This window comes from Populus trichocarpa, chromosome 4 (genome assembly GCF_000002775.5).
Source record: "Populus trichocarpa isolate Nisqually-1 chromosome 4, P.trichocarpa_v4.1, whole genome shotgun sequence".
In the NCBI taxonomy this organism is placed as follows: domain Eukaryota; kingdom Viridiplantae; phylum Streptophyta; class Magnoliopsida; order Malpighiales; family Salicaceae; genus Populus; species Populus trichocarpa.
This window is the reverse complement of record NC_037288.2, coordinates 4936059-5006920: the sequence shown is the minus strand read 5'-3', so window position 1 is coordinate 5006920 and position 70862 is coordinate 4936059. Positions and strand designations below refer to the sequence as shown.

General features: G+C 33.0%; 8 protein-coding genes across 13 annotated transcripts; 4 read left to right on the top strand and 4 right to left on the bottom strand.

The window, feature by feature from the left end:
• Positions 1-9462: 9462 nt before the first annotated feature.
• On the top strand, positions 9463-10493 carry LOC7476327 (uncharacterized). Its single transcript, XM_002305022.4, has one exon. It carries the CDS (start codon positions 9623-9625, stop codon positions 10328-10330), a length of 708 nt encoding a protein of 235 aa, XP_002305058.3. The 5' UTR covers positions 9463-9622; the 3' UTR covers positions 10331-10493.
• A 17989-nt stretch (positions 10494-28482) lies between these two features.
• LOC7470198 (cellulose synthase A catalytic subunit 8 [UDP-forming]) lies at positions 28483-35169 on the top strand. 2 transcript variants are annotated; one of them, XR_008058923.1, is made up of 14 exons: positions 28483-28800; positions 29021-29097; positions 29301-29352; positions 29450-29594; positions 29848-30114; positions 30509-30854; positions 30967-31104; positions 31669-31794; positions 31883-32095; positions 32627-32879; positions 32971-33170; positions 33590-33943; positions 34249-34990; positions 35029-35169. XR_008058923.1 is itself a non-coding variant. In XM_024599425.2 (13 exons), exons 1-13 carry the CDS (start codon positions 28623-28625, stop codon positions 34834-34836), a joined length of 2937 nt encoding a protein of 978 aa, XP_024455193.1. In that variant the 5' UTR covers positions 28483-28622; the 3' UTR covers positions 34837-35169. The 2 variants fall into 2 exon arrangements, 1 of the variants encoding a protein (XP_024455193.1); XM_024599425.2 differs by having other exon boundaries at positions 34249-35169.
• A 3435-nt stretch (positions 35170-38604) lies between these two features.
• LOC7470199 (receptor-like protein 51) lies at positions 38605-40474 on the top strand. The gene has a single exon (XM_002305025.4). The coding sequence runs from the start codon at positions 38734-38736 to the stop codon at positions 40099-40101; it is 1368 nt and encodes a 455-aa protein (XP_002305061.4). The 5' UTR covers positions 38605-38733; the 3' UTR covers positions 40102-40474.
• A 6189-nt stretch (positions 40475-46663) lies between these two features.
• On the bottom strand, positions 46664-49705 carry LOC7470200 (pentatricopeptide repeat-containing protein DOT4, chloroplastic). Its single transcript, XM_002305697.4, has one exon. It carries the CDS (start codon positions 49537-49539, stop codon positions 46900-46902), a length of 2640 nt encoding a protein of 879 aa, XP_002305733.4. The 5' UTR covers positions 49540-49705; the 3' UTR covers positions 46664-46899.
• Positions 49706-49722: 17 nt separating this feature from the next.
• On the top strand, positions 49723-51943 carry LOC7476328 (uncharacterized). The gene is made up of 3 exons (XM_002305026.4): positions 49723-49913; positions 50768-50995; positions 51391-51943. Exons 1-3 carry the CDS (start codon positions 49805-49807, stop codon positions 51732-51734), a joined length of 681 nt encoding a protein of 226 aa, XP_002305062.1. The 5' UTR covers positions 49723-49804; the 3' UTR covers positions 51735-51943.
• A 3365-nt stretch (positions 51944-55308) lies between these two features.
• On the bottom strand, positions 55309-56996 carry LOC7470201 (uncharacterized). The gene is made up of 2 exons (XM_024600215.2): positions 56074-56996; positions 55309-55750 (listed from the first exon to the last, which is right to left on the bottom strand). The coding sequence occupies exons 1-2, from the start codon at positions 56994-56996 to the stop codon at positions 55543-55545; spliced, it is 1131 nt and encodes a 376-aa protein (XP_024455983.2). The 3' UTR covers positions 55309-55542.
• LOC7476329 (probable LRR receptor-like serine/threonine-protein kinase At5g45780) lies at positions 56838-65550 on the bottom strand. 3 transcript variants are annotated; one of them, XM_052451895.1, is made up of 12 exons: positions 64388-65550; positions 64132-64264; positions 63981-64052; positions 63408-63551; positions 63223-63294; positions 63084-63143; positions 62573-62646; positions 62338-62484; positions 61909-62247; positions 60995-61386; positions 60083-60404; positions 56838-57024 (listed from the first exon to the last, which is right to left on the bottom strand). In XM_052451895.1, the coding sequence occupies exons 1-11, from the start codon at positions 64485-64487 to the stop codon at positions 60087-60089; spliced, it is 1851 nt and encodes a 616-aa protein (XP_052307855.1). In that variant the 5' UTR covers positions 64488-65550; the 3' UTR covers positions 56838-57024; positions 60083-60086. The 3 variants fall into 3 exon arrangements, with proteins under 3 accessions (XP_052307855.1, XP_024455169.2, XP_052307854.1); XM_024599401.2 differs by lacking the exon at positions 56838-57024 and adding an exon at positions 58942-59727; XM_052451894.1 differs by lacking the exon at positions 56838-57024 and adding an exon at positions 59734-59920.
• Positions 65551-65688: 138 nt separating this feature from the next.
• Positions 65689-70313, bottom strand: LOC7476330 (shaggy-related protein kinase eta). 3 transcript variants are annotated; one of them, XM_006384003.3, is made up of 13 exons: positions 69962-70313; positions 69327-69419; positions 69089-69148; positions 68729-69001; positions 68567-68641; positions 68437-68493; positions 67473-67613; positions 67324-67374; positions 67151-67246; positions 66863-66946; positions 66505-66606; positions 66180-66287; positions 65689-66087 (listed from the first exon to the last, which is right to left on the bottom strand). In XM_006384003.3, exons 1-12 carry the CDS (start codon positions 69974-69976, stop codon positions 66192-66194), a joined length of 1143 nt encoding a protein of 380 aa, XP_006384065.1. In that variant the 5' UTR covers positions 69977-70313; the 3' UTR covers positions 65689-66087; positions 66180-66191. The 3 variants fall into 3 exon arrangements, with proteins under 3 accessions (XP_006384065.1, XP_006384066.1, XP_052307859.1); XM_006384004.3 differs by having other exon boundaries at positions 66188-66287; XM_052451899.1 differs by having other exon boundaries at positions 65689-66287.
• Between the last annotated feature and the right edge of the window lie 549 nt (positions 70314-70862).

Below are 70862 nucleotides of genomic sequence, written 5' to 3'. Positions count from 1 at the left end.
TTTTCTTCATGTCGATCGAAAATGATGGAAACATGAACACGACAAATATTTTAAAGAGTAAAACCCTGGATCCAGTCCCTCTATTTTCGGTTTTTCTCAATGTAGTCCCTGACGATTATTGTTGTTCTTATCCAACCCCGCTCTGTGTCCAGTCCGTCACTCAGATTGGTTCCTTCAAGCTCTCGGGCTTCACCCATTTTCATCTCTAACCAAATTTCTTTTTTTAGTTTTGACATTAGCTTTTGAATATGCTTGGGAATATACTGAATTCGTGGCATATTTATAGAAATATTCTCAATTTTCTTTCTCATTTTTATCTTATATTAAATTAAAATTTATTTTTTCCTCCTTATCATTTCATGTATTACATGTATTGCTAATAAAAATATATATAAAAAAACATATGTTTGAGAATTAATCAACCGATCATTAGGTTTTCATTCGAAAAAGGCAAGATCGTACTGATCGTTAATAACACATAAAAAGGTTCTCACCTTTATCAAAATTTCCCCCTGCATTTCTCCAGTGTATTATTTAGTTAGCATTCAGAAATCTAAAAGTCTAAATATAGTCGTGAATCTTCCTTGATTCTTTACTTTGTAATACAAAATTGAGAAACAGAGAAAATCCTAAAAGGTTAGAAGTTGGAATGGTGAAGAGTTTCGTCTTTAACTCTGTGCAAAAATTATGCTGGTGTCCATTTCCGGCTTAATAACTCAAAAACATTTGGCCAGATAAATGTCAGCAGCAAGAATAAAATCTGGAGGACCACTAGTTGTGGACTTATTCTTAACCTTTTTTTTCTTTTTTCACGACTTCATATTCTTGACTGCTGTTGAGAGCAATGGATCTGCCTAGAATATGCTATTTGCATGAAAAACAACAGACGTTTCTCATCTTCTATTTATATACGTAGGCATCCCTGAGACTGTTCATCAAGGAAGTGGGTAATGGTGAGTGATCAAGTGTATGGATGCAATAATTACCGGGCAATTACTCTTTTGGCAGCTGGCCACTCAACGGCGGCAGGTGATCAAATTCACCAATGCAAACAAGTAAGCTCGCTGCCAAAGGAGATTTGCCCCGCAATTCATCTATATATTTTATGCAATCTTACGTGCCCTGCAGGTACAAACCTAGCCAATCAGGTGCCGCTGCCCTGCATTGTGCCCATGTATCTCAAAAAATGCATACACACTAAACATGTTCGTGCATGTTCATACCCATATATATTGATTTAGTCATCTCAAGGATGCCGTCATGTTGATAGAGACAAACATGGAATATTATTTTGTTTAAAAATATATTGTAAGATTCTTTTGTTTAAGTTAAAAGAAAAAAACGAAGAAAAGCTCTTTTCTTTATATTTAATCTCAAGAAGCATTTCTAATTTGTGTAATCTCTCAGAACTCTTTTTTTTTTTAACAAAAAACAAGATTCATTGCATAACTTTTTTTTATTTCTCTTGTGAAAAAACTATAACTAACACCTTCTTCAGGATTTGTCAATTAAAAAAGGAGGACTTGGAATGGTTCAAAAATATTTTTGAATGTTTTATAATAAAAAGTTTCATTGTTTATTCCTTATTAAATTCTAGGTTTGCTTAATTAAATTTCATAGTTATATTCTAGTTTTATTTTAATCTATAAGACTTTTTTTTATATCTTGACCCTAAAAAATTCATTTTTTTAATCTCAAAGAAAATGAATTGAGATTTTATTGAGAAAGAGAAAGACAAGTTTTTATGAGATTTTATTCTTGAAAGATATGCATTAATGTTGATAATATATCAAAGGAAGTAAATTTTGTTAAATTGGCACTACCAGAAAAACAAAATCATTTATTTAATCTAAAAGACATTATTAGAAAATTGACAAATACAAACAAAAACAACAACGGATTTTTTTCATTGGTATATTGTGGTGATATTTACCGACTAAATTTTTTCATCGTTAAATTCATTGGTAACCACCGTGACACTGTTGATGGAACTAATTACACACGGGTGTACCAATGGGCTCTTTTTGTCGGTATATTCCAAAGGCGAACAGAGTTGTTCTCCTACACGTGTTGGTGATGGCAATTCAAGTTTTTAATAATTCCAACGGAATCACCGACAGAATGTGAATTTCAATGCGCTGACACTTCATGCTTTTACTAACTGAGGAGCACGTTTTCATAGGTTTTCCAAAGGAATTATCGATGAAATGTGAATTCCAACGCGCTAATAATTAATGTATTTCTGACTGTTTACTATAATACCGATGGAATTACAGACGGAATCAAAAACTCTAAGGGGTTTTTGTAAATTTTTTAGTGTGAATCGAAAATTTCAAAGAGACTTTACTGACGGAATCACCAATGAAATATTTTAAAATAATAATATTTAATAGTTAATCGGTAATTCCATCCGTAAAACCTAATATAAAAGTTCCACGAGCACAACGCACCTTCATTTTTTTCTCCCGGCTTAAAACCATATAGTTTTCTCTCTTATTCTCTCCTCACTAATTTGCTATTCTATTATGTCTCTCAAACATCAAGGCTAGAAATCAAGCTTTTTTTCTCTCAACACAATCAACAAGTATTTGTGGGTAAATTTTTTGAAGTATTTTCTTCTTATTTTTTTTTTTTTTTTGAGGTTTTTTAACAATGTATTTTTGTTTTTTATATATCACGCCTAGTTCAACTCTAAAATTAAGCATGCCATTAATGTAAGAATTTTTCATTTCTTATTCATTATTTTTTTGCATTATGTTTTTCTTTTTTGTCTCTGTTTTTGTTCAATTATTTGTTCTTTATAATTTTATGAAGTACTAGTTGTGTTAAATTTTAGTTGTTATTGCAATAATTTTTTATTATTTTGTTGAATTTTAGGTATTATTTTCAAATTTTTTATTCAATTTCAATTAAATGTATAGGATTAAATTTAATTATTATTTTGTTTGTATTCCATTTAGAACATTTTTTTGTGAATTTAGGATCACAAGTATTAGCACTTAGAATAATTGTGTTCAATTGTAGTTGTTATTCAAATAATGTTTTTCATTATTTTGTTGAATTTTAGTTGTTTTCTTTGTTTAATTTTGTTGTTAATATTTAATTAAATGTGTTGGATTAGTTTTAATCATTATATTGTATGTATTCCATTTAAAATAAATTCTTGTCAATTTATGATTAAAAATATAATCATGTAGAAAATAAGAATTTTCTATGAAATTGAATTATTCAAAATTGTTGGTAGAAATAGAATAAAATCAACTGTTTTATGGCATATATGTTGTCTATTTGCATAATTAAAAATTTTGGGTAAGTTCCCGTATAAGGGTGCTCCCGAATTTTTATAAAAAAAAAATCAAAATTGTTTATTGTTTTCCATAAATTTGTCTAGATTCCTAGAGGAAAATCAATTGCACGTCGTGAGCACAGGAACGCTGCTAGTTCTTCTAGGAGTGGTAATGACAACCATGAGTCATTAGGTGCTGACCAATAAGAGGCATCTAAAGCACATGCATTGACTCACGACGCTACCTCTTCAAGTGCGATGCCGCAACGTAAAGTGGAGATCCCTTCACGGCGGGATCCATTCATCTGTAAATACGAGGCACAATGGAAGGACAGCCTTTCAATGTAATTTTATTTTGTTTTGAGTTGGTTTATGTTTAACAATGTATGAAAAAATAATATTTTATTAAATTAATTGAATTTCAGACTCACAAACATTGAGGCTGCCCGAATAATAACATCGGCATTTAAATCATCGATGAAAATTTCATTGTTTCAATGGCGCCAAGTTTCCAAACATCCTAAATGAAATCCGCAGGTTGATGCATGGTTTTCAAGATTTAAGGTTAGTATTAACTTCAAATTTTACTATATATTATGTTAATTTGTATACTTTATTGAAATTACTGAAATTCTTCTTTTTATAAAATTTTACTGCAATGCTATATTTGAGTAGGATAGAGCAAATGATAATGTTGTGAGGATGGTTTGGGAGAATCACGTTGCAATCAGGTAACATCAAAATCAGGATAATTATTATATTTCAAATATTAAAATTTTATTTGTTATTTACTCATAGATAATTTTTTTGTACTATATATATTGCGTGATTTTTGGTATGAGGCGCAAAAAAATCTAAAAAATATACCAAAGAAAGTGCTCTAGCAACTTGGAATCACATAGTGGTTTGAAAGGATTTTAGACTGCCATACATCCCGGAGACTATATGGGCGGAATACATTCAAGATGTGATGTTCGAGCGTTTTACACGATGATCACAGTCCGGTGCAGGAAACCAAAGCCAGCAAATTCAAGATTCTATTACCACGCACATTGGCAACTCCATTTCGTTTATTTCGCATGCAAAGCGGATGATAAAAATTAGTTTAATTACATCTATTTTTTAATTTGTTGGTATTTATAAATATATTTAACTGACAATATTTTTATCTTGCAGGCTACGACTCTTAGATGTGAGCCAAGCCCAATGGAGTTTTTTTGTAGAAACGCACATGCGAAGTGATGATTGCCAAAAAGAGATGCAACAGTTCATCGACAGCCGAGATCAACACTTTTTGGTACGTTGGTTTTCAATCATTTTTTTCTTAAGTTATTATTTACTAGAATTTGATGATTTTATTTTTTATTTCCACGAGACATATAACAGCTGGTTGAAGGAGAGACACGGGGACGATCCTTCGATCAACCCAGATTTCGATCTAGATTTGTGGTTGGAGGCAAGATCGTCTGATGGACCCGATAGAAATCGAGTGTACGAACTCTCTAACACTACAGCCGAGAACTTGTGGACAACTTATAGTGTTTCAACCGTTGGGTGCTCGCATTCGATCCCGAGCACTCAGTCTCTGGAGTTTGTGGCTTTCTTAGATCAAAGAGTGCAAAAATATACGGCCCATCTCAATGAAAACTATGAACTATTCTCTGTGAATTATGAAGAACTCTGTCAAATGGTTATGGATACGAGATCACAAATGAGTGGTACATGTGTACCCTTTTACTGGCCCCACAGTTCCGGGAATGACCAGCCTCTTCCTCCTCTAGTGCCACTTCTATTTTAGTTTCATTGTATTTGAACGTATAAATTTGTAATAAATATTTGATTTTGTATTAAGATAATTGATTTTTAAATACTTGGATTTTTTATATTAAGATAATCGATTTTTGTAATAAAATATTTTTTAAAAATATTTTTAAATTATTACTGAGAAGGTTACCGACGAAATAATTTCTTCGGTATATTCCAGAGAGTTGGAAAAGATTTACAGCAAACGCCCCTGCAACTGTTAAATCACTGATGAAATAAGTTTGTTAGTATATTCCAAAAAGTTGGAAAAGAATTACTGTAAATATCACTGCAACTCACCAACGGAATTACCTACGGTTATCCTGTCAGTGATATCCTAAATATTATCAAGGGAATTGTCGATGGATTGAAACGTGTAAATTTTTTTGGCGTGCATGGCCCATCTATAAAGCCATCGGTAAATTTATTAACGACGGACTTACCAACAGACCAAAAATTACCATTAGTAAATTTTATTAAATTTAAAATATAAAAGGAATTACATTTAGTTAAGATAAAATCTCCTAATAAAATCTTGGTCTTTCATTTAATTTAAATAGTTAAAATTACACTAACACCATACATATTGTTAGCAAGAATAAATTGAGAAAAGACCAATCTCTATTTTAGTAACCTAAATTACAAAAAGAAAAAACCGTGCTAGAACACATGTGGCACATGTTGTTAAATGTTATGTGTTTTGTTAGAGAATAGTATAAATTCATATCTTGAGATCTCATTTAATAGTTTAAGCTATTGAGTTGAGAAGGTTCTTTGACATAGTATCAGAGCTTTAATGATCAAGCGGTCATGAGTTTAAATCTCACCATCTCATTTATTTAATAAAAATTAAGCACACGGTAATGTGGGCTTATCCAAGTTTCAAACCCAAAGAACTTTCACTCGAAGGAATTTGTTAAATAATAATATAAAACTATATTTTAAGATCTCACATAACAATTTAAACTATTAGATTGAATTAATTTTTTTGATGTCTATTGTAGGCAGAATAAATTAGTCAATGTGCAGAAGGGATTCATAACAATAACATTTGTCAATGAATGTAACATTTATTTTATTTATGTAAAAATATTTATTATTAATAAAGATTTTATTTATCTTTAATATTATTTATGTTTAATTAATTAATATAATATTTAATCAATAAATTTAGAGAAAAAATAAAATAAATAGAATAAAAATGCTTTGAGGGAGTGAAATTAAAGAAAAAATTGATTACTTGAATAAAGAAAATTCAAGGAAAAAAAAAACGTTGTTGAAATCTACAATAATTGACCTCACAGTGCACAAAATGCATTATACAATGGCACACCTTTTATGTTTCTGTGTATTAACTTGTACACTGCGACAGTTCCATATCGAAGGCCAATGGAACACCCAAGCCTCGTATATGTGTTTCTGTTTATTCCAACAATCAATTTACTATCCTTTTACAGTGGTCAGTGGGCTATAATTGTGTGGTTCCACGCCCATTTAAGTGCTTTTTAAAAAAATAAAAGAAAAAAAGAAAAAGAAAAAGAAAAACAGAGCACAACTTTTTCTTTCTTTCTTTTCGTTTTTCACCCCTGGAATGTTGGTCGGATTTTCTCGGGAAAATTATTAGGAATTGGATTCATATGAAGCAAAATTATTTAAATACTAAGCAATAGGCTCTAGCAATGTAGCTCATGGACAGGTCTGAATAGAACATAAAGGAATAAGCATGCTTGGTATTTAAATACTAGATTATTTGCTACGGGTCTTAAACGGTAGTAAATAAATAACATCTAAACATATTCGTAATTAGTTTAAGAATTTAATAAGATAATATAGCTAATATATTTTTAATCAATTACTTTAAAAAAATACATATAAATTGTGTATATAAAAAATAAAAGAAGAAGCAAGCCATGCATAGTAGTCTGTTAGTCCAATGCAACTAGACCTATAAAATTAAGCTCAGGTAACAGGTGCCTTTTTATTTTTTAAAAATATTGAATAAACAACGTATCATATGTCTATTTTTTCAAAAAAATCAAATGATATATATTTTATTACCAAAGAAGATGCGTCGTCGCCTTATCTAAATTCCAGCCACAGCAAAGGTGACTGGAAAATTATATTCACCTGAAAACACATAATATACACCCTTAAAGTTTTAAAATAACTAATTTATCAACCCAAAAATATCCTTAAAAATACTCAAATGATATATTTTTTTTATTATGAAAGATGATGTGTCATCGTCTAGATTTCAGCCACCATAAAGGTGATTGGAAAGTCTAAACCCTTTTACATAAAATTTTATTTTTTAATTTATATTCATCTAAAAACACATAGTAAACACCCTTAAAGCTTTAAAATAACTAATTTATCAGCTCAAAAAAAATCCTCAAAAATTGTTCAAAAAACACAAAATCAAACTAGGAAACAAAACTCCTCCAACTCCAATCTATTTTTTCTAGCCACTTGGAAGTCCAAAAACATCTCATTGGTACGCTTTCATCAAAAAAAAAAATTACTTTGACTTGGAATTTGGCTATTTTTGTCATTGAAATCGACAAACTGGCCTCTTTCTATTTTCTCCATTGAAAATTTTTCAATAGTTCTACTGAAAAGTAAAAAAAAAATATTTGGATTAAAAAAGTTAATTGCAAAACTAGAGGGGTCAAAAGGGAAAAATCCCAAGGCAAAAACCCCCTAAAACGCTGTCAACACAATGCTTGAGAAAAACAGCCTACCATTTCTTTCCTTTTTTTAATTTTGATCTTCGAATTTTTAATTTGTTACAGACAATGAAATCAATATTTTTATTATAAAATTAAGTATCAATCCAATCCAATGCTATAATATTTTATGAGATTGCAATAATTATTTTTTAAAAAATTAATATATATTATGAGATTTAATTTTTAATAAACATAATGTTAAAAGATAAAATAAAAAAAATTAAATTCTAAAAAAATCATAAGACCAAAAAACACAAATTATTATACAAAACGATGATCAAACGTGTCAAACATGGAGTGTGAACTGCTAAAGTGTGTTCTGCATTATTATTAGTATTATTATTATTATTATTATATAAATGAGGCTTTAAACTCTTATGAAAAAGAAAATAAAACATTGGAGTGTGAAATCAAACAGTCTAAAAAGTGAAACTCAGCACTGCTGGTGATGGGATGGGAGTCGCCTCTGGGCGTCGTGTACGTGCCCCGAGTCGCACGTGGAAACTCAGATTCGTCAGTTCAGGGTATCATCCACAGTTGACTCTCAAAAACCACGCCCTTTAGAGAATTCGAATATTCGTTAGCCAAGTACTTCCATTTAATCACAAGAATGCCCCTGAGAATCATTAAAAAATAAAAAGTAAAACGATGTGTTTGTGTTGTAATAATACTCACAGAATCAAACATGACCCAGCTTTGATCTTGAATGAGTACTTATCCTGGACACGTATTTGACTTCTTGTTTGTTGCCTTAATTAATCATTTCTTCCCCTCCCTTCACACTACTATATTGATTAAAGACTTGAAATTAACCAACATATTTAGCATATGCTACTTAAATAATAATAATAATAATAATTATTATTATTATTCTGAGTTATATTCATTTAAGTTTCATGATATACATGTTTTTGCTGAATAAAAATACAATAATGTGTCTATAGAAAGCACTGAATAATTTGTCGCATCACAATTATTGTAGTGTAATTTTACTATTATGTCCATTGCTAAATGATGGAGATGTGACACATTTCAAACATAATGTTGCCATCATCGTCAATATGAGATAGAGGTGGCTATGGGTTAAAATTGTTTATTATTCGGGTTAATATAATCATTTCTTAAGAACTTTTAAACCAAACCCAGTTGAATAATTATTATTGTGTCATGTTGATTAGTTTTATTTTTTAGTTTGATAAATTTCTTACGAGACTTGGTTTAATTTATTTAGAACTTATAATGAATCTTTAGTTTATAACGTGTTTTCTCGATTTGTTTGTTTTTGTTTTGATTATAGAATAAACTGGTTTTTTTAAAAAAATTCTAACTGAAATTACATGAGAAAATTCAAAAAGAGTTTCTTCTAGATTTATTTTTATAAATATTTTAAATAATTTGATTAATTTATTCACCCAATTATCAATCAATTTCAATAATCTAGAATCCTCTAGACAATAATTTCATGTTGCACCACACTCAATAATTTCGTTTTGCTTTGTGTTGAAGCAAAGTCATATCCCAAACACGTCTCAACTACTTTTTCTTTCCGAGAAAAGCACCTCACTCGGAAAATAAGAATAAAACAAATGAGTTTTTATAATAAGATCCTTGGTGCAAAACGTGCAGTTATTCTATTTATTATTTTAGTTTTAGTTTTTGGGTAAAACATTTGAAAAACACGAGGGCAATTTATTAGTGACAAAAGGAGTCTGTATATATATGTAGACCCAGTAAATAGAAGAACATCCCATATACAAATTCTATATTTTTTATTTCTTGTTCTCTTCTATAGCCGCCGCCATTAATGGACGCAACAGAAGTTATTGAGTTCTTTGATTCATGCTGGTTTGAGATGGAAATATTCAAGAAACAACCAAGTTTAGCTAAATCGTCCAGTGTAGAGACAAACCCACATCAAGAAAATCAAGAAAAGGCTCCAAAACCAGAGATCTCGAGAGTGCCAACAATCATCACAAGGTCTATGAGTGAAGATCTGTGCTCCAAAACAAGCCTCAGTTCGGGCTTTTCTCTCTCTCCAGATTCAGTTCTCCGCGCACCAAAGCTCCACGCCATCCTCTCAGGAAAAGAAGTCAAAGAGGAAGAATACTCAACACCAACAGAGAGAGTATATATTCTGGAGTCACCTAAAAAGAAAGTTTCGAGGGGGAGAAAGGGAAAGAAAGTGACAAGCAAGAGCTTGTCAGAACTGGAATATGAAGAGTTAAGAGGATTTATGGATTTGGGATTTGTCTTCTCAGAAGAAGATAAAGATTCAAACTTGGCTTCAATAATTCCAGGATTGCATAGACTTGGTAAAAAAGATGAGGAAGAAGCCATTCTTGATGAGCCTACAGTATGTAGGCCTTATTTATCTGAAGCATGGGAAGTTCTGGAAAAGAAGAGGAAAGAGGAACCATTGATGAATTGGAGAATTCCTGCTTTGGGCAACGAGATTGACATGAAAGATAATCTTAGATGGTGGGCTCACACCGTTGCTTCAACTGTTAGATAATGGAAATCTCAGATAAATGGTTCACGGTTTTGTTTTCAATATCATTTTTGTGTTTTGTAAAATGTTGAATTTTTATTAATTTTGGCTACAATTATCATCATTTGTTTGCAATTGTAAACAAAGGTGAAATCTTCTTCAACTTGGAAAATATATTTTTTGCAAATCTGATTTCATCCTCGGTTATGGTTTTCTCTCGAGACAAGCAATCGGGGGTGATTATGGTTAGGAAAGATCATAGAAATCATCCATGACTGGAGGTTAGCGTGTGTCGAATTATGAGATAAGATGCCCGACTTGACATTTCTTGCCCACCAGAATTCAACATACTGTAAAGGACCTCATGCAAGTTGCTGACAAAATTTCATCGAATTTTTTTTAAATCCTTTTTGGCATGAACTGCCACAGAACTCCTAAATAAATCTTAAATAATGAAATTACACCGAGTCAAATTGTCAATATATGACCATATGAGAAGCCCGTGATCACTAAATTTTGATCTAATCAAAAGTGGAGAGGATCTTGCAACTAAAATAATTTCTCCTTGTCAAAAATTTATCATATATCCCAATTTTTGTCACCAAACTAATCTTAAAAAAGTGAAAGAAACCTAAATAAACAAATTATCATTATCAATAATATGTTGTAATATAATTGTTTTTTTGTTCAAACTAGATTGACTACCCACGCTTTGTGCGGGCAATTTTATGCTATGTGTAGATCGTATGCACACCAATAGTTCTATTTCTGGCAATATTTCTCAAAAAAAAGTCATGTAAGCTCACTTAAAAGAATAGCAAGAAATAGAAATGAAAGCCTAACTCACTTTATTAACATTTTAAGAAACATAAATATTATCATTGATGAATATTAATAGGCAAACCATGCAAAACCATTATTATCACTGATCAATTTCTCGTCCTGCCTTGCTTGCCTAAGTGTCTGAGCATCAATGGGTTCTTCAATTCCTTTCTTTTCCCTTGCTTGGCCATCATTCTTTTCTAAATGTTTAGTTGGACTTCAGATTGTTGTTGAAGTATAAGTTAGCTGTCAGTGTTGGATTCTTGACAGATTCGTTCATTTATAGCTTAACTAGCTTAACTGTTGTGTTAAGGACAATTGACAACATTTTCTAAAAATGATCTTGCTATATAAGTTGTTTGCTTGTTGAAGTTGTTTGTTGCTGGTGATTTCACTATTGTTTTGTTTCATTGTTTTGTTTCATTATTGTTGGAGTATGTCCCAAAAACAATTAAATCCAACAACTTTCATATTTCGATGTGTTCTTTGTTCTTTTATTGTGTATTACATGTTTAGTTTCACGCAATAAGTTTATATTGCTAAATGGCTTTCAAAATATTTTGTTTATAGGTTTTTTTTGTTTCAGTTCTGCTTAATCGTTTTTTGCTTTCTCTTGGGGTTGGTCTGGATGAGTGTTTTTTTTGTTTTTATGCAGCATGATTTCTTTTTTGGATTTTTTTGGCTTACTGTCTTTGGATTTTTAAATTCTTCTTGGTTTAATGTCTTTTGAGATATGATTGGTTCATTTTTTTTTTTCAAATGATAACTTTATGTTTTTGCTTAATGGGATGGAATAAGTTTGTTGTTCCCTTGGTCTTTGCATGACAGTTTAGCTATAATGTTCTTATCATAGATGAGATGGCCTTGAACCTTTTTTCTTAATCTTTACAATGTTGACAGTTGCTTATGGCTAGGGCATAAGAGGTTGGGTTTTAGATGTTTCCTCTGTCGAGCTTAGGAAAGGGTGTTCTTATCATAGATGATTTTTTATTTTACTTTGAAAAATAAAATCTAAATAGCAAACAATCTCAACATATTAGACTATATAAATGTAAGAAATAATCCTAAGAAGAACAAATATATATATATATAAGTCATATTTTATAGAGAACAAATATAAATGTAAGGCTAGCCGAATGTCAGCTAACCTGAAACTAATTGAGCAATCATAGGGAGCCAAAAAGGCAAAGAGCTCATAAAAAAATAAAGACTTGGCTAACCTGTAGATTGAAAGAGAAACTCTGTTTTCCAAGCTTCAGCAGACAACAAACAAATGCTGGTGGTTTCTTGTAAATATTCTTTTTTTAAAAAAAAAAGGTAATAAAGCATCATATCAAATGAATGAGCCAAAAAGGCAAAGAGCTTATAAAAAAAAATGAAGACTTGGCTAACTTGTAGATTGAAGGAGAAGAACAAATCAATGCTGGTGGTTTCTTGCATAATTTATTTTTTTTAAAAAAGGTAAAAAAGCATCATATTAAACGAATGAGCAAAGGCTAACATCAGTTGTTCAAGTAGAGTGTAAACTAAAAAGACCTGTTAAAAGTTAATTTAACAACAAGGACACCATGCTAAAGAGCTGAAAAAGCAAGGGAAACAAAAAAAAAAAGGAAAGAGGTGTTTAAAAAAAAATCAGTCTTAGCTAACTGGAAGAGGGAATGAGAAGTCATGCACCGCAACTCTCAACAGATAACCAACAAATATTGACAGATTACTGCAACCTAAAAAAAAAATGCAAGTTAGCATCACAACACATGAATAAATAAAGGCTAAAAGTAGTAAACAAAATAGAAGATAGTGTTATGCCTGAAAATTTTAAAAAAAAACATAAGAAAAAACTAGCATGATCAAAGGTTCAAAATGCAGATAAACAAATCAATTTCAAAGCAATCCCAAAATAGCAAAAACCGTAGCAGAGAGGCTTCCCAATCTTTTCTAAAACGAAGGAAAAGGATTAAAAAAAAGTGTGTAAACCCCCCTCGTAGACCAATAACCCCTTAATTGCAATGACCCTCAAAGAAATACATTAGCAATCAATGTCAAAACCCAACGTCAAGCAATTCAGAAAAGAGGCACCAAAAAGTTTATATAATTTATTGCAAGCCAATGACCTCTCAATTGCAAGGGTTCCCACATAAACTCAAAGGACAAAGTCATGTCAGTAGATACCCAAATAAAAATGCATGGGAATACCACATAACCCACATACCAATGACAATGAAACCATAGAGCAAGTAAAACTCAATTGTAGTCAATTCCTAACAAAACAACAGCAGAAAAAATAAAAGAAAACAAACTGGAAAGCTAACCAGAATGTCATTCACCAACTGAATGTTAACCCATCATAGAAACACCTAGCATGTGACAGCGAGTTTGCATTTAATGCACTATGATGGCATGTCCACTAACCCATATAAAAAAAAAGCCACGCCCTTGGAAAAGAAAGTTTACAGGTAGTAGATGAACCTCAAATGAAAGAATAGTCAAGCCACAAACAACAGACATTAACAAATTATCCTCCCCAGCTTTGATGCACCATAGCCACATCTATAGGAGGACGACATGCCTAGAAGATAACAATACATGTGGGGAAAAAAAAGATCATTAGCCAAAATGATGAGGAAGCGCGCGAGAAGACAACAAATTGAGCACCCGAGCCAAGAAAAAATTGAATCCATAGTATACCCATACCCACGCAACAATGAAGTAAGAAATGAAAAGGAGATGGAGCCTAATCTTTAACTGAAGACAATGCCACATGAAAGCGTGTAAAAAGTAAAAATTCTATTTTTTATAATATGCACATAAGAGCCTCAAGCCAGCAAGCTACTTATTTTTTATAACGTTCAGGGCAATCTAGCTATTAAGAGTCCAACACGCCAATTATTTTTTAGAGCCTTTGAAGCCAACAAGCCAGTTATTTTTTATAACATCCACGTGAGAGCCCAACACATCAATTATTTTCGAGAGCCTCAAGTCGCCAACCCAACTATTTTTTATAACATGCAATTAAGAGTATATAGTGTTCATCGATGAAAGAGCCTAGCGCACCAATTATTTTTTAGAGCCTCCCGAACCAGTAGGCCAGTCATTCACGCGAGAGCTCAACACACCAATCACATGTAAGATCCTAGCTCGCCAATTATCTTTCCCAACATGCATTTCAGAATAAACAATACAATTAATAGTCATGCACTTAAGAGTACACAATGTAGTTTTTTATACAACGCACAATATATAATGTTTCATCGATGAAAGAGCCTAGCACACCATAATGCACAGTATATAGTCTTTCATCAATGAAAGAGCCTAGCACACTAATTATTTTTTTTGAAAGAGCTCAGCACACTAATTATTTTTTTATTTTTTACACACCAATTACACGTGAGATCCTAGCACACCAATTATCTTTCCCAACATGCAGTAGAGAGTAAACACAAACATTGCAATTCATAGTAAAATCACACAGTATATCGTAATTCACTGATAAGATTTAGGTTTTTTTACTAAACCGAGTCTCTGGCTATAAGAACATCAATCTCAATTGCTACTTAATTATAAATGGTGATCATATAACTATTAGTGGTTATAAAATTTAGTAAAACTTTTGAAATGGATAACTGATCCATTAATAGAGATATATGCTCCAATCAACCAGATATTTCCAAGATCCTATTTGATTTAGTTAGTTTATATATATGCAACAAGTCTAAGTATATATCTCAATATTTTGTAAGCAAGAATGTTTTTTAAAAAATAAATTAAAATAAAAAAGATATAGAAGGTGACAGCTTAACAATAGTTGATTTAGATTCTCTAGAGTAATGCTGCTCAACTAGGGCAAATTACTCCAAACTTGCTTCGGGACAGCGTATTTCTCGATTAATAAATTAAGAAGTGACAATACTATCTTTAGAGGTACTCTTTTGCTTCAATTGCTCAGTCATTGCATGCTTTCTAATTAATTGTTTTTTATATCCCCACAAAACATTCTCTTTTTTTTTTTTTTTTTAAGATAGTGAGGTTAACATGGATTAAGAAAATTTATATTTTCATTTATAATAGATTCCAGCTAATCAAATCTTATAAAATCTAATAATTTAAGATTTAAAGAGATTCTTCGAAGACAATAATCAATTATAAGAGAAATTCTCAAACTCCGGAACTACTCCAAGCAATAATATATATATATATATATATATATATATATGATTTTGTTAGCTTTATCAAATCTCGAATTTCAATTTTTTTTTTCTATTTTTGAATTACGAATTACGATAAAATATGAAATGAAATCAATTATTATTTTCTAACCGTTAGTAACAACTTATTATTTGAATTTGTATGTTTAAATACAAAAATATCTTTAATTATCAACATTATCTGTCACCAGTTACACCATCAATTTTACCCTTAATATTATCTAATATTTTCAATTCTGCCTTTTTTACACCCACCATCTAATGTTAATCGAATTTAATATTCAAAACCTAAAAAAAAAAAAAACTTAAAACTAGTAGTCATACATAATTTACTATTATAGCTAACCACAATAATCATTCAACCTCATCACGGTTAAAGTACTTCTATCCAAATTTATCAGTACCATAACTTGGTTAAACTTGTTCCTAAATCTAAATTTCAATTTAAATTATTTTATGAGTATATTCTTTGGTTTCCTCCAGCATTTCAGCACGTCTCCATTAAATTATTATATTTTTTATAGTGATCAAACATATTACATATCTTTCCATTCAAGCAAATATTGTTTTTCTAGTTTTGGTATTTCATTCTATTGTTATGACTTGTGAATTTAAACAAATTTACTTAACATCATGCAAAAGTTAATATTGCTATAAATTTTATTATTTCTTAACATTGACTTTCACCTTTATACACACACACACCAATAAAGTGTTGAGGGTTCGTACGTGGTTGTTCCTTTCAATAAGTGGTTATTCCTTTCAATAAGTGCACTTTCTGTGAATCGAATCGAATTTGTGTTCTCATCCTTACAAAGATATAACAGTGCCTTAGCCGCTAGATCAACACTTTATTGGAATCACATTTTTATAGTCATATCCTCTAGCCTAGCTTTTGCTTTTAAATGGTTTTTAAAAATAAATTTATTTTAAAAAATATTAAATTAATATTTGTTTTTTTAGTGTTTTTTTTATGATTTTAATATACTAAAATTAAAAATTAAAAAAATATATTTATTTTAATATATTTTAAAATACAAAATATTTTTATAAAGCGCTTTTTATCACAGTTGGACATTTGAAAACCTCCCATGCACTTTAGATATCAGGGAATCAAGTCTTCAAACCTTGTGAATGAGCGGAGACCTTATGATATGAAATTCCAAGTTTTACCATTATGGAATCTGATGGTGCACATTTTTTTTTAAAGGCTCATTTAGACCACACCTCCCATTTTTTTGTTTTAACCTTGAAAAATTATTCTGCCTCGATTCAATACCATGAAAAAAATTTCAACTACTACCATGCATCTCAAAGAATTTTTTTGAGTTTTGAGAAGTCAAAACTCCACGTGGAGCACAACATAAAAACACAAAAAAATTATAATTTGCTGAAATATTCTCTATAAATACACACTTTTACATAGGGTTAGCACTATATTTTCTAGTCAATAGTTGATAATGCAAAAACACACCACATTCAATGCAATCTAGCACCATCTCTCTCTCTCTCTCAATTAATGATTATTTCTAGCTAACAAGTCATTGACATTCATCTACCTCTCTACCGATGACAATGCAAGGCGCTACAACTTTTGGTGAATACCAATGTTTCTACCAGTCAATTTTCATGCTACTCTCGAGTTAAGCAGACGTGACCAAGGTCTATAAATAAATATCTTGGATCATCAAGTATACACAACAAGTCACAATTTCTGCTACTCAATAATTTCACTCTTCAATAATTTTTGTTTATATTTTCTCTCAATTCTCTCATACACCTACTTACTTTAGCATCCGAGAGTTTCTCTTTCCATGAGGAGCCTTTTGTTTATTTGAATTGAACACACTCAATAAACAAAGAGTATTTAAAATATGAATAGATAAACATTTTGTTTTAGTATAAAGGAGAATGGAAATGAGAGATTTTGTTTCGATGGGAATAAAAAAAGAAAAAGGTTCACCTCGAGTAATTGTATGGTACTCAGGGAATAACTAATGATATCATATTAGTTATTCCTATTAATTAGTTTTTGGATCCACTTTAAAAAAATAAAGACATACAACTAGTAGAGAGAAATTCTATGTGAAGATATTTTTATCACTTTTGATGAGTTATAAATTTCATATTCTCTCCTTATCATGTTTGTTTTTTTTTTTCTTCAAAGTAGATCCTAAGAAGTAACTAATAGCATGTCACTAAATACTATAATGTTTTTGGTTCACTTTCATCATATAATGTTTATTTAGAGATGTTATTTGAATTTTAATTAATTTTACATGTTCATTTCATTTTTAACTAAATCCAAATAAAAATAGAACTTAATAAAAAACACTATTAACTTTTTTCTAAAAAACATCCATACTTTTACTAATTGAATTTACTATCGGGTAAGTTTCATTTAGTACTGCTAAAATATATGGGCTCTATCAATTTATTTTTTAAAAATTTATTTTATGTTTTATATTACATCCAAGATCCTACCATGCCTTCCTTGTAAAAACTAACATAAGTGCCCCCTTTTTTTTAACTTCTATTTTATTGAAAACTTAAACACAAATAATTTTGAAACTCCCTTGTCTTATTCATTGTAAATTATGCATGACTCTTTCATAAAAAGAAATTATAAGATAAAAATAAGATCAAACTAACCTGATCTAAACTAATAAAGATTTTAAATACCAGTTAAACAAGATTTTAAACATAAATCCTTTTAGACTAGAATTCTTACTTGATCTAGGAATGATTTTCCTATCTTAACAACCTCTTCAGTAAACTAATGTTCTTAAATACTCGGTTTAGTAATGAAGTATTCTCCTTTAACTAGGAGCTTCTTGTAGAAATGTTAATTTCACATTCAATTAAAAAATTGATCATGAATTTTAAGCTACCAAAACAATAATCAATCTAATTATGTCATGTATTGCAACTAGAGCAAAAACTTCTTTGTAATTGATAATATACGCATGCTTGTAATCTTTAGCTACCATGTGCTTTATATTTTTTGACTTCACAACTCTCTTTCAAGTTTTTCTTCAACACCCATTCCAAGTTAATAGTTTTTGTACTAACTTTTTGCTACTTTAGTTCTTTTTACAACTTCTTCAAAAATCATAGGATTACAATTCAAGAATATAGCAAAATGAATAAATGAATCATCATATTGATTGAATCTAGTTATCTTATAATCATTCATCCATGCAGGACTTTATCTAACATGTTGTTATCGGTGTTTATCTTTTGCTAGGTTACAAGTGTACTTTAATCATTTACTAGTTATGGTGCATCCTTCATTGGTTTTTCCCTTTTTCTCTTTATTTTCACCATCTAAATCCACTTAAATATTTTGTTTAACACCATTATTGCTCCATGTCTAGAATTTAGCTTCATAAAAATTAAATAACATTATGACTAAAAACAAATTTCTTGGTGTTAGAATTATATAGTTTATAAATTTTTAAATAATCATTAATACCAAGAAAAATATTTTTTTTCTCCTTTATCATCAAACATTTTCTTCTTTTGGTCTGAAATATAGGCATTGACAATAAACCCAAAACTTCTGAAATAATTTATTGTTGGTCTAGTCCACTCCAAACTTTCTCTAATGTCTTATCTTTAATAGCAATATTGGAAATTCTATTCAAATATATGCTCCATTTTATTGTTTCAGGCTAATAATTTTTTGGTAGGCCATTCATTGTCAGAAGACTTTGAACCATATCCATAATAGTGCAATTCTTTCTTTCTCAAACGCTATTTTATTAAGGAGTATAAGATGCGGTAAGTTGCCTCTTGATTTCATAGGTCTCAAAAAAAGTTTACAAATTCATATGAGTTATACTCTCTATCATGATATGTTCGAAGAACTTTTATTAGTTTGGTAGCTTCATTCTCAAAAGTGTTTTATACCTCTTAAAGCCTTTAGGTTCTTCTATAAAAAATAAACCTAACTTTTATTACTATAATAATCAATAAAAATGATTATATATCGTTCATCTCGATTATAAAATGGAGTTATTAGTCCATAAATATCATAATGTACAAGTTCCGATGTCTTCTTTATTATCCATGATTTTCCTTATGGAAATTGATTTTGGTGTTGTTTGTTAACAATACATTTTTCATAAACTATCAAAAAAGATATTTCATCTTTCTTTTATGTAAAATTAGATTTTCCACTACTTTCCTATTCAAATTAGTTTTCTATTGACTTTGTCTTGTAAAAAGTTAAATGCTTAAGCATAGAGAAATCATTAATTACTTTTATTATGACCTTTGTATAACTAACCTGTAAATCGAGACAACCATGTAGATGATCACATTGTTAATTTGTTAAACAAGACATTTAGGTGCATGACTGCACTGTTATCTTGCAAGATAGAGCATTCAAGTGGGCGATCGCAGCTGCATGAGCGTGCCTAAACATTGTTTGGCATGCCCATGATGGTGACGAGTCATTTCATCATAGAAAGGAGAGTTTTCCGAAACATGAAAAATCTATTTTTCAGCATTATTAAACACGGTTTTGATGTCATTTTCTCCATCATTTGGGCTCGGCTTGTAGCCCATTTTCTTCATCACTATGCTCAATTTTGAGCCCCTCGTTTCTCCTTCTTCGGCTCGGTTTTGAGCCTTTCATTTGCTGGGTTGATTTGTAGCCTTTCTTCTTTAGCTGGGTTTCGTAGCCTCTTTAAGCCTTCTTTTTTACTTCTTGGACAAGATCTGCAGCCCTTTCATCCTCATTCGTGGGTTCGGTGTTGGTTCTCCATCAATATCCAACGCAAAAACTGTTAATTAATTAGAGGCCAATCGGTTGATTTTGTTTGAAAAGGGTTAAATGGCGTTAATGCTAAACTACGAGTCATGTGCTTCCAATTCATATATATATATATATATATATATATATATATAAAGGCCGGTTTGTTTTTGTTGTTGGAAGATGTAAACTCTTAACATTAAATTGCAAATGATCCGACACAATATATGCTTCGACATTCTTTTTATTTGTGATAAGTCGGTTTGCATATAAAAATATCTCATCGTATTAATTTATCACATTTTATCCTAAATAGTAAATAAAATATAAAAAAATTATATTATAAAGAAAAGGCTGCATTGCTTACAATCAATCCAATTAAATTAAATGATAAAATGTGGGGAATATAAAGATAAAATTGATGAAATTTTAGTGACTCATTCGCCAAACCAACATAAACAATGGGGCTGAATTATGCGATTCCCCGTCTGTTTTTTTTTTTTTTTCTCCTGGATACATAAATTTCGCTCTTTAATATATGGTTCGACCGTTACATTATAATAATTGCTAAAGAAATCGCTAAAAATAATAATAAAACTCTTCTCTTTTTTTTTTTTTTTTAAGCTTGTAACCGGTAACAGCTGAGAACTGACTGGTAGCCTCTATGCGCGTTGCTTTCGACCGTTGGATGAAACTCGTCTTCCTTCTCTTGTAATTACGGCGTCGCAAATCCCCATACCGCCCACTGGCTTGGTTTTGAGTAATAAGTGGTTTTTTGCCAATGTACCAAATTACCCCTCCTTGATGTGTCATAAGAAAAGTGGGTATTCTGGTCATTGCCAAATACAAAACGAGAATGTCGCGGTCACATCCTTTTATTATAAAATAAAAAAAATTGCAAAGCTCTTCTCTTCTGTCTTTCCATAATTAATTAACAGATTCCCTTTGTTTTTTATACAGGCTAAAACTTCATGTGAATGTGAATGTGTGTTCTTGGGTCTTTGGTTTGTCTCTCATAGCCATGGAAGGTTCTCAGCTTATTCAGAGCTTAGAATCTCTATGGTTCTTCACCAATGTGGTTTCATCAAGAGCTTCTCATGCTAGAAACAGAACCATAGAAGACTCGCCACAACCCATGACCCCAGTTCTCGAAACTAGCCTTCAAAATCATGAGGACTCACCTAAACCTGAGTTTTTTACCCCAAAATGTCTCAAATGTGGCGACTTTATAGCTGAAATCCAAGAACATAATGGGGATCAGCCAAATATCAAGACTGAAGGAGTGGAAATCCCAAAGCCAACAAAGAAAGAAGAGAAGAGAAAGAGAAGGGAAAGGAGGAGGAGGAGAAGCAAGAGAAAGATACTGGGAGAGCTTGGTTTAGGCTTTGATAAGAGTAGTGATTATTACAAATTAGATTATGGATTTGGGATGTTTAACGATGAGGAAGCAAGGGGGTATGGGATGTTTGGAAGTCAACGACAACATCAAGTGAAGATGCCACCATTAAATGATGGTATGGCCATGAAAGAGCATCTCAAGTCTTGGGCTTATGTTGTTGCCAGCACTGTCAGATAAAAGATTAGTTCAACGTGGGGTCTTTGATCTAGCTAACTTGTCATAGCATGTCTAATTATATCCATTTCCTTCTTTTTTCTCTATATATTGTAATCGGAAATGATTAAAGAAGTATGGTCATGGCAGTGCTATGAGCATGTCCGTTTGGCTGTGGCAGGCTTTGAGTTTTTCCGGCCATAATAACATAATATGCAGAAAAATCTTCTCTCCCCTTTCCTTTCTTTTTTCTTTTTATTGTTACTTTGAAAAGGGTGATGATGGAAAGAGTTTCAGGAGAAAACTGATGGAGTAATTAATTATGTGAATTTGAATTGATGGATAGACTATACAACATTCAAAATTTTGCAAATCAAGAGTGGTAACTGAAGATCTTTTTTCGGTGAAATTCGAAGAGAAATCTCGGTAACTGAAACTCGGGTTTTGAGATCTCAACAAATCCAAGATCATGAAACATAATCATGCATGAATTCTTGCAGTTGACCTGATCTTTCCACGAGAATTTGAAATTTTGTTGTCCAGAATTTGAAGGGAAAAAAAATAAAACTAATTAATGGAGTAATATTAGTATGAGATGGACAAGAAGACAAGTTGATGATGCATGCATGCCTAGGGCTGGGAAATTTCTTGTGAATGTTGGCGAAGTTTCATATGTTATTTTCACTTGTCCCGTGACAAAGTTGTCGAACCATCTCCGAAACTTCCTCTTGAACCAAACTCTCATCCTATAGGGGCGAAGGCACAGTGCGGGCATGCATGGAGGACACTTGCACACACTGGCCAGGGAAAATTTCTTCAATAAGGTTGCCACTTGTGGCGGGGTGAGCATTGATCACGTAGGTTTGGTTTGAATATAGATAAATAAATAAAAAAACATCCATTATTGTTTTTAAAATATAAATAGAATCAAATTAATAACCGATTATACTGTAATGTAGTTGCTTTCATATAATGTTCATATAAATAATCTTTCTATAGCTAGATGAAATTAGATTCATATTATCACAAGAATATCAAATTAAAAGACAAAGGATTAATGTAAAACAATAAAGAAAACACGTCATTCATCCAAAATTCATGATAATTTTTATTTTGATCGAAGAGTTTATTTTATTTATTTTCAGTCCCTAAATTTTTTAAAATAAAACTTGTAAAAAAAATAACATAAAAGATAAGAAAATGGTCGATTTGTCATGATTTTAGCAATCAAATATAGCCAATGGTTATGGCTTTTCCCTCTAAACTTGGCGAGATAGGCAAATCGGTTACGTTTCGAATTTTAGGATTCAATTTATTTTTATTTTTCAAGTGGTTTTTGTTGTTTTGGGGTTGTTGAGTAGTTTGTATTAGTTTTTATAGTATTTAGAAGGTATTTTTAGTTGAAAAGAATTTGAAAATGAGATGTTTAGAGAGAAAACCAATATATCTGATTTTTTACCAAACATGGTGACTAGATTTTGTGCAAAAGCATGCCTGTTTAATTAAAAAAATAAAAAAAGGGAGACGATGACCTTAGGAAAAAAAACCAGACGTACATTAGGATTTTTTTAATTTATGCTATCCTCACATGTCTACTTGTTTTTGGTTTTTTTTGTTTGGTTTTTCATTAATTTAAATATATATATATATTTTTAAATTAACTAATTTAAAATATTACTAAAATAATATTTTATAAAATTAATTAAAATACATTTTAGATATTATTTTATTATATATCATTCAATTTTTACTTTTTTTCCCAATAAAAGTATAACAGTTTTCTACAATATTAACAAAAACAAATTTTTACAGCCCATCAATTGGATCTTGATGAAAGAATACTTCAATTAGAAGTTAGTTTGATAAGTTTAATGAGTTTTTTTTTATTATTATTTATAGGTAAACGAAAACTCAAAAAAAAGAAAAAAAAAAGAGGGAAAACCCATTTGCTTAATGGAATCTACATATTGATTATTTTGTTCACGATTTTCGATGAACTGTATGCATATAAAAGTGCATATACGGTTCTAAGGGATATAATTTAATCTTATTCAACCAACTTTATTGAGAATGATTATTTTTTAAGTCAAGATATTAATAGTAAAAATTATTGGTCTTGTAATATAACTTAGTCACAAAGTCAAATCAAATATTTATATTTATTTATCAACTCTCTTAGAGAATGAATAATACCCAAAATAACTATTTATGATATTGTGTAATTTGTGTGAATAAAATATATACAATTAATATGTATTTTTGCAAAAAAAAAAAACATTTAATCAATTCCCTCCCTCTTTTGTATGTATTTTTTTAGTTTACATTAGTTTTTTTTTATTTCAATTTAAATTAATATACTGTCTCTTGATTTTTTTAAAAAAAATTATTCATTTTTTTAAATAGTAGCTATTATTTTTTAATTATCTTGTATTTTTATAATGTTTCAAAGTGATTATTTTAATTTATATTTATATATTTTATATTTTATATTTTATATTTAGTATGAATAAACTGTATATGTATGATGTATTTTAAAAAAATAATCATTTGTTATTGAGAGAAAAAAAAATAACTGATACATAGTAAAAAGCATGAATTCAGAAGAAGAAGAAGAAGAAGAAGAAGAGAGTATTAAATATATGCGCAAACCCATCTAAATAACATTAACAATTCTTTCATAATTGATTGATTTAATTATTTTTAAATTTATTTTATTAAATATAAATAGTGTTTTTGTATTTGTCAATTAAAATAAACAATATAATAAAATATATTTATAATATTAGTACATTCTTCTATAATGTTAAATATTAACTTGGAATTATACTTGAGACATAGCGCAAGTTTTAGGCTACGTTTGTTTTCCGAAATTCACTTTATAGGAAATAATTTTCCACACTTTCCTGTGTTTATTTGTCATTAGAAAAGTTGGTCAACGAAAAACACTTTCCAGTCAAAGAAAAATTTGACGTGGTTTCTAGGAAAGTGTTTTTCTGAAAAATTTAGGCGGAAAACACTTTCCGGAAGTTGTGAAAAATTTAGAAATGTCATATTATTTGCTGATTATATCAAATTTGGTCTTCAAACTTTTAATTGCTATATATATTTTATTTTGAATATTTATTTTTCAATTTCATCTTTTAAAATTTAATTTTTATATTAACTTTGGTCCTCATTTTTATAATTGTTATTTGCTTTTTTCTTATTATTGTTTTATTGAAATTTTTTATGTATCAAATTTGGTCCTCATTCTTTTGATTGTTACTTATTTTATTTGAAATAATTATGAAATGTTAATTATTATTATTTTAATTTCTTCATCTTTTATTTTTTAGATTTGATCTCTATTATTTTAATTATTATTTATTTTATTTGAGATAATTTATGAAATTATTATTTTTTTTCAATTTCATTCTCATTCAACTTTTAATTTGTAAGATTTTTTTTTCATTATTTTAATAAACTTGAGAAAAATAAAACATTAATAAGTTATTTTCCAGCTCATTTTTCATGACATAACCAAACACTTGAAAGTGTTTTCTAACTTATTTTTCATTACATTACCAAACATCAGAAAATAATTCACTTTTCCGGAATTCACTTTCCAAAAAAAACTACTTTTCAGCAAACAAACGGGGCTTAAAACTAGTTCACACTAAGGGTTCGATTCACTTTTTTATTATTAAAAAAATGGATAAGCTAATGGGCTTTTTAATTGTGTTTTTCTGTTATAAGACTCGGCTTTTGTAGCTTGTTTTGGTGTTTTTTTTTTAATTATTATTATTATTATTAAATGTGTCTAGCCGTTTTGAGCTTTTCTTGGGATGATCCTAGTATTGTTTGGGTTTTTTTTTTTTCTTGACTCTTTATTGGATTTTAATTTGGATTTTTTTGGGGTTTTGGCAATATAAGAAACATTAATTTATTACATTGACTAAAGTTAAGAGTGTCATAAATTACATTGTGTTACGAAACTTAAAGTCATAAATTACATTAAAACAAAGTGCAGAACCTATGTCAAATTGGACAAGGCTTAACTAGTTCAGTTTTTACACCGTTTTGGCGAAACCACTATATCTAGAGCAATATGCTACCTTGCAAAAGTGGTAGCCATGAAAAAGTCTTAGTAGATTATCGCAGCAAACATTCATCAGTTTGCATTTTTTGCTCATGTCTCAACCGACACAAAGAATATGACTTCCAAAATTAAACGGAAAATATTGAAAAGTAGAGTCAACATCTAGTAATTAAAAGAAATTAAAAATATTAAAGTATGCACTAGTTTAGAGATTTGAGTAATAGATTAATTATACTTGGTAATTAAAAGTAAGTGGAACTAATTCTTAACGTGCGAATGGACCATCATTGTTTATGTTTTGTGGTGCTGTAAACTTAGAACTCGATGTTGTCGCTGCCAAAACAAGTGCCTATTTTTGTTTCCCTTCTTTTTATATTGCATAAAATCCTTCCTCTACTAAGCTCCATTCTTTGGTGAACGTTATTGCTGTTGCGAGAATACTACTAATGTATTCTCAATTTCTTTCTTTTTTTAATCCCTTCTATTTCAGTTGATATATATCTAACTCCTTTCAGTTCTTGTATCTCCCTTCTCCTCATTTTCTTTTTCTTTTACTTGCTTTCTTTATGTTTTTATCTCGTACCCTATTTGTTTATTGAAAAATAGTTTTATTTTAGAAAGTGTTTTTCTAGAAAGTGAATTATTTTCTGATATTTGATAGTGTTATGAAAAATAATATATATATTATTTTTTTTGTATTAAGTCACTTGGAACATATAAAGAAAAAAAAAATCAACGTATAGAAGTGGTTTTTTGCAGTATAGGAGAACCTTTAGCTAGGAGTTATACATTCTAATTCCAAATAAGATATAAAATTATTAACCTCAAGAAGCAAAGAATGGCTATAGTAAGAGAGAATAATATGAAAAAGAGAGAGAGAGAGAGAGAGAGAGAGAGAGAGAGACACCGAATGCTTTACACAACCCACAATCATATAAAAAATTAATTCAGACATCAAGCAAGCCATAGGACATGCTAGCTAAAAATATAGACAGAAAAGGTTGTGTATACACGCAAAAACATACTCATCGAGGACAATACTTGCATCAGCAAGACATTAATTTGATAGTCGCATCCTTTGACAGAAGTTCTTGAAAGTCATCACAATGAATAAAAGTTGTCAATCCACTAGTAAAGAATTCTGAAACAAGAGCCTGTAAAATTTTTAAAATATATTCATTAGCAAAATGGAAAGTAACTAGGAAAAAAATATTGAATTAAGTTTCTTTGGCTATGTTATTCCCTCTTTCAAGAGATTTTGTTTTTGTTATTGTTGATTTTCTTCCGGCTTTCTACTCTCCTTTTTCTCAGGAATCAAAGACCTTGGTTTTTCCAGATCAAGGACCCTAGCCAATTTGCCTATAATAGGCCTCTAAAACCCGTTTCCCATGAAAGGAGAAAGCATAGGGAGAAAGAGAAAGTGAGCAAGCGTAGTGAGAAAAACAGAAAATTAGGAGAAAAAAAGAAGGAAGATGAGATAGAAAAGAGAAAGAAATAGACAGCAAAAAAGCACACAGGGAAGAAAAAAGATAAAGAAAAGATAGAAAGAAAATCGAGATATAAAAGAATAAAAAGGAAAAAAGAAGTTTTTTTAAGGTTGAGAAAAAAGTAAGGAAGAGAATCTTGAGATTTTGCAAGAAATAGGTTCCATTTGGACTACTCTGTGGGTGGCTATGTTGCTGCTGTGTCCTGTGTCACATTTTCAATGTTCGGGGAGAAGGGGAACCTGATAATTTCTGGTGGAAATGATAAGTTGATCAGTGAAAATGTGGGATTGCTCCAAATATCATGAAGCAGGGCAGACCGATGGTAACGAAGATGTTCTACGTCTTAACATTGATTTGAGCAAAAGGTCGATTTTTATTGTCTTTTGCTCGTGTTGGAATCCTTTCATCTCATACTTTCCATTTTGGCAGGTCAATTGGTTCTGTAAAACTCCAACTGATTCAGAAAACTTGTTGTTTGTGACGCAAAAAAAGTAGTAGAGGTCAATTCTGTTTCTTAGATTAGAGCTACAACATCATAGACTCCTGGAGAGCATGCCTTGATTCTGTTCAGGAGACGATAGTTTCCGGTTCGTTGAATGGCTTTGTTCACTTCTGGTCTAGCAATTTGCAAAAGAAGTTACAAAACAAATGCATATTATGTAAATTTAACAAGAGATGGGTTCTATAGTCACTTATTTATGCCCATAATTTGTTCTGGGGTTACTCTTTATAGTCTGATTCGAAGTTGCAAACTGCCGTTTCTGGTATTGCAATTATGTAGCCATAAACTGTTAATCCTGTTCCTATTAGTGGACCAACAACCAGATATATGGGCTCAGCGTCGTAAAAGAGATCTCCATTCTACGTTTCTTCCTATTTTTTCCGTTTCAGTGAGAGAATTACCCTGATACATTGATATGATGATTGATGATTATGGGAACCATGCCGATGTTAGACACTAGACCATCTGGATCCTGCCAGTTTTCTGTTCACATGGCATCCCAGCCCAAGATCATGTGTTTATACTCACTAATGACTTGTATTGAAAGTTTGTTAGTTGAAGATGTGCTCTGCCCAACAGAAACCTTCCTTAAATTTCCCGCAAATTTTTCAAAACTTGTCACTTACACCCCCAAAAAATAGACGTTGCTTCTCACTTATGTTTCTCTGCAAAACACATGACACCAACTCCCCAACCGCCATACCCCACCAACCCACCACCCTCAACCTTCTCTTCGCCATTACAAAAATGTCAGTACCACCCTCTGAAAGACACCAACACACCCTAGCTTTGGTTAGGGTATTTGATATAAAAACAAGGCCAAAACAAAAGATTGGAAGGAAGCAGAGGAAGACCCTCTTGAAAGAATTGAAGAATTGGAGTTGTAAAGAGCTGGTAAAGTGGTAATAAGCAAGATGATGGAATCTGGGGCTCCTATATGCCATACCTGTGGTGAACAGGTGGGGCATGATGCAAATGGGGAGCTATTTGTGGCTTGCCATGAGTGTAACTATCCCATGTGCAAGTCTTGTTTCGAGTTTGAAATCAAAGAGGGCCGGAAAGTTTGCTTGCGGTGCGGCTCGCCATATGATGGTACCACCCCATCTTGAAGTTATCTTTTGCTGATTTTGTTAATACATTCATATGGTCTGGTAAATCAATGTGTGTCAGATTTTTTTCTTTTTATTATGTGGTATAATTTCAGAGTTTGAAACTTTCATAGTGGTTCATATTCCTGAAAATCCCTTCCATTTGCTTGTTACGCACCTCTTTATTTACTATTCATATGCTAATTTATGCCTGCTTTCTCCAGAGAACTTGCTGGATGATGTAGAAAAGAAGGGGTCTGGCAATCAATCCACAATGGCATCTCACCTCAACGATTCTCAGGTATAACTATTTCCTGAAATGTTAATGATGCATAAGAGACTCGTGATTTTATTTTATTTTTTGATTTAAAGAAACTCAAGAAGAACTATCAAGTTTTTTTCTAGTTTAATCCATGAAGTTTTAAGCCTGCTGCGTGTTATATATATAATGTTTCAAATGTTGGGATTCTGGCAGCATTGTTTAATTAACCTTGGTTCGTACAGGATGTCGGAATTCATGCTAGACATATCAGTAGTGTGTCCACTGTGGATAGTGGTTAGTGACCTTGCTTTTTCTAAAGATCATATTTATTATTTTGAACTCTGTTCTTTTTTCTTTTGGGTTATCTATCACATCCTATGTTTTTGTGAAGAAATGAATGATGAATATGGGAATCCAATTTGGAAGAATCGGGTGGAGAGTTGGAAGGATAAAAAGAACAAGAAGAAAAAGAGTAGTCCTAAGACTGAAACTGAACCAGCTCAAGTTCCGCCGGAACAGCAGATGGAAGATAAACCGTAAGTACAAAAATATGGCTAATTTGATTTTGAAACACTGCACAAGGAGAAGACTAAGATCGAAGTATCTAAACTTGAAGGAATAAAGATGGTGTTTTCAAATTAATCATGTTGTAAGGTCTTGAAAGCTACTTGAAGCTTTTTATCAACTGTTGATGGTTAAATGTTTCATCCAACAGTTATTCATTAAAGTTGAAATAAAAGAATCAATGCCAAGGCGTCTTTCATTTGATGTTTCCTTTTCAATTTGCAGGTCTGCAGCGGCTTCGGAGCCGCTTTCAATTGTTTATCCAATTCCACGCAACAAACTCACACCATACAGAGCCGTGATCATTATGCGACTGGTCATTCTGGGCCTCTTCTTCCACTACAGAATAACAAATCCTGTCGATAGTGCCTTTGGCCTGTGGCTTACTTCTGTCATATGTGAGATCTGGTTTGCATTTTCTTGGGTGTTGGATCAGTTCCCCAAGTGGAATCCTGTCAATAGAGAAACGTATATCGAAAGGCTATCTGCAAGGTACACTATAGGAAGCAAAAAATCTCATGTTACTAGTAAAGCCTTTAAAAACTGAAGATTATGATGTGACACAAACTCACTGTCATCTGCATAATTTACCATCTTCTTTTCTTCTTTTTTGTCTAATCGAAGATTTATCGCTAAAAGTGGCTTACAAACATTAGCTATATGACGCATACAACTGTTAGTTTCCAACCTTTATCAATAGCTGTTTATCCATTTCTTCATGTCAAGGTGTTGGCAGGGCTAAGTTTGCTGTGCCTATCAATACACAAAATAATGTAGAGGTAGTATATGTAAGAATAGCACAAAATCACTGCAGAAAACATAAATGACACCCGTACAATGTGCTGATCGAAGTGTAAATGATATGATGTTCACAATGCCATACCAGGTATGAAAGAGAGGGTGAGCCTTCTCAGCTTGCTGGTGTGGATTTTTTCGTGAGTACTGTTGATCCACTGAAAGAACCGCCATTGATCACTGCCAATACAGTTCTTTCCATCCTTGCTGTAGACTATCCCGTCGATAAAGTTTCCTGCTACGTGTCTGATGATGGTGCAGCTATGCTTTCATTTGAATCTCTGGTAGAAACAGCTGAGTTTGCTAGGAAGTGGGTTCCGTTCTGCAAAAAATACACAATTGAACCAAGAGCACCAGAGTTTTACTTCTCACTGAAAATTGATTACTTGAAAGACAAGGTTCAACCTTCTTTCGTGAAAGAACGTAGAGCAATGAAAGTAAGTTCTGAGCTCTTATTACACAATTCTCAAATACTCGTCCTTTCTGAATGGCATTATGTAATTGGTTTTGGTTAGAAGTCATTTGTCATTTCCTTCTATTTTGTTTCAGAGGGATTATGAAGAGTACAAAGTCCGAGTTAATGCCCTGGTAGCAAAGGCTCAGAAAACACCTGAAGAAGGATGGACTATGCAAGATGGAACACCTTGGCCTGGGAATAACACACGCGATCACCCTGGCATGATTCAGGTTGAACTCTTCATTGGTTTTTGAATCTTGCTAGATTTTTCATGTTAGTACTAGGTAGAAAGTCTATTGTTCATTGGTTCAGTAAAGCTGTTTAACCTTTTAAAGATAATGAGATCAACAGGATATCTTTAATATCCCCTGCTTCTCTAGTAAGATCAAGAGAAATAAAGGATCTACACTACTGTTATCTAAATTTTTCAAAATTCATTTCATGATACATCTAAGATGTGAAAACTCTCTGGCTTAAAGCTTCAATTACTATAGAAAGATTCCTGATGCATTTAGTAATCTAAAGGACAGTGGTTTGTTTGGTATTTATGAAATAATTGAAACATATTTTTGAATTCAGAATCTTCAAGGCTTCGAAATAAAATCCTATGGCCCAAGTTTTGCATTTCTTTTCTGAGCAGGATACTGATCTTTTATGTGTTACTTCAATATTTATTAGCAGTCCATGTGATCCTGCGACTCCAGTCTATTTGACACATCTATAAAACTCTTCCATGAAAGTGACTCCATGTTGTCTGAAGATTCAATAACCATATATGGCCGTTTCCTTGACAGGTCTTCCTTGGAAATACTGGAGCTCGTGACATAGAAGGAAATGAACTACCTCGTCTAGTATATGTCTCCAGGGAGAAGAGACCTGGCTACCAGCACCACAAAAAGGCTGGTGCTGAAAATGCTCTGGTTTGTACAAATAATTTAAGATTGGTAAGGCTTCATATGAACCTCATGTTGGAGTTGGACTAACACTTTCACGAATGGCTTTATACAGGTGAGAGTGTCTGCAGTTCTCACAAATGCTCCCTACATCCTCAATCTTGATTGTGATCACTATGTAAACAATAGCAAGGCTGTTCGAGAGGCAATGTGCATCCTGATGGACCCACAAGTAGGTCGAGATGTATGCTATGTGCAGTTCCCTCAGAGGTTTGATGGCATAGATAAGAGTGATCGCTACGCCAATCGTAACGTAGTTTTCTTTGATGTAAGACTAAATCTAGCTTAATCTTCTCATCTTTTCAATACCAGTTTTGAACATACAATGGTAAAGATATCTAGATTATAAAAGGAGATAAAACTAGAGTAGCAGAAACATTTTCTTCCATTTTGTCTTATCCTGGAAGTTTTTAAATAGCTAGGTCAATTGATGAGTATGGAAGTTGGTTTTTCAGGTCATGTGAATATTGAAGTTTAGAAATTATTTCTAGTTTATAAATGGCAGAAATCAGGATGTTCAAACCTCATTTCAATTTAATCTATAATGAAGTTCAGATAGATACATTGGCCCTTCAAATCCTCTTTATCATTAATCTTTTTGCTCTCCCAATTCCTATCAACAGACAGATGTGCATCACATGTTTTACGCAGAGTAGAAAAGTGGAAGAAGTGGAAAATTAGGCAACAATATGCTGATTGTGAAAATAATACAACATTGCCATAATATCGAGGCTCCTGTAGTTTATAGATAAACAACGAGCCTTTTGAATTCTGACAATTCTTTCTATTCTATTGTCAGGTTAACATGAAAGGGTTGGATGGCATTCAAGGACCAGTATATGTAGGAACTGGTTGTGTTTTCAATAGGCAAGCACTTTACGGCTACGGGCCTCCTTCTATGCCCAGCTTACGCAAGAGAAAGGATTCTTCATCCTGCTTCTCATGTTGCTGCCCCTCAAAGAAGAAGCCTGCTCAAGATCCAGCTGAGGTTTACAGAGATGCAAAAAGAGAGGATCTCAATGCTGCCATATTTAATCTTACAGAGATTGACAGTAAGTTTAAACTTTTGAAGAGAGTTGGATTAGATGATAGGTTAACAGAATTTTCAATCACTAAGTTATACTGGGGCCTTTTCTCCTGCAGATTATGACGAGCATGAAAGGTCAATGCTGATCTCCCAGTTGAGCTTTGAGAAAACTTTTGGCTTATCTTCTGTCTTCATTGAGTCTACACTAATGGAGAATGGAGGAGTACCTGAGTCTGCCAACTCACCAACACTCATCAAGGAAGCAATTCATGTCATCGGCTGTGGCTATGAAGAGAAGACTGAATGGGGAAAAGAGGTGAAGCTTCCAACCCTTACTCCTAAATGATAGTTCAGTGCCGTGTTTATTTAATTTAACAAAGATAAAGACAATTTCTTTGAACAAAACTCATGTTATCTTGCACCCAATACCTAGTATGGATAATAAGATTCCACTCTCATCTGTTCTAGATTATATCTTTTGTTACTTTGCTAGCAAGCCAGGGCTTTGCAAGGCTACCCATTTTACCCATTTGTTTTTGTATTTCAAAAGTATTTTTAAAAAAATTAATTTTATTTAATTTCAATCATGAATTCTTGGTTGTTTAGTTGAAAACTTGATGTGACCTTCTATTGCATTAACATTTAAGTACGAATTATGCTGTTGGTTTTCAGTTTGAACCTATTTGGCTTAGTTGTATTGTCGATTTTAAACCTTTTTATTACGTGTCTTCTCAGATTGGTTGGATATATGGTTCAGTCACTGAGGATATCTTAAGTGGCTTCAAGATGCACTGCCGAGGATGGAGATCAATTTACTGCATGCCCGTAAGGCCTGCATTCAAAGGATCTGCACCCATCAACCTGTCTGATAGATTGCACCAGGTCCTCCGATGGGCTCTTGGTTCTGTGGAAATTTTCTTTAGCAGACACTGTCCCCTCTGGTACGGGTTTGGAGGAGGCCGTCTTAAATGGCTCCAAAGGCTTGCGTATATAAACACCATTGTGTACCCATTTACATCCCTTCCTCTCATTGCCTACTGCACAATTCCTGCAGTTTGTCTGCTCACCGGAAAATTCATCATACCAACGGTAATTTTTATGATCTTCCTTTTCTCATCCTAAAATGAAAAATGGTTGCAAAATCATGTCTCTTTACTTGTGAGTTATTATTAGGACAAATTTAAAATGTTTTGCTAGGTAGAAGTTGGAACAGTGCTTCTCAAGCCATTGAACCTAGTATAATACTATTACTAGGTTAATTGCTATTCTGAGTCAACAATTTTCTGTGTGATATTAAAAATCACAGTTTGCCAAATTCAATCTACAGTTCATGTTCCACTAGTAATCATGTGCTAAAGGGATTGACATTGTATTGTACCTTGTCATTGATCCAGCTTTCAAACCTGGCAAGTATGCTGTTTCTTGGCCTCTTTATCTCCATCATTGGAACTGCGGTGCTTGAGCTAAGATGGAGCGGTGTCAGCATTGAAGATTTATGGCGTAATGAACAATTCTGGGTGATCGGAGGTGTTTCAGCCCATCTCTTTGCGGTCTTCCAGGGATTCTTAAAAATGTTGGCTGGCATCGATACGAACTTCACTGTCACAGCAAAAGCAGCCGAAGATACAGAATTTGGGGAGCTATATATGGTCAAGTGGACAACACTTTTGATTCCACCAACAACACTTCTCATTATCAATATTGTCGGTGTTGTTGCTGGATTCTCTGATGCACTCAACAAAGGATATGAAGCATGGGGGCCTCTCTTTGGCAAGGTGTTCTTTGCTTTCTGGGTGATTCTTCATCTCTATCCATTCCTTAAAGGTCTAATGGGTCGCCAAAACCGAACACCAACCATTGTTGTTCTCTGGTCAGTGCTGTTGGCCTCTGTCTTCTCTCTTGTTTGGGTCAAGATTAATCCATTCGTTAACAAAGTTGATAACACCTTGGTTGCGGAGACCTGCATTTCCATTGATTGCTGAGCTACCTCCAATAAGTCTCTCCCAGTATTTTGGGGTTACAAAACCTTTGGGAATTGGAATATGATCCTCGTTGTAGTTTCTCTCAAGAAAGCACATATTGCTGTCAGTATTTAAATGAACTGCAAGATGATTATTCTCTATGAAGTTTTGAACAGTCTGCAAGATGATTATTCTCTATGAAGTTTTGAACAGTTTGAAAATGCTTTTTTTGCTGAGCGAAAGGTCTAAGAATTGTTGTGACGATATATTATGTAAAAATATAGGTTTTGATTGTGTTTCCTTGCATCGAGAAAAGCATAAGGATATATAGACACGATATTGTCTTATTTCTCAGGTTTAGTGTGCCATCACCTCTGCATTGATTTCATAGTAATTCCTCGAACCACTTGGTTACCTGTCAGACTCACTGCGCCTGACAAGGACCAAGCAAACATTCTTGCAAGTGACAAAAACAGCAGCAAAGACATAGGTCCGCAAGTCAAGAGTCACCCACATGACCATTTGTTCTGAAATCTTACCGTTACATCCACTTTGATAATGTGGTGGTCCTGTTGTCAACGATGAAGATTTTTGTGACAACAAATCTATTAATATGAGGTTTTTGTATTTTAAAAGTTTTTTATTTAAATAAAATTTTTTTTGTATTTTTAGATTGTCTTAGTATACTAATATAAAAAATAATTGTTAAAAAATAAAAAAATATATTATTTTAATATATTTTTAAATAAAAAATTATTTTAAAAAACAACTCTTACTATACTCAAATATATTGTTTAAAGAATTTAACTTTCATCAGGTCAAGCTCCGCTGAGAAATGAAGGATGTCACATTTCAGCTTTTAAATTGAAACATTCTTTTTTCTTTTCTTTTTTTAAGTGTGATAGTGGTATTTTATAAAAATATTTTAAAATATATATATATAAAAGCAATTTTTATTTTATTTTTTTATCAGGATGTTAAAATTATTAAAATTATTGAAAAGTATAAAAAAATATAAATTTAATATTTTTTTTCATATCAAACGCACCGAACACAGTTTTAAATGTAAAAACAATTAGCTTTTAGAACATACATTGAATTAGTTTTTTGATCCAACCTTTCCGAAAGCACACAGCAAATCGTAGCACTACGTACGTACTCTAAGCTTCACATTTTATTTGAGGAATGTATGGAAAGTTATTCTGAATCCCTTTTTTTACTTCTCTTTGCTGCAATGAAATGTTGGGAAACGTAGGAGCAAGGAAACCAAAATCCAAAAGAATTTCTTTCTTGCTATCGAAGTACAATACATGTGATGTAGATGATGATGAAAGCTTGGAAAATAATCATCTAGTTTGCTACAAAAATTTTAAAATCCAGAGCTTGCTTGCTATCATAACATCTCATTTTATATTTTCTTTTTTTAAAAGACATTTTCATTTATTTTCGAGTATAGAATATAGCAATTTTATCAAGCATAACACAATTTATTTAGTTGCAAGAAGAAAAAAAATTATATACAATTTACTTTTAATAAAAGCATTTTATTAAAAATTTAGTTAATATATTAAAACAGCTAGGCATTTCACTGTAACAATCTACAATAATTATAAGTTTTTTTTTTATCTAATTTTATCTTTAATTCTTTGTTTAATTTCATTCTTTTATAAATAATTTAATAATTAATTTATTAAAATTCGTTCAAGGAAGATAAAATTTAACAAAACAGGACCAAAGAATAAAACAAAGAGAGACCTCAAAGCCAATCTTAAATTCATGTGAGAAAGTTTCTTTTGGTCCACCAACTACCCCTTTTGTTCTTTTATAATCCCTATAGTTTTTGGAGTTTTTATTTTAGTCAAAAAGATAATTTAATTATTTTGTTTTAGAAGACATTTTTATTGATTTTCAAGAATAGAACATAGAAATTTTAGTAAGCATAAAATAATTTATTTAGCTATAGAAAGAAAAACAAATTATATAAGATTTATTTTTAGTAAAATCATTATACTAAAATATTGGTTAATATATTAAAACAACTAGGCATTTACTATAACAATCTATAATAATTTTTTTTTTTCCTAATTTCATTTTTTTTGACTAATTTGATAACTAATTTTATAAAATTTGTTCAAGGAAGCCAAAATTCAACGAAAGATGACCGAAGAATAAAACAAAGAGAAACCTCATAGCTAATCTCAAATTCATGCCATAAATTACTTTTTGATCCACCAACTTTCATTTTTACTCTTTATAGTCCATATAGTTTTTGAAATTTTTATTTTAGTCCAAAAGATTCAGTCCCTAGTTTGAAAGAGAAGAGAAAGACTTGCTAGATAATGGCAAAGGAAAAAGAAATTCATTGTTTGGCTATATTCTGGTGACAAAAAAGACCAATTTTGGTGTCAATAAAAGTTTATTTTTTGTCGGTTTATCCTCATCTCATGACTTAGGCCAGTTTTGCAAACCTTTTTTGAATAAAAATTGTTAAAAAAATTATTTTGTGTGTATTTAATTTTAAAGATATTATTTTAGTTCATTTATAATTTTTTTTTGTTTTATATAGATGAATTTTTTTAAAATAAAAAAATATTTATTTTTAGATAATATTTCTAATATGTTCGGCCTTGTATAATATTTTTTCCCTTTTATTTTATTCAACAAGTTTTACATGTGTTTCTATTTCTAATATCTTTTATTGATTTAAAAAAAACTCAATAAAAATAATAGGGTAAATGTCTTATTTTGCGGGATAAAATATCTTGATTTATATTTATCTTTTAATTTTTCTAGTTTTTTTAATTATAGTTTATAATTTTTTTATTTATATAGATAATTATTGATTTATTTAATTAAATATTTATATAAACTTTTCAATTTATTTTTTGAATTTTCTCACATAAAAAAACACTTTGCAATATATATATATATATATATATATATATATAGCACGGAAGAAATAACTAGTACAAGAGTATAGAAGGAAGCAACAAGCAAGAGCTGGAAAGCACCTAAAACAGTATTATTGAATTTTATACCGTTAAAGGGACAACTGTTTTTCAAATTGATTATGTTTATATTTTAATATTCTATAGTCACATGACTGGTTGACCCATGTTTTAACCCAATAATTAGATTAAATGAAAATTATATATCAAAACCCACCTCTTTGATCTCAACTCTTAATATTTAAATGCTACAATTTTATTTTCTTGATTAAATTGACCATGATAGCCCTGGAGTATCCGATAAGACCCTCTTGTTTTTGCATCTTTTATCTTCTTCATCTATGTAAATGGCACCTGGATATTACTTTCCTTTAAAAACAAAGTTAATTAATTAATTAATGTTTACAGGTAAATCTAAGCATAGAAAGAGAACTTATGACATTGGATGTAGAATGTAGAATTTTTAATTTTTTTGTATGGACATTGGATAAAATGTCTTTGATCATATTTTAAACATGTTTTATTTTTTTAATAATTAAGAAAAAGCTGGTGCGGAGATTGTATAGGAATGTAATTGAAATTGTATTTTTTAAAATTTTAAAATTTTATTATTTTTATGTTCAAATATCAAAAATAATTTTAAAAAATTAAAAAAATATATTTTAAAAGGTATTTTTTAAAAAAATACTTGAATCCTAAACATTCCTTAATGTAAAGTAGAAGTTTGTTGTTTCTCGAGTCTCAGTTGAGCTTGAGAACAACATCTCCATCTCCTCAGAACAGCAAAAGTATCAATTGAATGTATTTCTTCAAATAGGTAATAAAGCAATGGCCATAAAGAAACCAAAATCCTCTTTCACTACACAACCTCTCACTTTTCACTTACAAACAACCGTACACACTTTCACTTTCTTACATAGCGGGCACACCCTCAACAAAGCTCACTTCACTTTCTCTGTCCCTCCCCACAATGTCACCACCTCCACCACCCCTCCTCCTCACTCTCCTCCTCCTCTTCCTCATCTCCGCCACCACCACTGAAGCTGCCTCTGCCTCTCCCATTGCCACTCTTCCACCCTCTCCCTCCCCAGCCTCCTCTCCTACTGCACCCACCACCAAAACTCCCTCCCCCACCTCCTCTCCTACTCCACCGACCACCAAATCCCCCTTTCCCTCCATTAACTCCACTTTAAACCCCAAACAACTTAGAGCCCTCCAATCTCTAGACATCCCTACAGCTAAAGATCCTTGCATACAACCTTCTCCTCACAACGCCACCATGTGTGACTCTTCTTCCCCCTTTCGCCAACTAGTCTCGCTTCACCTGTCCAACTGCTCCTCTGACCTCTCTCTTTCTTACACTGCCCTTAAATCCCTCTCCACTCTTCAATCTCTCTCTTTCACCAACTGCCCTGTTACCCCTATTAGATTCCCTTTAGATCTTGCCATCTCTCTTCATTCTTTCACTTGCATTCACTCTCTTAAACACCTCACTGGTATCGGGCTCTCTCGCTTTGTCAATCTCACTGATCTCACTGTAAGTAATGTGCCAGTCAATACTAGTGGTCTTTATGCGGTTCTTGGTAATATGCGTAAGCTTAGGTCTGTTACTATCTCAAATGCTAATGTCACTGGCTACATACCAAAACATCTGCTTTTCAATCTTACCCATGTTGATTTTTCAGGTAATAGGCTTAAAGGAAAGATACCCAGTTCCATTACACTTCTTGAAAATCTTGAAAGTCTCAATCTTTACTCAAATGCACTTACTGGGGCAATCCCTGATAATCTTGGTGACTTGATTTCACTAAAGAATGTGTCTTTAGGCGCTAACTCTTTATCTGGGGCGATCCCGGATTCAATGTCAGCAATTCCTGATTTAGCTTATGTTGATCTGAGTTCAAATCAGTTGAATGGGACAGTACCAAAGTTTTTTGCAGAAATGAAGAAATTGAGGTACTTGAATCTTGAGAACAATGAGTTTCATGGTGTTTTGCCTTTCAATCTTACTTTTATGAAGAGATTAGCTGTGTTTAAAGTTGGTGGAAACAGCAATTTGTGTTACAATCATACGATTTTGTCATCAAAATTGAAGCTTGGAATTGCTCCTTGTGATAAGCATGGATTGCCATTGTCACCACCACCTGCAAAGGATAGTTCATCAGGAGGTGATAGTGAGAGTGATTCATCAGATTATAATGATGAAGGTGGTGATTCTAACAGCAAGAAAGAGGGTCATCACGGACCTAATAAGGTTGTTCTTGGTGTGGCAATTGCGCTTTCCTCTATAGTCTTCCTAATTGTCTTCCTTATTCTTCTCTCCAAAAGATGTGGTTAATTAGAAGGTAATGTTATTTGTTCAGAATTCAGAGTAGGGAAAAACTGGTTACTAGAAATCATTTGATTGTTTAATTGGTTATACACTTGAGTATGAAGAATAGTAGTCGTAGAAGGGGAAATGGAAAAAGGCGAGGGTGGAAATCATTATTTTGGTGTGTTATTTTTTTGCTGCTTTTATAATTGGATTGAGAAAAGAGCAGTGATTTCTATTTTATATATGTATATATATAATTTAATATGAATTCGGTTACCGTGGATGCATTATTTGGATTCTGAAGAGGGGAAAAAGTGGTTGATATTAATGTTGAATCATGAGATATGTATCTTGAACCCCTAGAATTATTTTATCACACTTTTATTTATTCGGCCTCTATGTTTGATCCTGTGTGTTTCCATTATGTTATGTAAATTTGGCCTTTCTGCTCGTCCTCTATGATTTGGTTTAGTTTGGTTTGCAATTTGGTTCAGATTATTTATTGCATTAACAAGGAGCCACACTGGAGACCTGTCTTTGCTGTATGATAACACGGCAAAATTCAAGCCCACAAGGTTGTTCATTAATGTTCTTTCTTTGGTGTGTTAAAGTGATTAATAAAATATACGTTGATATTTCCAGTGAATGACGAGAGTGAAAATAAATGGGACTGGAAGAATGTTGATTTTTTTAAGGTAATATTGATTTCATAGGGACATTATATAAGTGCACAGACCTTCTTGCCACTTGCTATCTAGCAGTTCACAGTACAACTTTGAAGTTGTGAGGTCCCATATTGTTTTGCATACTATGTCATGTGGATGAGTTGCCATGGCAGTGTAGTGGACTCAAGTAGATTTAAGCAAAGATCTGTTCTGTCTCTGTTTTATTTTCGGTCCTTCTACAGACGAGAATTTTAGGACCAAGCACCTGCTGCTTAGGACTCTTACCATTCCTAGTATAGAAAATCTTAGCAAATATACTAGGTAGCATAATTTCTTAACCTAGGAAGCAGCCTTTGTTTAGAAAAAAGATTTCATAATAGAGAACTGATAAACTAACTAGGACTGGTGCTTGAACTAAACTACAGTGGACACAGATCAGCTCGAAGAATAAATGAAAATTCCTTTAGAACCGTGATCTTAAAGGAAAAGAAAAGGAGGCCTAAGGTAATATTGGTAAACAAAGTGTAGATAAATGATTGCCATCTCTGTCTCTCTGAGTGCCTCGTTGGACTCATTCCTTTTCCCTACCACAACAATGATAACTATCATAGCTCCAGATTACTCCAGAGATGGTTTGTTCATCATGAGTGATGACACAGGAAAACAAATGAGAAATTCACACAAAAAGTCATACTCTGAATTGGTTACTCCAAATGTCATTCTTCATTTCTGCATCATATTGTTTTGGAAATGGCCCCAGATGGAACACAGACAAGATTTCCCATTTAGCATTGCAATCGTGTGTTTGAAATTATTTTTAGCTCAAAACTATTTTTTGGTGTTTTTGGATCGTTTTGATGTTCTAATATTAAAAATAATTTAAAAAAAAACATTATTTTTGTGCATTTTCAAGTAAAAAATACTTTTAAAATGAACATCTACCACTCTTAAACAACCTTGTAGTCCAGCCATGTAAAAACTTAAATTTTCGGTCTAACATCTAGGAAGGTACTCAAACTATAGGGTTTCTTGAAGCACATAAACACAATAAAAACAAAATGTTTAAAAAAAATTATAAGTGTTAAGGATCTTATTAGATAATTTAGGATCTTTTAGGGTTAAAGCAAAAATAACATGAAGATCTGATCTTCTTTTTGTGTTCAATATTGGATTATTGTAAACCACATGTCATCATCAAATCAAAAATATCAAAAACCCTTTTAGATTAGAGCAATTGTTATGCCTTAAGTGATATGTCTTCCATGCCTTAGTGCTGGCCTTTTCTTTTCTCTACTTTTATCTACCTAATTCAAATGTATATGAAAAAATACAAGACATAGCGTTCTATTTATATGAAAAACATGATAACTCTATTAATGAAAAAATATCACTTTGTCTCCTAAAAAAGTCAGATATATTATTTCATGATAATTTTGAATAATTATGCAATCATGTCCTAACTAGGTTTTTCTAAGTCCAAAATTGTAACCCCCTAGTATAAATTACATTCTTGTCCTTAATTTTTTAAAAACATTTACAATCAAGTCTCACTTAATTAATCATCTCAGTTTAATTTATTATCAATGGTTTTTATTGTTTGTGATCTATTAGATTCCTAATATAATGGTCCAAATATAAATTATAATTTTAAATTAAAAAAGAATTAAAAAATTTAATTTATTATCAATTCAACAATTGATTGATATAAATCAAAGATCAAGTGTACTGTCTAATAACATATCATTATCACTCAAATATTAAGAAAGTCATATGTTGTTTGAATTAACTTTTCAGCGACTAGTTTTTTGGTATAATTATTATTCATTTATTAAGAATATTTTGCTTTAGATATTAGAGCATAAAGTGTGTTTGTTCTGTCAAATCATGTTTATTCTTAACATCACAATCATTGATTATTTGAATAAGATTTGAAATCCTTTTCAAATCTCATTCTATTCTATGTAAGGATTTCACAATTAATATTATTTGAGAACAAGTGGAATATTCTTTTCATCATGAGTCATGACACAGGAAAACAAATGAGAAATTCACACAAAAAGTCATACTCTGAATTGGATTACTCCAAATGTCATTCTTCATTTCTGCATCATATTGTTTTGGAAATGGCCTCAGATGGAACACAGACAAGATTTCCTGTTTAGCATTAATCGTGTTTTTAAAATTATTTTTAGCTCAAAATTATTATTTTAATGTTTTTTGATCGTTTAAATGTATTAATATTAAAAATAATTTTTTTTAAAAAAAATATTATTTTTATGTATTTGTAAAAAACACTTTTAAAATGAACATCTACCACTCTCAAACAACTTGTAGTCCAGCCATGTAAAAATTTAAATTTTCGGTCTAACATCTAGGAAGGTACTCAAACTATAGAGTTTCTTGAAGCACGTAAAGGCAATAAAAACAAAATATTTTAAAAAAATTAGGAGAGTTAAGGATCTTGTTAGATAATTTAGGATCTTTTAGGGTTAAAGCAAAAATAACATAGATAATTTAGAATCCTTTAGGGTTAAAGCAAAAATAACATGAAGATCTGATCTTCTTTTCGTGTTTAATGTTGGGTTATTGTAAACTACATGTCATCATCAAATCAGAAATATCCAAAACCCTTTTAGATTAGAGCAATTGTTATGCCTTAAGTGATATGTTTTCCATGTTTTAGTGCTACTTTTTCTTTTCTCTACTTTTATCTATCTGATTCAAATGTATATGATAAAATACAAGACATGACATTCTATTTATAGAAAAAACATGATAACTCTATTAATGAAAAAATATCACTTTGTCTCCTAAAAAAGTCACATATATTATTTCATGATAATTTTGAATAATTATGCAATAATGTCCTAACTAGGTTTTTCTAAGTCCAGAATTGTAACCCCCTAGTATAAATTACATTCTTGTCTTTAATTTTTTTTAAAAAAAATACAATCAAGTCTCATTTAATTAATCATCTTAATTTAATTTATTATCAATAGTTTTTATTGTTTGTGATTCATTAGATTCCTAATATAATGGTCCAAATATAAATTATAATTTTAAATTAAAAAGAATTAAAAAATTTAATTTATTATCAATTTAATAATTGATTGATTTATATTTAAAGATCAAGTATATTGTCTAATAACATATCATTATCTCTGAAATATTAAAAAAGTCATATGTTGTTTGAATTAACTTTTCAGCGACTAGTTTTCTTGGTATAATTATTATTCATTCATCAAGAATGTCTTACTTTAGATATTAGAGCATGGAATGTGTTTGTTCTGTCGAATCGTGTTTATTCTTAACATCACAATCATTGATTATTTGAATAAGATTTGAAATCCTTTTCAAATCTCATTCCATCCTATTCAAGGATTTCACAATTAATGTTATTTGAGAACAAGTGAAATATTCTTTCTAATTCATTTAGAATGAAGAATTCTTTCTTGATCGTCAAATATTTTCATATAGTTCATGTTTGTTTGTTACCCTTAATTAAGACAACGTGTGATCAGATCAAAGCATAACATTTCATGTATAAAATAACTTAGTGATCTCAAGTTTAAGAATCACTTATACAATTATCTTATAAGCCTTTCCGTAGACATAGATACTCTCCATATAAAATTCTCATGCATGTCAGTTTAGTGTAAATGTCATTAGACAAATACCTACATAATAGTTATATATATTTCACATACCTCAAGTTATAAAAACTGTTGTTTTCTTTCACAAAAGAAATAACATAATATGTATTTGTTTCAACAGTTTTAATTAATGTCATGTCTTAATAAAACATTGATCAATAATATTTAGAAATAATACTTTAATGCAATTGAAATACTCATAATTATAACCACTTTATAAAGTATTTTTGTTTCAAGGACCTTATCTTCACTCTAGATTTATCAATCAAATATAAAAAAAAATATTAAATAAAATAATATTTTTTAATAATAAATATAAATTTACATAAATAAAGTTAGTGCACATATAACTAACCATTTTGCTTTATAGAATACTACATAGGTGTCCTGTATTACGCTGTAAGCCTACCTATTTTTTTCATCGTAGAAAAGATATCAATACAATGCAAACATTTAAAAAAAAATTAAGATTCTAGTCATTGACCCGAGTGAGTTTAATAAAATCAATTAATTTAATAATATAATTAGAAAATAAGATATTGACAACAAATAAAGTGAAAAAAAAATAACAACAACAACAATGATTCAATGCAAAAGATAAACATTTGTCAATATTATAGAAATATATCTTTACTATATTCCTAACACATCTCAATGATCTTATTTGTTAACAAAGTAAAAATTAAATGAGAATGAGATAATTGCATAGAAAAAAAAAATTGAATCTCAATTCCCAGTAAATAAAATGATGAACGACAAAATTAAAAAGAAAATAATTTTTTTAAAAAAGAAATTGACCAGAGTTTGTTTAAGCCATCACATAAGTGAATTTCTAAAAATAAATCTTTCAAAAAAAACTAAACATTATAATTTTTTATCATCCGACTTGAGCAAGAATCAAACCAAATCTATAATCTAGTCGTGGGACAGGATAACTCTGCAGAAAGTAAACTGAATAAAATCATGAAACTCAATTCTCAAACCAACCTAATATTGAAGGGTGAAATAAAAAAAAAACAATGAGAAAAAAAGGCTTGAGTCAAACCTGGTGAACTTGCTGAATTCATGACCCGAGACATAATATCAGGATAACTTTATAGAAAGAAAAGGTAAAAAAGCAAAGAATACCAATTTCTAACGAACCTAATGATCATTGATGAAATTAAAATAAAAAATAAAAATGACCAAAGTCAACCTGGTCTAACCTTCAGAACTTGTGACACAGATTATGAAATTAGATCACAACATAGAAGGCAAACCTAAAAAAATAGCAACGTAAAATTCTCAACCAACCAAAATAATTTGGGATAAACTTGAAAAACTAAATTAAGAAAAAATATGTAGATTTGAAAAGAATGAGAATCAAATTTGACACAAAAAGAAAATCAAATCAAATCAAATCTTAAAGGATAAAATCGAAAAATAATTTTAATTAAAAAAAGGATAAGAAAGACTAAAGATAACAATCAAAAGAATGAGGACCAAATTTAATATAAAAATCAAATGTCAAGGGATGAAATTAAAAAAATAATTCAATAAAGATTCAAGACCAAATACGTTGCAATTAAAAAAATGAGAACCAAATTTGATATAAAAATCAAATATTAAAGAATGAGATTGAAAAAAAATTAACTCAATAAATAATTCAAGACCAAATACATGACAATCAAAATAATGAGGACTTAATTTTACCCAACAAACAAATAACAAGACTTCTATGTTCTTTCTTTCTTTCTTTTTTTGCAATGGCCAACACGTTTTTCTATGAGAGGAGAAAGGAAAGAGGAAGGGAAGAAAAAACTTGTGGCCAAAGCACAATCGCCGATATTTTGATAGCACATGCCTCACCACCGTAATGAGGACGGTGAGGCGCATCGAACGCCATCCGAACGACGGTGTTTGAAGTTGTTTTGGTGCCACACGCGTCTTTCGAAGGGTGTTAATGATGTCCAGCACGCGCTAACCACTTTTAAATTTAATATATATATTCAATTACACCTGACTCCACAGAATAACAGAAGTTCCCTTCATCCAAGCTAAGAAAGATTGTTTTTAGGAGCATTTAAGTAATTATATTATACAAAAAAAAATTGAAAAACTTGAAAAACCCCTTAACCTAAGGAAAAAGTTTTTTAATCTTTTGAAGTGTAATTTAGTAATTACATTATGTATCAAAAATATAAAAATACTGATAACCTTTCATTTCCTATAATAACTAATGGATCCTGTGGAAAAAACTTTACTACCTCTAAATCTAAGCTAAGTGAGTTTGTTCTTTAATGATAAAATAATAATTTTATTATGCGAATCGATGATGAAACGTGAGTGTGTACACAAAGAATCATTGAACTAATATATGACAGAAACCCTACTTGAAATCCTCTCCTAAGATATATTTCTCTTGGACCACTATTTACAACAATTTACTAACTCATAAATGAGAATCAACCTACAAAGGGATGGGATGAGCTCTGTTACATTCAAACCCCTTCTCTGCACTTAATTCACCAGAAACCTCTGCAACAACAAACGCCATCCTTGAAATGGTGAAAGCGATTAGAATCCCTCAAGACAATCTCCCTTCCTAATGTCTTGGAAATGAACTTTGCCATCTCATGACAGTCACCACATACTCTCAGGTTCTTTGATACCCGTATTGTTCTCGCAGGTGGCAAGTTCAATATTCCAAAAGCCATGGCTAATTTCTCACTATGCCCACAGAGAGCCGTTTCCTTCTGCAGGCTATCTGCGTTGATCAAAGCATATCTTGTTTTAGGAAAGTAACCTTCTTCCTTCATCTTTGATCTCAACCTCTTCAACAAAACCTCTATCTTTTTGGCTTGTGGGTGTGAACTATTTCCAGCAAGAAAGATGTGAACTTTGCTCTTGACTTCTATCCAACTGCAGCCTGGGTTCTTCTTTAAACCCCGCCGACCAATCTTTTGTCTCAGCTTTTTCACCTCTTCCCATTTCTCTGCCTCGGCATAGGTATTTGCTAAAAGTACATAGTATCCCGTGTTCTCTGGTTCAAGTTCAAAGACGTGTTCTGCAACTTTCTCAGCTAATTTGACATCATGGTGAATCCTACACCCGGAGAGCAGTGCTCCCCAGATTGTGGCATCAGGTTCAATTGGCATTGATTTTATGAATTTGTATGCCATGGCTAGTTTCCCACTGCGAGCTAAAAGATCCACTATACAAGCATAATGCTCCAGCTTTGGCTTGACATTGCATTCATCTTGCATAACGTTAAAGAATCTCCATCCTTCGTCAAGCAATCCAGAATGACTGCAAGCATACAGTATTGAAATGAAGGACACTTCATCAGGCTCAATACCAGCTTGCCTCATCTCATTAAAGGTAGTGATAGCATTGTTCCCAAATCCATGCATGCCATATCCAGCAATCATAACTGTCCATGTGATCAAATCCTTTGTAGGAATCATATCAAAGAGCAACCGTGCAAGAACCGGGACCCCACACTTCACATACATGTCAACAAGTGCGTTGGCAACCTGTTGATCAGAAAAAAATCCATTTCTCAATATATGACCATGAACCTCTTTGCCTCTATCTAGAGAAGCTAGGCTGGCACAAGCGGGAAGAATACATGCCAATGTCGTGCCATCAGGTTTCATTTCTAACACCATATCACCAAACAGACTAAGAGCTTCATTGGGTAGACTGTTTTTTGAGTAACCTCCGATCATGGTGTTCCATGAGATGATATCTTTTACAGGCATTTCTAAAAAAACTGAGTTAGCATCTTCCATGCTTCCACATTTTGCATACATATCCATGAGAGCATTGCACACAAATATATTTGATTGCATATCATTTTCCCTAATGTAATTGTGCACATCCTTGCCATTTTCCAGTGACCCATTACAAGCACAAGCATGAAGAACCGTTGTGATAGTAAAAATATCCGGGCTAACACCTTCCCTGTCCATTTCATGGAACAATCGAATAGCTTCATCAGAGAGACCTTCTCGAGCATAAGCTGCAATCAATGAAGTCCAAGTCACAACAGTTCTTACACTCATCAAGTCAAAAACTCGAATAGCACCATCCAAAACACCACATTTGGCATACATATCCAGTAATGTATTGCAAAAGGTAGTTTTCCAGTGAACACAGGCCTTCACTCCAGAACCATGAACTGCTCTACCCAATGAAACGTCACCACAATTTGCACAAGCTTGAAGAATACTGACCATTGTAGCCAAATCCATATCAACTCCCAAATATAGCATCTTTTTGAAAAGCTCAACTCCTTTCTCAGAAAAACCATTAGCCACATACCCACTAATCATTGAATTCCATGAAATAACATCTCTGTTACTCAATTCATCGAACAACTTACGGGCAACATCAACTCTCCTAATCTTCAAGTAAAAAGCAATGAGCGAATTAACAACAGCATTATAAGAACCCAAACCCAATTTCAACAAAAACCCATGAACCCATTTACCTTCCTTTACACTGCCTAAAGCTGCAAAACACTTCAATACACAAGAAACTGTATGAGAGTTGACTTCAACACCCAAATCCAACATCTGCCTAAATAAAGAGACACTCTCTTTAAAATCACCAATCTTTGTATACCCATTCATCATTAGATTCCAAAGAAAAACCTTCTCATTTCTTATCTTATCAAAAATCAGCCTCCCTTCTCTTAAATCCCCACAAGTTACATACATAAATACAAGTTTTGATCCTAAAACACTGTCAATTGAAATCCCACTAGAACAAATAAATGAATGAACTTTCTTGCCATCTTGTAAGGATTTAAGTTCTGCAGAAAGTTGCAATATTGAGCAACAAGTTCTTGACTCAATTTCTGTTTTTGGAGACATATAAAGCAGTTTTATTGCTTTATCAATATTTCCCATTTCACATACCTCATAGATTTTTGTGTTCCAATCAGTGATTTTGTTATCTTTGGATTGGGCTGGTGAGGCAAAGACGGATACTGTGTCATAAGAAAAGTGTAAATTTGGTGATAAAGGAGCAAACTTTGGATATGGTTTATTGGAAAAGAACACATATTTAGAGTGGAAAGAGTGTTTTCCTCTGCTTTTTTTGTTATTTAGAGGGAGAGAAAGTTTTGGTGGAAGGATTGTGGCCATTAAAATCATCATTTGAAGCAGAAGAAGGCGGGAAAGTTCTAGCTAGAAATAAACTAAAAAATGGGATTTGAAGTTTGAAGCTTTTAACGCAAAACAAAAAAAGCACAGCTTTTTCTAATCCATTTGGGCATGTGGATTGCACGTGCCAAAGAGACATGTGACCTAGCTAATTTTAGCCATCGAAAACAGCTACTCTACTCCCACAGGTCTTATATAAGAGAACCTGTGAATCTAATCCACTTTGCATATTCAGAGTCTCAAAGTTTGCCTGGAAAGGATGGTTTCTGCTGTTGTTTTCTATCCTCAAAACACTTTCTTTAACAAACCCTCTTGTGTTTCTTTCAGCAAGCAGCTCAAGTTGGGGTATCCTATTTACTCTCTCAAAGGTATTATCTCCTGAGCACCAATTTTTTTGGAAGTTTGACTCTTTATTTTTAATGGCACATTATTTAAGTTTTGGTGTGACAAAGTAGTTGATTTTATAAATAGATTAGATCTGCTGCATGCTAAATTGCTTTCTAAATTTCTGTCTTTTGTTTTTTTTTTCTTCGTCTTTTGTTATTGATGTGTGTTCATCATGTCATGAATTGAAAATGTTTAGATTCACTCACCATGAGCCAATATGTGATTGAGTCGTTGAGATTTATGTTAATAGGTGCAAAATGTGTCGCTGGTTTCCATCTCTAATGTCCGGGAGAATAAATCATTTTGTGTTGGTTAGCTTGGATTGTGTTTAAGCATTTGAGTTTCCCTCGTGAATTTGATGGCCCATCAAACTATTCATGGAATTTGAATGAAGGTGTCCGGCATTAGACTAGGTAGAGTGAAAAACTTTAGCTTAATATTTAATTAATACACCTGCTATGGTAATAACAGTAGTCATCACTAGATGCCATCAAGTCAAGGATTTTGCATCTTCCAACCCTTTACAATTTGGTACTCGTATGCTGCTTTCAGTGGTTCTTATTTTTGTTTGGTTGGTAGTCCACAAGTCCCCTCCGTGTTGAGACTGTCAACAGCACAAACCGCATCATCTTTGATATTCATTGCAACCCAGAAACATTTCATTGTCAGACAATGCTTAACTTCTTTGCTTGACTTTATTCCCTTGTCATTTCATTGACTTGTCAAGAACTTAGGCTTTCGATGCATGTGTTGGTTCTGGGCCAAATCATTTTGTGAGCTTCAAACTAAGAGCCCATTTTTTGATGCAGCTTGTTAAATTTGGCTGAGATTGCAGATGGGTCCTTGGCTTTTGCTTCACAGAATGGCGTGCTTCAATCTTCTGATAGAAAACTTCCCTTGTCATCTAACCAGGAGGAGATAATGGCCCTGTTCAGACGGATACAGTATTCAATCTCGAAGGGAGAGTCTACCGCCACTGAGAAGAAGAATGCTGGCAGGTCTGAGAAGTCCCCTACTGATTCAATTCTGGAAGTTCTTCTCCGTTCAAGGAAGCAAGCAAAAGGTAATCTAGATGGATATGCTTCTTTCAGTTCCAGAACAATGTTTGTTAGGAGATAAAATCATTTTACATGCCGTTTCTAGGAGGAATGTTCTTGAAGTTATAAGGTTTTTTCCTGCACAAGAATACTATCTATCTTATTAAAAAGAAAACCATTTCTCTTAACACACATTTGTTTTTTGTTTATATTGGAAACCCTTGTAAACATAACACAAATTTCCTTTCGTCGGGTTCATTCCCTTGTGGTGGTGAAGAAACTTTCGTTATTGTCTCCTTAACCACTTATCCCCTGGATGATTAGTATCATTACCAAATTTGCTCGATCACTCCTACCACAATGCATGTGGTTTGTTGACTCACTAAACATGTCTGATTTTTAGTTTCATGATTTATCGTAGACACAAATACAGTTACGGAAGGAAAGAATGTCCCAACACACAAACGAAGTGTGCCCAAGGTCCAGAAGATGCAAGCACGAAATGCCTTGGCGGATTTTAAGTTAACCAGACCACATTCTAATTTCACAAAGAAGTTTTCGATACCATCTCCATCAACGCCAGGAGAAAAGAATGCTGAGCTGAATAGTGAAGCATCAGAGGCCAAAGCCAGCGGCAGCATATCAGAGTTGCCAAGAGTAGAGGAAATGAAACTGACCGAGCTGAAGGAACTAGCAAAGTCCAGGGGAATAAAAGGTTACTCGAAGTTGAAGAAGGGTGAGCTTCTGGAATTTCTGAGGTCCTGAAAAATGAGAAGTGCTTGAGCCAGAAGACAGGCAATCTAGCTGCTGGAAACCAACGTACGTGGCAGCAAGAAACTTAAATTCCAAGAACATAGTGTTTTCTAAATGCAGTTCCTGTGTTATTTTTGGCCCAGATTTCTTGACATTGTTTTACTTTTCCGCCATTAAGGTTGTCTGGTTCTATACTTCAATTGAGTTCAGTGGTTTACATATGAAGCATATGCAGCATGGAAAACACTGATAAATTTGGATAAAATTTTTGCTTGCATCCATTGTCAATAGTCAACAGATTGCCTCCAAGAATACCACTGTCCCTTTTGGATCAATAAAGCCCAACGTCCCAGATTTCCCTACTATAGGATACGCACACAGACGAACAGTAGTACATTATAATTCAAGCAAGCAACACCCAGCTGGCTGCTAGCACAAATCAATTCTTTTGAAGAGACTGGCGACAGAATGTGCAGTCCAACCAGGTTGACAACAAAATTATTGGCATAAACTATGGTCAGACCCGCCACAAAGCCTTGGAATGGGAAAACTGGACGCATGATATCTGCACGGTCCAACTCCAATATATTAATAGCACAAACAGTTGAAACTAGAACAGAAAAAATCATTGAACTTAAGATTCTACCAGTTCAATTATCTCTAGATGAAAATTATAAGTTCAGGTACATAAACTCCTGGGACATGTTAAGTTTTTAAACTTACGTAGTGGGGAAAAGAACTAAGATCCACTATTCTGGGACATGTTAAGGATGATTCCTTCATGTTTGATCTGGAACCATTTCATTGCATCCTCCTTTGTATTCAACAGCACTTGGCTTGCGAGAGAGAATTGTGATAGAGTATTTAACTTGTAAAAGTGGGAGATATAATTATATAGATAACAATTCTGTCTTTTTTTTGAAAGAAATTAAGAGAGGCTCGTTCTCTCTCCTTGAAATTAGAGAAAATAAACGTATGGCCTTAAATTCATTCAAAGTTTTTTTTTTTAATTTCTTTTTTGGGGTGTGGTTATTAAGTACAATTATAATTAGGGATGGATTAATCAATTACTAGTATAGTAATATTAGTATAATTATAACCATACTAAACAAACAATAAAATAACTATTATTTTGAATAACCATGCACAATTACACTTTCGAAAAACTATTATTTATTGTTGCGGTCCAACCGTGTTTATCAGTGTTTTATCCAAATTTATAGTATTAGTAGGAGGAGGAGGAAAGCTAACGTAGAAGATTTATGAATTAGAAGTAAAAAACAAAACAAAACAAAAAAAAGGAGCTTAGATGCACTGGAAAGCTGACTTGATAGGCAAAAAGATTTATGAATTAGAAAGTATATAATTCACACGTGTTCTACTCAAACACTAGCCCGAGACCTGAGGCTAAAAGTTGGCACTTGGCAGCATACCTGACAGATGGGAAAAATGACTTCCTTTTGCCTTTTGAGCTCAAGGTATAAAAGAACTCTTTAGTCTTTATAGCGGCAGCTGAAAAGAACGGAGGGGGAGGGGGAGGGGGAGGGGGAGGGGGAATATTGACAGGAGAAAAAGCAACGAAATGTGGAATGTAGTAAAAAATTAAAAAAAAATAAAAAGAGCAAAACATGTGAGTTACACGCTTGTCCTATGAAAAGAGACATCACCCGCAAGCCTTTTTTTCTATATTAGAATTTTGTCCGCCCTTTATTTTTTATATATATATATTAAAAAAAAAAAAACATAAACTACGATGTATTATCTAAAACAGCAGATGATGTGTCTTCTAAAGCAACAAATGATGCACCATTTACTCACCTAGAATTTGGTGACCGAAGAATTTCTGAAAAGTCGAGGTATAAGTATTTTATATCAAAAGTTTATTTTTAACCTATTTTTCAGTTAAAAACATTCTAGATATCTAAATAAATTCATTTATGGCTTTAAATTACACAAAACTTTAGAGACTAAAATAAAAGATTCATCCATCCATAGTGAAAAAGGAGGCTGAATATTTCTTTTAAATTCAAATTCAATTCTTAAGGTTTAAATTGGTTTAAATCAATAAAATTTATCTACTCAACGTTTGAACTTATTCTTGATATCGCTAGAATCCTATTTCAAGCCAACAAAAATAAATTACCAAACTTAATCTCAAATCAACTTAATATGAAAGGATCAAATTGAGAAAAAAAAAAGCAGCTAAAACAAATCATAAGACTAAAAAAATAAAAATAAAATATTGTAGGTAACTATTGCAACCCACAACGGATTGTATATTCTTCTTATGTTGTATTTCCATTATTTTTTTAATATTTCTTCATGATATTTGGAGAGTTAGATGCGGAAATCAAGGAGAAAAGGATTAAAAAAAAAGGACAAAAATAAATTGTTGGAGTCACATCAAAGCACCTTCATCATCACGCATTATCAAGTAAGGAAACATAATCTAAGATGTTTCCAATGGTACCAAGAAAGTTCACGTTCGGAGCTCAATGGTTGCCACAATGTGACGGTCTTTCATACAGGTTAGCATGTGTATTCCACTCGCCAACTATCTTTTTGTTTTCTGTTCAATTTAGTCTCTGATTTGCTAAAAAGTAGACTACATATTTGTTTTAGTTTCAAATGCAATCTCTAAAGGTCCAATTATTTTAAATCAATAAAATCATATTTTATTTCGTCAAATTGAGCATTAAACAAGTGATATTTTTTTTCTTGACACCATAAAAAGCTCATATCAAGCCAATTGATACAAATCATCAAACTCAAACCCAAATTAATTCAATGTAAAAAAATTAAATTGAAAATAAATATCTAGTGACTTAAAAAAAAAAGAAACAAAAAATAAAAGACGAAACACTGAGCTAGTTTTACTCCACAATAAAACTATTTCTTTTTAATTAATTTAATTTAACGTTGTTTTAGCTATTTGTTATGTCCATCGTGTTGACTATTGAGAACAACGAATTTATTTCTGAGATTTGGGCGAGAATCTTGTCTCATATGTTGTTGTGGTTGCGAGAATCTTGTCTTATTTTGCATATGGCTGTGTGGTTTGTGCCTTTTTCCTTTCTTTTTCGGTCTTCCATTACATTCTCTGGTAAAGGGGGATTGAAAAGTAGTGGATTCTAGAGTACACGTTCCCTGCTGATGCTCCATTTGACGAGGCAAAACTCCAAGATCGCGGGAGAATGGAAGATTGCAAGAGATGCAATGGCAATATTGTAGCCCCTTTTCGAAGCTTTCTACACTAGTAGCTCAGTGATGTATGGCTGGAAAGTCTCCCATTTTCGAAGCTTTCTACACTAGTCAGCTTAGTGATGTATGGCTGGAAGAGTCTCAAGAGTTTACCCCAACAACTGGAGCATCTGGCATAAGAATCCCCAGCTATTCAGGGTCATTCGAAGGATCAAATGTACAAGTCCAATAACCCATGCAGAGATCCGCCAAACCAAAGCTCATGGGTGAAATCAAGGCATCGCTATGGCTTGGCACAAAAATAAGCTAAAGACACAAGCGACAGTTACCAAGCTAATGACCAAAACTTCCATGTTGTGAAGCGAGGTTCAAGGAAGAAGTAAAAGACAAGGAACACGCAAGCTGACTTTCCATTAATAAACAAATGTATATGAGAGCATTACAGTAACAATCTCCACAACATAGAACTTTGCTGTCTATGTAGCAACTTGGGAGATCTGGAACCTGAAATTTTCAGGCTAAATTATGAAGACCTAAAGAGTCTCCACAAGATCGTTCAATGAATATTCACATGGGGCAACTCCTAAGAGAAGGCATAAGAATGGCAATGGAATAAATTCTAAAACATTTTCACCCTAAAAAACCATGGAAGCACAAAAGCTATTACCAAGCATGCCAATAGGAAGTTACAGAAAGGCTGTCCCCGCCAACACCCTCCGCTGCTCTCTGATGAGAAACCAGTGCTCCTGATAAATCTCCTTTCCAGAAAAGGGTTCTCCCCAACACCTTTGATATTCATTGCTGTCTCTCCACATATTTCACAGATTCTGCATAAAGAAAATATGGAAGACATCTCAGAGAATTATGAAAAATAGAAGAAGAAAATAATCTCTGCTAGAAAGTCCCGAGAAACAGTGTAACACGGCATTAACTAAGAGAAGCAACCCCACTCAGAATATTGCTTGCAAGATTTTATACGAGGAAAATAATTTAAAATAAAGATTAAATGGCAAACTAGCATAGCCCTTACGAATAGTAAACACAAGAAGATAAAATAAGCCTGATCCAATCTCAACATCAATAAACATGTATACATATATAAGCATAATGTTCATACTAAAACTTGACTTTCCATGCTCGAAACATTTACCTGTTTCCTTTTAGCTTAAACCATGTTTCAGCACAATACACATGTGCAATGCCAAGATCATCTTTACATCCACAACCAATCTGAATTAGATCCATGGAGTTGGTTGTGGCAGTAGCAATTGCGTCAGTAGCTTCCAGCAACCCCTCAGAACTCAAGTGACAAATCCTACAAACCCTTTCTCCATCACAATTATCCTTAAAACCTCCTCCTCCTGTTCCACCGCCACCACCACTCGTCATATCAACCACACACGATGACTTCCCCACTTTGATCACTTTCTTCTCTGACTCGTCCATTGTCCCCTTACTTAACCTCATCTCATTGCCCCTGAGTTCCAATCTTTGGTTTCCTCCATTAATACCCGCATTCTCTTCAGGACCTATCGCGATCAGAGTCTCAAGCACAGCCCTAGAATTACTCGAATACCAACCTCTTCCTCGCTCAACTTGATTTAATACCTCACCATCTCCAAGCCCATGACGTGTTTCCTCATCTATCATTCCACATCTGAGCCCCAACTCCTCATTTTTTGCTCCCAAATCCTTATTTTCTCCATCAACACTTGAAGTCGCCCCTGAATTCATCACAATAACAGTCTCAAGTACAGCTCCATTAACCATATCAATTGTATTTGCGACCGTTCCTTCATTCATTGACTCTTCAATTCTTTTCCTATCACTTGTTCCCTGACTTGCCACTCTCTCACTGGATCCCAACCCCTCAATACTGGCATTCAAAACCCCAGTTTCCACCACAGCAGCCACTTTCTCTCCTGAATTTATTACCTTTAAAGTCTCTATGGCAACCCCATTATCCAAATTGCTTGAATTTCCACTCAAATCACTGGCATTGACAATCCTTCCCCGATACACTTGGTCCAAATTCCCAATAATTCCTTCGTTTCCTTGTGTGTCTTGATCCATTACTCATAACAAAATAATCTCCACCTCTCTAAATGATTTCCAACGAAAGCAAAATTCCTCAATTATGAACAGCCAAACTCAGATATCAACAAGAAGACAGCAGCACCTCTATTGGTAGCAAACAACAAACAAAAGAAAAAAACCTCACGACTCCAAAACCTCCAAAGAAACCAAAAATCTTCACAAAAAAAAAATAAAGATAACCCAAGAATTGAACAAGCTTAATAATGGTAAATATAACTGAAAGATAATAACTTGGTAAAGAAAACAGCGCCCAGATAGTTTACCTACTCCTTTCGATAACTTGAACTTTAATAAAACCTGCCGCCATGTCTCAACAAAAAAACGTTTACTTCCAGGTTCAACTGTAATTAAGTTGACAAAAGAGAGATCTATCTATCTTTAAAGCAAAGTTGTCTCATCAATTTAACTTAATCCTAATGCTGTCTCTATGGACAGCAGATTTTTATGTGTACAGTGTGGGGCAGGAGTTGTTGAGAGAGGGTGAAGAGCTTTGGTGGAAGAAAATAAATGGAGAGTGCATGGAAGCCGTTAATAAAGGTTAATTAAATTGAAATAATAATTAGTGATCACTTAATTAGGAATATAATTCTTGGTATTATGATTATTAGGATTTATTCATGAGCCGGGAGTTAATGTTGATAAGATCTTCTATTTTTTTTTATAGATGGTAAGTCTTAATTCATGCCTTGTTAGGGATTTTCCACAAAATTTGGTTAATTCAATAGTACTAGAGTAATTAATTGAGTATTTAACAGAGAGTTCTTGTTGTTTTTTAATTTCTTCTCTTTCGAATAAAATAAATAATATTGTTCTTCTGACTCCAGTTTTAACAATCCTCACACTTGTTTTAGGTCTAAGAGGGCATGAGGGGGTAAGATTTCCAGTGAATGGACCCTACGTAGTTAGCCTCAAATTAAGTTGAAATAATAAGTCACCTTTAAAACCAAAAAAATAATAATAGTTGTCAATTCATGGATAACTTAATTAAGAAGAATTTATTTTATATCTTAATTATACCGTCAAGTCAACTTTCTATATCAAGATTAATCCATTAATTAAACCGTTGTGTGTATCCGCTATAAATACCAGTAATTACTCACCTAAAAATACTAAAACTTATCCATGACGTCCAAGATTATGTAAGAAAGGAAAGAAAAATGGTCGGAATTGACCTCGGACGGTAGAAACTTATAATATACTTGTGACAAGAGAAAGAGACAAATGGTGGAGTGGGGTTGAATTTGAGGAAGGAAGAAGACGACACGTAAGGAATTATGTTATGTTTGAAGCTTATCTGAGTTTATATCCAACGTACGTAACGTCTTGAAGAAGAAAAGGAGGGGGGAGATGTTGTCTGTCCAATGCTTGCAATCCATGGTTTTCATGCAGAACCAAAAACTGAGGGATGAATCAGGAGATGTAAAAGCTTCGCATCTTCTTCTTCTTTTTTCTTTTTCTTTTTTTTCATCTTGACTTGCTTGCAGGAGGTGGTATCAGAGCATCACCCACAGGTTTCTTCCACGGAGAGCATGGAAAAAATTCCTTACGTCCCATTTGCCAGCCTCTCTCTTGGTCTTTTCGTTTATTTATTTATTGTTAAATAAAGCACTGAAATGCAGGAAAAGAATCGACAGTAAAAGGTCTCTCTCATTTGCTAGTGTAATATATATATATATATATATATATCATGAAATGAAAATGGAGGTTGGAAACACGTAATGAAATCGGTTGTTTAAAGTTTTTTTATTTTGGAATATATTAAAATAATATTTTTTTTATTTTTTAAAATTTATTTTTAATATTAACATATAAAAAAATTCAAAATTATAAAAAAATATTTTTAAACAAATAAAAATCAATTTTTTTGGGCCGGGCGAAATGGTTAATAAATTATTTTTAATACTCATGTTAGGGTTCATGCACCCGAATCAAGTCCCTCTTCGTGTCTAAAATGATAATGTATTGTAGGGTTTTTTTTTTTCATAAACTGTTCATGTGTCAGTATTTTTGCTATGGAAAAATGTTAGTCCTTGGGGAGTGGTTCGGCCAGCTGATCGACTTCATCTCAAGTTGCTCACTAGTGTGTGTTTCTTTTCTGAAATCCAAAACGTTACTAAATTTACTCTCCTTTTAACTACTCTGCAGTCCTCTTTATCACATGGAAGCCGGCCCTCTTTCTTGAAATTTGGATCCCCTCGTCAAAAGTAGGCGCAATTGAAGGACCAGAAAGTCCAAGGGCGGTGAGACCATAGAGGCAGAGGAGGGTGCTATCAGAACAAAAATGGAGATAGAGATCATTATCTATCTTAATACCACCTCTTACTATTTCCCTTTCAATGCTAGACTACAGGACTGGTGGCATTTGGACCCAGGGAATTTTCACAAAGTGCGTTTTCACTTCAGTACGTGAATCCTAACCGAACCCCAGCTTGAGCACAAACCACGCACAGATAATGATCAGACTCCCTTCTTCACCATAAGTAAAGGACAGTAGGCCGCCCCTACTGATTGGTGTCAGCCAGGTTGTACAAGTAACAGTCTTCAATTATGAGGAAAAGCCATGGGGCTAACAACAGAATATAGAGATGGCATGTGCAATGACAGCCACCCATTATCAAGCTGTATGGTAGGATTTAAGAGGAGGGAAGCAAGTTCTTGGTAACGATGGTCAATTATAAGTTGCATTTGCATGCCATGTGCGTTAATCCTAGAAGTACAAGCGGTGGATGAAAAGCATGTTAGCTGGGGGCTGGGGCTGCTCTAAATGAATATTAGAAGGCCCAGAAGACAAGGAGTATCTTGTCTGGAGTTTCTCTCAGTGATGATCAAGAATGCAGTTTTTCCACCACATGCAAGATTTAAGAACATTTTAGCATCCTTCTAAAGCAAACCAATCCCCACTGCAAAATGCAAAGAATAAAAGAGATTTTCTTGTGTGTAAAATGCTGTTCTACAAAATGCAAAAATCATTTACAGTTGAATTCAGAAAGGGAAAATTATACTATTTTCATACTAAATGAAAAATCATTTTACAGTTGATTTCAGAAAAGGCGAAACTATACCAGGTTATCGAGGTCCGGAAAGCTCCATTGCTTCAATGATGAAAGAAGATTCCTCATGAACATCGCTACAATGCCTTGAGCAATTGCATGCCCTTGCCTCACCAATACTAGTTGCACCTTGTGATTCCTCAATTGCAGGCTGCCCAACAATACCTTCTAGGACCTTCAAGACTTCTGACATTTTTGGCCGAAGGTTAGGATGTGACTGAGTACACTGCAGAGCCAAATCCACAGCTTTTTCCAGCTCGGACACATCAAAACATCCCTTCAGATCCCTATCCACTAGCACTTCCAACCTCTTCTCCTCATGCAAAGTTCTAACCTGTAAAATTCAGCCACCATTTACAATTTTGTATTTGGTGCAGCACATTAGGAGAGCATATGGTGGATTATAATTCAGTACAGAGGTTCCCTTTAAATAAATAATGTCTGGTTTCCAGTCACCAGAAAGCAATCATAAAACTAGAAGATACATGTTATGGTACTTCATAAGTAACCAGCATCAGTTCATAGCCACTGTAATCCTCCATACTTGAGAATTCATTAAGCAGGCATGAAAAACCCATTCCTGAACACGGCACTGACAATTATGGGCAATGCAGCTCAAGAATGAGTTGGTATAATTTCCTATAAATGCCACGAGAACAAGACATGCAAGTTATCTCTACACAATTTGTACAAGGGAGTTTAGAGTATTCAGATTTTGGCCATCATTTTTCAATTTCAAGTAACGAGGCCTTCCCCAGATAGATGCTACATATCAGAGAAATTATTCATTTGCGTCATGATTATGGTTAATCACACCGCAATCATGGATTCACAGGAATAGAAGTATCCATATAAATTTGGAAGATTGAGATGTTTGTAAATTGTAAACTCAGTGGTGGAGGACAATATAGAGAAATAACTTACCCAGTCAAGAATCATTCCCTTCTGAACCTGGCCATTTCCAGCATCTAATGCCTTTTGCCCTGTTATAAGTTCCAAAAGTAGTATGCCAAATCCAAAAACATCAGTTTTATCAGATGATTGCCCAGTTGAAAGATACTCGGGTGCAATGTGTCCTACAGTCCCCCGCACCGCAGTTGTCACATGTGAATCTCTAAGATCCAACAACTTAGCAAGACCAAAGTCCCCAACTACAGCTTCAAAACCTTCATCAAGTAAAATGTTCGCAGCTTTAACATCCCTGTGAATTATCTTTGGATTGCATTGTTCATGCAAGTATAGAAGTCCACGGGCAGCCCCAAGGGCAATGTGTATCCGTCTGTTCCAATCTAAAGAAGGTTTTTCTCGACAGGTCTCTGCAAAGGAGAATTGAACAAATAATGATGTAGCAGAACCAAATTCTTCACCTATAATTGGTTTTGTTTCGATTGAAGAAACAAAGAGAAATATAAAAACAATTTATTAAAGTAACAACCATGAAAAAGAGTTTGTTCATCAACCAATTACCAATACTATTCAACATATACTATTAAGAAACAGACACAAAATTCATTAAAGCAGATATCTTGTAAAAAGGATTTAAGAAAAATAAAAAGCTTCAAATATAACTAAAGAAAAGATTCAGCACGATTTTCTACTTGAAGTACTAAAATGTTAATGTTGGAGAGGGATAAGAAAGAGTATGTTAAGCAGGAAAAACAAAAAACAGTTTCTTCAGAGAACCAATAAGGACTTTAATGCTCAATATATTCCAACTGTTTAGTGCTGTAGATTTTAATGAGAAACAACCTCCATTTGCATTAGACCAGAGAATAATAAAAATCCTACTCGCCCAAATGAACTAATAGTAGAGTTTGAACAAGAAAAATGAGGCAAACCTCTCAGGCGGTCAGCAACACTGCCATTTGGCATGTAAGGATAAACAAGCAACCTCTCATCAGGTGTCATGCAGAAGCCATACAAACATAAGAGGTTTCTATGTAAAGCCAAGCCAATCATTTCCACTTCAGTTTGAAACTGCACTTCTCCAGTAAAATTTGGATCCTTCAGCCTTTTAACTGCAATGAAAGTTTTATTTGGGAGACATCCTTTGTAAACCACACCATATCCACCTTGCCCTAAGATATTTTTCGGACTAAAGTTGTTTGTAGCAATTTGTAGTTCACGGAAAGAAAATCTCTTCAAATGACCAATATCAAATTCATAATCTTGTTGCACTGCAAAATGCAATTATCACAATTAATCATATTGCTTTGCGTGATTTATTTCATTTGTGAAAATTAGATAAGCACTGAGTTTGGAAGTACCATATGATATGAAGAGTAGACGAGATCTATACCAATGCACCCAACAGACAAGCAGCATGACAGAAATCACAAAAGTGCAGCTGATGCCTATGGCAACAGAGAGCACCCACCGATGATGACTTCTGGCTTGCTCAGATGAAAGTGTCTCTGCAAGTAGGACATCAAGCATTTGTGGTCACATTGTTAAAGTGCATCTCTTTAAAAGAACTATTTAACCAGCTAAAAGTACATTTACCGTTCACTGGATTTGAGATACCCGTGCAATTTTGTGCATGTGAGGAAGTGCAAAGATATCTATTCCCAGCAATACTGCAATAAAAACATGCACACCATCAGATGGCTGCGAACAGAAATGATGGACACCACTGGTAAACATTAATGGGACTAGAAGTTATAAACTCCCATCCAACCACTTCTACAGATATTGATTTTTTTTTCCCTTCCACGAGAGATTATCTAACATTTTGATGAAAAGGGAACTGCAGTAGAAACTGAAACCTGCAATCTGCATCTCATTCTATTTAAAAACAACTTTACTTGACAATTGCAAGCATTTTGCAAGCTCAACGACATCAGATAACAACTCTTTAGAGTTTTTGCAAAGATCCAATAGATTGGATCAATGCTAGCCCAGAATAACCTGAGGTTCCTTAAAGCAAAGTAAATTACACTGGCCAAATATGAAGCATTTAAGAATCAAGGAGATAATTTTTTTTTAATAATCACAGTTCTAATAAAGATCTCACCTGTAACCTTTTGCTAATATTTTTGGAGTTGGACCACTAAGATTGTTAAATGATAAATCCCTGCCAAGCATATCGAAGTAAAGTTAACATTTACGTACACTATATGAGGTAATATTGTTGACATGTATGGACCACATACAAGAATGAAAGTCCAGTAAGATTGGCCACCAGTCTTGGAATCTGCCCAGTTAACTTGTTTTTACTGAGTCGCCTGGAAAAGTTTGCATGTTAAACTTTTACATAACACACAAATTATCAAAAGAAACATTAAAATAAAAAATCAACAGGAATTGAAATGCCATGTGTTGAGGTCAAGCAACTTACAAGTAACTTAGATGGGTCAGAAATCCCAAAGAGCTCGGAATACCACCAACGAACTGGTTACCTGAGAGGTCAAGAGTTTGAAGATCTGAGAGCTTTCCGATCTCTTCTGGAATGGGACCAGATAAATGATTGTTCTGTAATAACCTGCAAGCATAGCTCATGAAGATTAGCTAGGTAATGCAAGATACGATATCAAAACTTGAATCTGTTGCGTTTATGTCAAGTAACCGGAACAAAAAAGAACATCATCCTCGACAGAGCATCAGCAAATTCAAAAGAATAGCATGGTTTTACAATACCAAGGCTCATAAGTTATTACAAACAGAAACGGTTTTCAAATTTCCTACGTGGACTTCTTAACTGGAAAATTGAGTTAGTCCTGTTTGTCATAATAATCATAACAGCAACATTTCATTAGCCATGAGACTAGCCAATAATTAGCTTATACTCCAAGAAAAGAACAAAAAAAACACACGCACACACGCACACTCACAGAAACAAACAATTAATAGCAGAAGAATTCATGTACAAATCAAGTGAAGAACTCAGAGAAAGAAAGTAACAGCGGCTCACATTGTTCTTAGGTGACTCAAATTCGCGATACTAGGCGAAAGAGTTCCTGATAATCTTGCACTTGCCATTTCCCTAGCAGCAACAATATCCAGAATAAAAGATTAAAAAATATGAAGATTTATTACTATACAAAAAGAAGTTCCTCACTTACAGGGAGAAGACGAAGCCTTCAGGAGAGCAACCGACCATATTCCAAGTGCAAGGATCAACAGAGTTCAAATCCCAACCGTTCATAACACCGGACTCATCTCTCATTTCTTTCTTCACAGCCATCAATGCGGCCACTGAATCCACAAACCAACCAAGTAAGCAAAAAGAAAGAAACGAAACACAAACCAACAGTAATTAACAAATCACATGGTTGTGTAATGCAAGATCATTTTGAATATAGAGTTTGAAAGTCATACCCTCATAGTTAACACCCTTTGGAGAAAGAAGACTACCAGTTGCTTGAGCAAAATGGACCCAAAAGACTGCTAAAAAGATGTGGAACAAAATGGCCGCCATTACTTCCTGTCCCGATGAGAAAGCCAACTTTTGTTTCTGACAGGAGTGTAGCAAAAGAGCAGATAATAGGACTAATTGGATTTGGATGTTGTCTCGATGTCCTCAAGACAAACGCCCCACCTGCAAACTTACTATGACTATATTGAATCTTTCTAATTACCTAGGAAACACGTAAAAATAAATTCACTTACAAACTAAACCATGAAAAAAGAAAAATACTGCTACAATAACATAGAAACGTGTTTTTTTTTTTTTTTATTCAGTTTGATGGAAGATCGAGAGAGAGAGAGAGTAGAAGAATGGCTCTGATAGCGTTTGGCATCCTCGAGATTCGGGCATAACATGCATGGTCCCCTTGTCTCCATTTTCCTACTATACATACTAGTAGTTGAGTCATGGCCGTAGTAGACATTTACTTTGACCCATTAAATTGAATCAACGGCTCAGATTAAGCTACTTCAAATTCTTTTTGAGTTTATGATCTCGGAGCAAACCCTCCTAGCGCGAAAAAACATGTACTTGGAGTTGTGTCGGCGGCAAGTTTGAAAGCCGTATTTTAGCAAAGATGAGCTTGAAACAATTTTGTGTGGTTCAATGTTTTTTATATTCTGATATAAAAATAAAAAATTTAAGAAAAAATTATTTGTATATATTTTATATTTTTAATTAAAAATATTTTTGCACCGAGAGATAATCCCAAGTTCCATAATCCCATCTCTACCACATTGCCCGTATATTTTACCATAAACACAACCCTGCGTCTTCAGCTGACAACAAACTTTATCAGAAAGGGAGACACCGTTGAACTCCATGGAATCATCATCAGAGGACAGGGAGAGACCAGTGAAGTTACTTATAAACCATACAGGCACTAAAATGCTTGTGCAAGATTTGGAACTGCTATCGGCTACAGGGCTACAGCCATTATTTGGTGGTTGATGACCAGTAACTCACCTCTCTAAGTCTAAACTATCTTAAGCAATCTTCACATATTATCAAACCCATAATTTTCCTGTGCATCTCAGGTTCTTGCAGCTGGGACATCAAAAGCTAGAACATGCTGAGGATTAGATTTGCAAGACTAATAAACTAAACTTGGGCTCAAACAAAGAGGAACATTTGATGTACACAAACATAGCAAATATTAAACAGATGGTGAACGAAAACCCTGAAGTCGAAATACAAGGAAGGAACAAGTACGTTTACTACAAGAGAACGCAATAGCATTACTTTTGCACATAAAGCGAGTGATGACAATTGTCTGCAATTAATTCAAGTCAGCCACCACAAATCAACAAAAACTAATAGGAAACAACACGGGCAAGTAAAAACAAACCCCCCACATCCAACACCAGGGCCCACCCCTTTTCTTTGGGCCGTTATATTAGGGGCCTTCTTCCTAGCTATATGGATGAACACTTCTCCACCTTTTACCTCTTGCTAGCAGCTATCTGATAAGTGCACCTCAGGCTATCTTACTATCAAACATGTACATAAACAAAAAGGGTTTTGACAAAAGGGGGATGGGATTGGGAGAAAAACGTGGGAGAAGAAAACATGAAGAAAGCACAGCTATCCAGCCGCCTGATCCATATGCATCCTGGTAGAGAGAGAATTGTTGCCGGTCAGACCTCACGATGAAATAACTGCCAGGTGTATCACAGAAATAACTGCTAGATATCAATCCCATACCACTTAACTTGCTTATGTCCCAGCCAGGTGCATAAAATTTAGACCCATTTGTCGTTTCACATGTTCCGGTATCAACTTATTAACAAGCTCAGGAGAAGCCCCATTTAACTGTAAAGAAACAAACAATAACACAGAGTGAACAAATAGAATTACCTTGGCCAGTTGCATACCAAATAATTGGATAACAAAATTGCAATAAAATAACAAGAGCAACAAAGAAATTGCCCAACTAAAAACATAGTCCATCTTATGTTTGAATGCTTGCATTTTGTTTTTCTAAAAGGTCAAAGATGAAAAAACAATCAGAATTAGAAAGTTGACATACTTCCTGTTTAAAGTTGAAGAGAGATGGTAAAGGGCGGCCATTTGGCAGGCGAGCATTGGGTTCTCGGAGTTCATCAAAGAAAGGGTGTGCGCATGCTTCCAACTGTGATAAAAAAGTAAATTGTCAGATTTCAATGCGCAAACATGCATCTCAAGTAGCAAAAAAGAAAGTAACATCAAGATTTGTTTTTCTTCAAAAAATAAATAATGATGGCCATTTACTGCCTTTATATAAAAAGAAAGTAACAACAAGGTCGTGGAGTTGCCACTTGACATGAATCTTGCACATCAACACACAAGGGAGAGAGCAAGGTTGAAACTACATAAAGACAGAAAAAAGAATAAGAACTTGCACTCACCGCCGTGCAGCGAAGACTTGGTGAGTATTGCAGCAGCCGCGATGCAAGATCAATTGCCTCTGGAGGCATCCTCTTGTGGAAAACCTAAATAGATGAACAACTAAATGAAACTCTAATATAAATCAAATTGTACCAAGACATAAGATTATGGTACTTGAATGATCAACAATTGTTTCCTTGTGGATCTCAACATGCACAAACAACAAAATATAATAATTCATAATAGTTTAGCTGCAGGAAAAAGAAAGACACCTCAAAGTCATTCATGAAAAGGAACTAAAAGCATACCTTGTGCCATGGGTGTGCCTTTATCTGTGGAAACCTAAAATCAGTATAATTTGGGTTCATACATCGAATTTCTTCTCTTGTTGGAGTGCCAAGAACCTGTAAAACAGTGAGTAAGATGTTGGTTCATGGTCATGTGAATTGCATTATTAAAAGCATCAATAAGCAACACGTACCTTAATAATATCTACAAGCTGGTCCACTGCATTTTCTCCTGGAAATAGTGGCTGTAAAAATATTCAAATGGCCAGCAGTCAACTACAAATTACCATTTGGAATACTGTCAAAAGAGCAGTCTTAAAATGCAATAAAACGAACTGCTAACCTGGCCAAGGAGCAGCTCGGCAAGGACACAACCAGCAGACCATATGTCGATTGATGTTGTATATTCTGTGGCACCAAATATAAGTTCTGGAGCCCGGTAGAATCGGGAACATATGTATGATATGTTAGCTTCACCTTTGACCTATTCACAGGGAACTTTGATTGTCAATGTATGGAACATTGTATATAAAGAATGAGAAGCAATAAAATCAGATCATATCACACTGGCACTGAAAGCTTTCAAGTAAACAAGGGCTTCAACTTTAGTAGTCACTCAATTATTATTAGCATCTAAGGGCTTCAACTTTAGTAGTCACTCAATTATTATTAGCATCTATAACCAGTACTTGCAGAACTAGATGAGCAGATAAAGTGGAGCTTAAATTTGGTCCACCAAACCAAACAAGTTCCTCAACCCGGCCATGAAAGAGATGTAAGTCACATGATAAATTTTTTCATTTGATAAAACAATTTACAGGTTTCAAATTCTGAGAGATAGAGATATGAAGACATTTAGAATAAGGATTTGCACAGCAATACTAAGACCACCTTGACATCATACTCTGAATACTCAAGAAACTCATCTGCAACAACTATTACTTGCATACAGATATACTGGATTATTGAAAATTGGTAGCCCTAAAATTGAAAGGAACAATATGATAAGAATACATTGAAAATCTGACACTCGATCAGATCAACTGTATGATATTATACACTGATTACCAAAAAAAACTAATCAAACAAGGATGCATAAAGCATTACATCAATGTTGCGGGACATTCATTTTCAAAGTTGTACACATTTCATGGAAACAGAAGGCACGTGAATTAATTGCAATGACATCCCTTTTGGTTAAGAACCAGGACAATATCCCAAAGACAGGCTACAAACTATCCTGCAACTTAAGTGTAGTCACACAAAGCAAATATGAGGAATCGCAAACTAGAAGAAAGTCAGCATACCAGCACTTTTGCACTTCCAAAATCGCAAAGCTTAACCTGGTGAGTAAGTGGATCAACCTGCAGACAGCCAAGAATGCCTTCAGATAACAGCTACCATCTTTAAACATGCATTTATAGTAAGGAAGCATACCAAAAGATTTTGTGGCTTTAAATCCCGATGGCAAACTCCAGGAACAGCATGGATATAAGCCAGGCCCCTGAAAATCTGGAAAACAAGAAAGTCCTGTAATTAATACCACAAGGCTTATAATAAGGCAACAAATCAACTTCAGATGCACGTGGCATGCAATACCTGGTACATGTAAAGTTTCACATAAATAAGCGGCATTGTTTGTTTTGCATTGCTATAATGCTTCAAAACACGATACATGCTCTCAGGAACATACTCCATGACCAAGTTAAGAAAGAGTTCATTGTTATTTGTCGTGGAAAAGAAACAGTGCTTCAGGGAAATAACATTAGGATGATCCATCACTCGCATTAGCTGCAATTCTCGATTCTTATATCTTCTGTCCTGCAAAACCTTCTTTATCGCTACAGTCTCCCCGGTTTCCAAACATTTTGCCTACAAAAAAGAGAGAGATCAAATGACCCTGGTCACACAACTCTTTCTTAATCGTCAATTCCTTCAACAGAGAACACATTTGCATACCTGGAAGACTACACCAAATGACCCTGTTCCCACAACTCGCTCTGCCATGTAACTGATGGTCTACAAGAAACCAAAACATCAACGAAATTAATCTGACCATCAGCAAACTAAATCTCCAAAAATTTGCTTGAAAATCATATATTGATTCTCAACACCCTATGATAACTACAGAAAAAGAGTGAACCCTTGACAAAACAGAAACAGAAACAAAAAGGTATTCAACAAAAAAAAAAGTTACCTGCTTGGGCTCTCCATTTTTACCCCCAATTGTAGTCGAAATTATATGCCCGGTGACCGGATCATTCCCATCAGCAACACGGGTGGTCATTTCCTACGAAACACACGGACATCAGTGATCTTAGATCTATATAATAACTGTAATCACGCTTTATAAAAGAAAAAAAAAATTGGTTAGCTAGAGAAAAAAGAGAGAGAGAGATCTTAGATCATGATGATGAAGGAAAATAAATCAAAATTACAAATTTTATGGTATGAACTCACCATCTAGATCTATTCTAGCAGAACTATTTCTACCAATCAAAGAAGCTAAAAGCTAATTTCCAAAAAAAAAAGGCTTTATAGCTATAAAAATGCAGGGAAATAAAGAAAGCCCAGATCTTAAAAATACACCCTAATGCAAAAGAAGATTTGCTTGGATGCTGAGAATAAAAAAGAAAAAAAAAATTGTAAACATTTTTTTTAAAAAAAAAAGCATCTAACCTTCTTGCAATTAGTTACTTCTTACCTTCTAAGACCCAAAATTAGAAAAACAAAAACACAAGACAAAGCCAACTCTCTCATGTCTGATTTTCCCGAGGAAAATGCAAGGATTTCAACATAAATTTAAAAAAGTGAGAAAAAGAGAGAAATTACCTTATCTTCAGCCATGTGTAAGAGAAAAGGAAAGAAAGCTGATGCTGATTAAGTTTGTATTTGCTTCAGAAATTAGTAAAGAGAGATCATGTTAAGGCAATAATAGAGATGGCCAAAAAAGGAAGAAGAAGACGACCCAACAAAACAAAACACAGAGGATGAGAGAGGGGGTGTCAAATTAGACAGAGAGAGAGAAAGACAACATCAACAACAATTACAACAACAACAAGCCCATGTGATTCCAGCCCCTCTCTCTCTCTTCCTCTCTCCCTCTTTCTTTTTCTTTTTGTCAATTCTTTTCTTTTCTTTTTTCTCTTGTTTTGGTGTCCCTCTCTCTCTCTGTCTGTCTGTCTGTCTATCTATCTACTTTCCGTTCTCTTCGCTTTTCTTTTAACCTCTGGTTTTAAGAGAATTACGATAATGGGATTTGAACCTTGTTTTGTTGACAACGTCACAATTATTGGACGGCTGCTTGGACCTCAGTGTCCGCCCCCTGTTTCTTCCTTCCCGTTACCGTTAAATCCTAAAAAGAAAAGAGAGCAGTCTCTCTGTTTCTTTTCTTCTGCCCGTTGAAAAGGAAATATTCCTATCAGATCAAATTTTACTTGTGCTTTTACGTCTGTGAGATTCAACTTTTATTTGTTTAGTATTAATATATATTGAGTTTATAAATTAATATTTCAATTTATATTTATTAACTTTTTGATGAATTTGAGATTACTCGCTATTAGAAAAAATAATTAAATTATCTTTAAATTTATGTTTGATATTACGTTTTAAATTTAAAAAAATTTATTTAAAATTAATTTTTTTATATTTTTAGATTATTTTAATGTTCTAATATTAAAAATAATTTAAAAAAATATTATTTTAATACAAATCCAATTAAAAAACATATTAA

Coding starts and splice junctions, on each gene's coding strand:
- LOC7476327 (XM_002305022.4), top strand. CDS start 9,623: ATGGACGCAACAGAAGTTATTGAGTTCTTTGATTCATGCTGGTTTGAG.
- LOC7470198 (XM_024599425.2), top strand. CDS start 28,623: ATGATGGAATCTGGGGCTCCTATATGCCATACCTGTGGTGAACAGGTG. Junction 28,801..29,020: donor GTGCGGCTCGCCATATGATG/GTACCACCCCAT, acceptor TGCTTTCTCCAG/AGAACTTGCTGGATGATGTA. Junction 33,944..34,248: donor GAAAATTCATCATACCAACG/GTAATTTTTATG, acceptor TCATTGATCCAG/CTTTCAAACCTGGCAAGTAT.
- LOC7470199 (XM_002305025.4), top strand. CDS start 38,734: ATGTCACCACCTCCACCACCCCTCCTCCTCACTCTCCTCCTCCTCTTC.
- LOC7476329 (XM_052451895.1), bottom strand. CDS start 64,487: ATGGCGGCCATTTTGTTCCACATCTTTTTAGCAGTCTTTTGGGTCCAT. Junction 64,265..64,387: donor AAAGGGTGTTAACTATGAGG/GTATGACTTTCA, acceptor TTGTGGATTCAG/TGGCCGCATTGATGGCTGTG. Junction 62,647..63,083: donor ATATTAGCAAAAGGTTACAG/GTGAGATCTTTA, acceptor TTTTTATTGCAG/TATTGCTGGGAATAGATATC.
- LOC7476330 (XM_052451899.1), bottom strand. Junction 67,614..68,436: donor TTGGAAGTGCAAAAGTGCTG/GTATGCTGACTT, acceptor CCCTGTGAATAG/GTCAAAGGTGAAGCTAACAT. Junction 67,247..67,323: donor AGCTTGTAGATATTATTAAG/GTACGTGTTGCT, acceptor ACTGTTTTACAG/GTTCTTGGCACTCCAACAAG.
- LOC7476328 (XM_002305026.4), top strand. CDS start 49,805: ATGGTTTCTGCTGTTGTTTTCTATCCTCAAAACACTTTCTTTAACAAA. Junction 49,914..50,767: donor TCCTATTTACTCTCTCAAAG/GTATTATCTCCT, acceptor CTGAGATTGCAG/ATGGGTCCTTGGCTTTTGCT. Junction 50,996..51,390: donor TTCAAGGAAGCAAGCAAAAG/GTAATCTAGATG, acceptor GATTTATCGTAG/ACACAAATACAGTTACGGAA.
- LOC7470201 (XM_024600215.2), bottom strand. CDS start 56,996: ATGGATCAAGACACACAAGGAAACGAAGGAATTATTGGGAATTTGGAC. Junction 55,751..56,073: donor TTTAAGCTAAAAGGAAACAG/GTAAATGTTTCG, acceptor TTCTTTATGCAG/AATCTGTGAAATATGTGGAG.
- LOC7470200 (XM_002305697.4), bottom strand. CDS start 49,539: ATGATGATTTTAATGGCCACAATCCTTCCACCAAAACTTTCTCTCCCT.